The 72,089-nt window shown below is 45.8% G+C and overlaps 2 protein-coding genes across 5 annotated transcripts in view; both read left to right on the top strand.

Annotated features, from left to right (window-relative positions):
- The first annotated feature begins 8,772 nt into the window (after positions 1-8,772).
- LOC139276879 (interleukin-17 receptor E-like) lies at positions 8,773-48,185 on the top strand. The gene is made up of 8 exons (XM_070894877.1): positions 8,773-8,939; positions 24,549-24,596; positions 30,063-30,108; positions 38,540-38,688; positions 40,710-40,775; positions 45,499-45,550; positions 45,785-45,892; positions 47,489-48,185. Exons 1-8 carry the CDS (start codon positions 8,826-8,828, stop codon positions 48,136-48,138), a joined length of 1,233 nt encoding a protein of 410 aa, XP_070750978.1. The 5' UTR covers positions 8,773-8,825; the 3' UTR covers positions 48,139-48,185.
- Positions 48,186-70,940: 22,755 nt separating this feature from the next.
- The window catches only part of LOC139277257 (interleukin-17 receptor C-like), an 82,913-nt gene continuing 81,764 nt past the window's right edge, over positions 70,941-72,089 (top strand). For 2 of the 4 annotated variants that reach the window (XM_070895475.1, XM_070895477.1), the window contains exon 1: positions 70,942-71,514. In XM_070895475.1, coding sequence (XP_070751576.1) covers positions 71,416-71,514 — 99 coding nt within the window. In that variant the 5' untranslated portion in view covers positions 70,942-71,415. Of the gene's footprint in view, positions 71,515-72,089 lie in introns of all 4 variants that reach the window. The other 2 variants (XM_070895476.1, XM_070895478.1) reach the window with 2 other exon arrangements.

Below are 72,089 nucleotides of genomic sequence, written 5' to 3' on the forward strand. Positions count from 1 at the left end.
AATAGTGGGAGGACTCCCGCGTAGAGTGCACTCCATCGGGGACCCCCGCCTCCTCCGGACGGCAAGATGGTACGCCATGGTGTGTCCGGACGGCAGACAAGGATGGCAAGGTTGAGAGTGTGCAAGAGCAGCCTGTACAGGAATTCCCTCCGCACAGAACTGAAAGGCACGGAGGGGATTTCCCGGAGGAGGCTCAAGTTGTGAGGCACTGGCTCCCGAGGGAGGTTTCAGGGCTTGGCGCCAATGAGGAATTCTGTCCGGATGGGGGGGGCAACAGTTCTACAATCTGTGAGCAATACTCACAGGTGCCTACATTACAGAGGACAGGAAGGTAGAGGGGTTTATGGTGGGAATTCCAGAGGCTGGGGCCTAGGCGGCTAAAAGCATATGGGTTGTCCATGAAAGGGAGGGGCTGGGGTGAACAAGACACTGGAGTCAGAGGAATGGCGATTTCAAGAGGGGGGTTTAACACTGGAGAGGTTTCAGAGACAGTGAATGTCAAGGCTCTGGAAGTATTTAAACACGAGGATGAGAATTTTAAATTTCAAGTGTTGGGGGAGCGTGAGCCAATGTAGATCAGCGAGCGATGGGTGAGTGGGACTTGGTGCAGGATCGGATACAGGAATTGCAGTAGTCCCGGATTGTATTTTTTTGTTTAATTGAGATGCAAATCACATTTAGAAATATTTTAAAAGTGCTCTAGTTACAGAACATTTCTGAGGTTGACTGAAGTAATGAATTTTTGGGGGGATATATTACAGATGCTCTCTTGCTTTTCAAAGGGAGGTTGCATATTAATTTTTAATATATTTTTGCATGTATCTTGATGAGGATTGTTTGTACCATCAGGAGTTTGGACATTTAAGGGCAGTTTTATGTTGGGAGACCACATTGATCAGTAACTGGATAGAGACGGTCTCAATCTAATGTCCTGCAAGAGCCTGCAGACAGGGTTTGAGACGATCTTGTGCCGGTTACAGTGGGATATCGAGGAAGCCCCACGGAAATTCACCACCAGAGAATGTTAGAAAATCTGAACAAATCGTTCATAAAACAAACATATTTACTTTTTTTAATTAAGATATTTCAGAAACATTGGGGGTCATTATAACCTTCGCTGATTTACAAAGGAAAATCGGACAGGGTATATAACGGGGGGCCAATCCAATGTCTCCCACTTCACTCCATCGTTGGAAGTCAAAATGACCCCTATTTAGTTTTGAAGTATTTATTCAAAGAAATAAATCTGAAAACATGCAGCAGGTGCTGAAATTAGACAGCAGGACTATTGACAACAACAACAACTTGTATTTATATAGCATCTTTAACATAGTGAAACATCCCAAGGCGCTTCACACGAGTATTATGAGATTTTTAAAAATTTGACACCGAACTGCGCAAGTAGAAATTATGGCAGGTGACCAAAAGCTTGGTCAAAGAGGTTTTAAGGAGCGTCTTGAAGGAGGAAAGAGAGGTGGAGAGGTTTAGGCAGGGAGTTCCAGAGCTTGGGGCCTAGGCAACAGATGGCACGGCCACCAATGATCGAACAATTATAATCAGGGATGCTCAAGAGGGCAGAATTAGAGCGCAGACATCTCGGGGGATTGTGGGGCTGGAGGAGATTATAGAGATAGGGAGGGGTGAGGCCATGCAGAGATTTGAAATTAAGGATGAGAATTTTGAAATTGAGGCATTGCTTAATCGGAAGCCAATGTAGGTCAGCGAGCACAGGGATGATGGGTGAGCGGGACTTGGTGCGAGTTAGGACATGGGCAGCCGAGGTTTGGATCAGCTCTAGTTTACATAGGCTAGAATGTGGGAGACCAGTAGGGGTGCTTTGGAATAGTCAAGTTTAGAGATAACAAAGGCATGGATGAGGGGTCAGTATACAAAAGGAAAAAAGATGAGTTAGTGGTGCAGACTCTTCATCAGAACTGTCAAACGGATAAATCACAAGTTAATGCAATACATAGAACTTTTTCTAAAGTTCTATGTATTGCATTAACTTGTGATTTATCCGTTTGACAGTGTAACATTTATAAATACAAGCAGATGTTTAATGTAGTAATAGTTTTCAATGGTCTAATTTGTTCTGAGATATAGGCTATATTTGCATATTATCCAGTCTTATTTTAGACAAAAAGTTACATTGCATTGGTACAGTTAGTGCGCTAACTATAACTGGGTTGGCAAATATTCTGAAGTTTATTCTCTGGGCATTTTTTACTCATGATTTCATCATTCACTGTTTTGAACATGCTGTCTAACCTTTTGAATTGCTTCTCATGTGTCATCGCAGATCAACACCACGTCCTCTCTGACCTACGACTATCTGCTTCCTTGCCTCTGCATCCAGGTAATGATGACGATTAAAATCTCAGTCAACCCTATTCATTTGATTCTTGATTATCTTGCCAGGCTAATACCCCACAGACCCCCCAGCCCTTGCTGCCTTCCCTGATAATCTCCATTTGAGGGGTTTCCTTTACTGTACAGACAAGTAGACAAGTTTGCTTCAAATAAGGAAAGACCCTAAGTATCGCGGTAGCTGCGTGCTGGCTCTGAAAATGTGCTGTCACAGAGACACTGGATGTAGGGTTCATGCCCATGATTTCCAATGGCCAAATCCTTTACAGACATGCCATTACCAGAGGAAGCCAATTGCTTACCCACAGGGAGAAAGGAAACATTTGGAGGCAGCTTCCTCATAATTGCCTGAAAAGCACAATTGGGAGAGGCCTTTGAGTGAGTCAGCTACCCGCTCTCTCATCCAATGCATTTACAAGAGGAGACCAACCTTTGCCTTTTAACCAAAAGCATACATGGTTGAAAACAATTTATTTGAAGAGAACTTTATGATTGGGTGTGGGACGAGGGATGAAAGAAAGATATCTGCCCAGGTGAGATGAATTACTGCTAAACTTCACTAATATAGCCTCCCAACAAAAGCATGAAATCAATGACTTATTTTTTCCCAATGCAATTTGCTCCCTCCTTTCCTGAAGGCGGTGGCTTTTGTTGGGGTATGGTTCTATAGGTAATGAAAGAAGAAAGACTTACATTTATATAGCGCCTTTCATGACCACCGGACATCCCAAAGCGCTTTACAGCCAATGAAGTACTTTTGGAGTGTAGTCACTGTCGTAATGTGGGAACACGGCAGTCAATCTGCACACAGCAAGCTCCTACAAACAGCAATGTGATAATGACCAGTTAATTTTTTTTTTTGAGTGATAAATATTGGTCAGGACACCAGGGATAACTCCCCTGCTCTTCTTTGAAATAGAGCCATGGGATCTTTTACGTCCACCTGAGAGAGCAGATGAGGCCTCGGTTTAACATCTATCCAAAAGACAGCACCTCCGACAGTGTAATGCTTCCTCAGCACTGCACATTGCACTGGAGTGTCAGCCCAGATTTATGTGCTCAAGTCCCTGGAGTGGGACATGAACCCACAACCTTCTGAGTCAGAGGCGAAGCGTGCTACCCACTGAGCCACAGCTTGCCCAGGTAGTAATTCTTCGTGAATGCACCTAGACCAGGCAAATCAGGCGGGGTTTATAATGGGTAGCCAGTCCGTTGCTGCCAGATCAGTGGCCCCACTGAAGTTGTAAATTAATCCCCGAGTGTCTGCACCCATTTTGATGATGGATTTCTGCACCGTAAACAAGCCTTATTCTGTTGTTCTGATCTAGAAGGAGTTATTGATTAGTGATCAAGAGCAGGAACTTGGGTGATCCCTCTCCCTGACCCAGAGACTCTGAAGTGCCCAAGCTCCTGCCCTGGTTGTGGGCAGCTGAGTTAACACAGATCGAGGATTGGGTCTTCTAAGTGTCTCAGTGCCCAACCAGGTGGTGTTCTTTTACCACTATGTTGTTGTGGGAATTAATTTATTGGCTAGTTTCCTTGTCAATTTTCTCAGCCAATTATTGCCCTCTCCTGAAGCCATTGCCACCTTGCTGGGTATCGGTCCACTGGCACTCTGAAATGTCGCCCAACTTGCCATTATTCATGTGTGATTCTGATCAAAGACTGTTGAACATAAGAACATAAGAAATAGGAGAAGGAGTAGACCATTCGGCCCCTCGAGCCTGCTCCGCCATTCAATAAGATCATGGCTGATCTTCTACCTCAACTCCACTTTCCTCCACTGTCCCCATCTCCTTTGGTTCCCTTAGTATCCAAAAATCTATCAAACTCTGTCTTGAATATACTCAAAGACTGAGCCTCCATAGCTCTCAGGGGTAGAGAATTCCATAGATTCACCACCCTCTGAGTAAAGAAGTTGCTCCTCATCTCAGTCCTAAATGGCCGACCACTTATTCTGAGACTGTGACCCTTGGTTCTAGACTCCCCAGCCAGAGGAAACATTTTCCCTGCATCCTCCCTGTAAGAATTTTGTATGTTTCAATGAGATCACCTCTCAATCTTCTTAACTCTGGTGAATATTAGCCTAGTCTCCTCAATCCCTCCTCAGGGGACAATCCTCTCATCCCAGGAATCGGTTGTTGCACTCCCTCTAAGGCAAGTATGTCCTTCCTTCAGGAAGGAGACCAAAAGTGCACACAGTACTTCAGGTGTAGTCTCACCAAGGCCCTATATAATTGCAGATACTAAGGGGAGCTGCAAAGTACCCAAATTTCAGCCCTCTTACTCTTAAACTTCAATCCTCTTGTAATAACGGCTAACATATCATTTGCTTTCCTAATTGCTTTCTATTAACTTTCAGTGATTCATACAAGAACACCCAGGTCCCTCTGAATAACAACATGTCCCAATCTCTCAGCATTAAAAAAAATTCTGCTTTACAACTTTTCCTACCAAAGTGGATAACTTCACATTTCTCATATTATATTCCTTCTGCCATGTTCTTGTCCACTCAATTAACCTGTCTATATCCCCTTACAGTCTCATTGCATCCTCCTCACAACTTGCTTTCCCACCCAATTTTGTATCATCAGCAAACATGGATACAAGTTGTCAGGCTATTTAACTGAGGGGACCATCACAGCTGAGGACAGTCAGATTCTGTCCTCACCCAACATCCACACATGTGCATTTCACCGGGTAGGAACAAAAACATGAAACTATATTTTTACCCCTCCTTAATCCTGAGTATCAGGGCCCCTACCATCAGTTAACTCAGCACAGCCTGGGAATCAAATGAGAGACTGCTCATTTAGTGAACTTGCTGAGTTATTGGGAGAGCATTAACTCATTTTTGAACGTGTATCCTGTTTCGTGAGGTTTTGATCAGTGGTGTAATATATGCATCTGTGAGTATGCTCACAGGTTTGTTGAGCTGTTGAGTTGTGAGTGGCTTAGCCAGACATGTGCTGTTCACAAAACTCAATAAAACCCCAGCCAGTTGGGTTTGGGGGAGTCACGATGGGGCAGATGGTTGTGAGCCTGGTGGATGAACTAGTAATGTATAGTGTGATTGTTAAACTTTTGCTAATAAACCAACTAGTTCTTAATAGCGATGTGTTGCTATGAATTCTTAAGCAAAGAACCCGTGAAGAAAATACATTACAAATGGAGAAGGTTTAGAGAATAATGTTGACTGGTTTTGTTTCTTTAGGTATATTACCCCGGGCTCGATCGCCCTCGGACAATAGTCTGTCCATTCAACAATACCCCTGAAGCTCGTGAGTATGAAACAAAGATAATTAAGCATCTTATGAGGATGTGCTTAAACTGATGAAAAGCACAAACCTAATCACAAAGGGCCTAAAATTCTGGTCAGAGGCTTCCTTCGGACGAATGCCTCCAGCCCAAATGTTTTAACGAAAATACCTGATGGTCCCGGAGGCGCCTTCGATTGCGGTCGAAGGCCTTCATTTGATGCGCAGCGTACGGGGAGATGACTTCCTTGCACGTACAAAAAGGCGGGAGCCATGTGGGTCTGGACCACCAATCACTGTTTTTACGAGTTCCCATTATTATCAATGAGAATAAACCCCTAAAACAAGAAACACAACATAATAAATAAAAAAACACCTCACATATTTAAAATTAATTGAAATTAAAGTTAATTAAATGTTTTCGAAAAAATTTTTTTTTTTTGAATTTTTCTTTAATGTGTTTTAATAGGGTTTAAAATAAACTCACTTTAATGAACAGGGTTTTTACTATAAAAATGTGTATTGAATATAATTTTTATATGTTTTAAAACTCTTACATTGGTAAAAGTAAGCTATGTGCCTGCTTTTACCAGGTATAAAAGTTTGAAGGACATTTGCTGGGCATGAGTTGAGCAACTAGCCCAATCTCTCCTGCGTGGATGTCCTTCTCCCGGGGTTGCGGGGGATCTGTCTAGAGAAATCTTGACTGATCGGAAAAGCTGGTTTTTGGCGTATGCGCATTGCACCCCGGAAACCAGCTTTTGTGAGGCCTTGCCGGGTCCGTGCACACTTTGTACGCACCCGTGAGGCCGGGATTTTAGCCCCAGAGTGTTTCGAATGGAGAACACCAGAAAAATGAGTCATTCTCTGAGGAAGAACCATATTTCTGGTGTAGGCAAGATTCAAATAGATCTCACCACATTAGGTGGATGGACTAAGGAATGGCACATGAAATTTAATGTGGAAAAATGTAAGATTGTGCACATTGAAGCAACATGAAACATGGGCATACACTGGACAAGCATCCCACTGATATGGGTGGAAAGGGAAAATAATGGGTGTGATTGTCAATCATTGACTAACTAGCCTCTAATTAAGTCTGTTATCAACAAGGCTATTGTGATGGTTCCAAATAGAATATTTTAATCCTTTAAAATTACTTTGATAAAGTTACATTTGGACTTTGCCTTCAAAAGGTATTGGTTTATTGATATGGTCATATTGACTTGCGATATAAGTAAATTAATTGGAACATGGATTTAAACTTTATACGAGGTCCGGCACCTATATGTCCAATTCTGGGCACTGCACTTTAAGAAGGATGTCAAGGCCTTGGAGAGGGACCAGACTGATACCAGGGATGACAGACTTCAGTTATGTGAAGAGGACTAGATAATCTGGGATCATTCTCCTTAGAACAGAGAAGGTTAAGGGAAGCTTTAATAGAGGTGTTCAAAATTATGTGTGGTTGTGATAGAGTAAATAAGGATTTCCACTGGTGGATGGGTTGATAAACAGGGGACACAGATTTAAGATAATTGGCAAAAGAATTGGAAGGTAGATGAGGAGAAATCCTTAATACAGCGAGTAAAGAAACATAAGAAGCAAAAGATATAGGAGCAGGAGAAGGCCATTTGGTCCCTTGAGCCTGCTCTGCCATTTAATAAGGTCATAGGGTTGATCTGATCATGGATTCAGCTCCACTCCCCTGCTCACTCCCCATAACCCTTTACTCACTTATCGCTCAAAAATCTGTCCATCTCTGCCTTAAATATATTCAATGACCCAGCCTCCACAGCTCTCTGGAGCAAAGAATTCCATAGATTTACAACCCTCTGAGAGAAGAAATTCCTCCACATTTCAGTTTTAAATGGGCAGCCTCTTATTCTGAGACTATGTCCCCTAGTTTTAGTTTCCCCTATGAGTGGAAATATCCTCTCTGCATCTACCTTGTCGAGCCCCCTCATTATCTTATATGTTTTGATAAGATCATCTCTCATTCTTCTGAACTCCAATGGGTATAGGCCCAACCTACTCAACCTATCTTCATAAGTCAACCCCCTCATCTCCAGAATCAACCTACTAAAGCTTCTCTGAATATCCTTCCTTAAATACGGAGACCAAAACTCTACGCAGTACTCTAGGTGTGGCCTCACCAATACCCTGTACAGTTGTAGCAGGACTTCTCTGCTTTTATACTCTATCCCCCTTGCAATAAAGGCCAACATTCCATTTGCCTTCCTGATTACTTGCTGTACCTGCATACTAGCTTTCCCACCCATCTATGTATCATCAGCAAACTTGGCTACATTACATTCGGTCCCTTCATTCAAGGCATTAATATAGATTGTAAATAGTTGAGGACCCAGCACTGATCCCTGTGGCACCCCACTAGTTACTGTTTGCCAACCGGAAAATGACCCATTTATCCCGACTCTCTGTTTTCTGTAAGTTAGCCAATCCTCTATCCATGATAATATATTACCCCAAGCTCTTATCTTGTGCAGTAACCTTTTATGTGGCACCTTATCGAATGCCTTCTGGAAATCCAAATACCCCACATCCACTAGTTCCCCGTTATCCACCCTGCTCGTTACATCCTCAAAGAACTCCAACAAATTTGTCAAACATGATTTCCCTTTCATAAAACCATGCTGACTCTGTTTGATTGAATCACGTTTTTCCAAATTTCACACTACTACTTCTTTAATAATGGACTCCAGCATTTTCCCAATGACAGATGTTAGGCTAACTGGTCTATAGTTTTCTGCTTTTTGTCTGCCTCTTTTTTTAAATAGGGGTGTTACATTTGCCATTTTCCAATGATCTGGAATGCATTGGCTGAAAGGGCGATGGAAGAAGATTCAATAGTAACTTTAAAAAGGGAACAGGATAAATACTTGAAGAGGAAAGATTTGCAAGGCTATGGGGAAAGAGCAGGGGGATGGGACTAATTGGATCGCTCTTTCAAAGAGCCGACATAGGCACGATGGGGCAAATGGCCTCCTTCTATGCTGTAGGATTCTATGATTCATATTGTAACACAGTTGTACATAACATACTCTATTGAAACCAAAAACAATCATGTTGTCTCTCCTTGATTTGTGACATTTGAAATCTATTTCATTATCTTTCTGAACAGTTGGTCCTGATCTTTGGAAATCGAGCAATTTCTCTGATCTGAATCAAAGAAAGAACCAAATGGCGATTCGCTTTTTGGGGAAATGCCAAATTAAACCCCGTGTAGTCCTCTGCTGGAAATCAAATGGATTCTGTGAGGAGTTTGAGGAGTCGGCCACCAAGTTAGTAAAGTTGGTAAGTGACAGTCATACAGTGCCAGCAGACACCGGGAGCGATTGTGCTCCCCGACAACAGTGAATCTCAAAGAGATTAAGGGACGATTTGAATTTTAATGGATGGACAATAGAGGGCAGTGTGCCTGTGATTTTACAATATGTGTGGTCGGTGGGCATGTCTTTCTACCAACAGTGTGGCCTTTGCATGCTCAGTGCTGGAACCAAAAATGGCACATGGAATTAAATAGAATTTACAGTACAGAAACTGGCCATTCGAATTGAAGTACTATAATGACAATCAAACCTCTTCAATAACCCGCCTGATAATGGACATTATGGTAATTGATAGTCTGTTAAAATACACATGGATAATAAGCTGTCTGCTAATGAATGTTCTGTTAATGGGCACCGTGATGGTGCTGCTGCATGGATAGTATTCACACTGATATAAAACTCAGACAGAACCAGGATCCAGATTGCTTCATTTTTATACCATTTTTCATCCAGCCCAGTTTAGTTTTGAGGGTCTGACAATTTATACCAAACTGTTAATGACAGGGAGCATGAATGGGCCTTGTGGAATTGTTTATAGCCCTTGTTTATAAACCTCTCTACTGAATAATCTGTTCAAAGCAACATTTTTTTTAAAACTTGCATTTATATATTGCCTTTCATGACCACCGGATGTCTCAAAGTACTTTACAGCCACTGAAGTACCTTTGGAGTGTAGTCACTGTTGTAATGTAATTAAATGTAATCGCATTGTACTGGAATACACAGGTGGTACCTCACATAATAAACTATTCTGGTAGAGTGAGCTCAGACAGTTAACATTACTGAGCCACTTAAAAAAGAAAGTTTTATCTTTTTTACAGATGATATTTTCAACACATTTCAACAGCAGCAAAATACAATTTAAAAGTCCAGGAACAGCAGAGATTCCAATTCATCCTCAGTTTGATCATCTGCAGTTTTAATATATATACCTTGGGGAGGAAATTGCATAGCGCCCCGTCTGGGGGAGGTAACAGCCCTGAGGCGGGGGTTCTTGCGCCAGGCGCGGACACCCTGCCCCACTCGCGAAATTGGGGTTACCGCCACCGAGAGTAAATGGAGCGCAAAAAAACACATTCCACTTGCTCTGTGGGTGCGAGCAGGGCGGAAGCAAACGAAGAGGGTGGCGCAGCACCAGGCGCTGGCACACTTAGCGCTGCCACGTAGAAAAGGCTCTCTCCTTCATTAAAGGTGAGGGCCAAGCCGCCAACTCTGCGGTCCCTACCTGGGCCACCAGGGAGCGGGGTGCCGTGGCATCAGCCCGGGGCAAAAAACAGGTCGCTGCGCACGGTGATGACGTTGTCAATGCCGACACAGCGGAGCGGGACACTACCAGCTACTGCCGCCACCAAAATCCCAGGGAGTTTAGCGGGAGTTGTTAGCGGCGCTGTGCCTGGGCGAAAAGTCGTTAGCACCCCGCCGTCCGCCCCCACCCCGCCCCCATGGCCACTAACGAGAGGCGCAAACAACTGCAATTTCTTCCCCCTTATCTTGATATCTAGTTTACTGGCAAACCTACTAAATGAAGACTTTGTGACAACTCAAGCCTCTTGCAGCCCAAATCCACAATCAACTACATTCCAGCTTCTGAAAGCATCTGGCGAGGCAGTTATTTGTGCGGTAATGTGGGCACTCTATTAAATCTGGACAGCATTGCCGGCGTGTCAGTAAAACTTCTAATTACATTGTACAGCTCAATCGTGAGACCAGTTCTGCAGTATGCAGTGTAATTTTGGTCACCTTACCTCAAAAAGCCTATTGATACACAAGAAAGGGTACAGTGAAGAGTGACAAAAAAGAAAGATGGACTTACATTTATATAGCGCCTTTCATGACCACCGGACGTCTCAATGCGCTTTGCAGCCACTGAAGTACTTTTGGAGTGTAGTCACTGTTGACAAGGATGATTCCAGGCCTTAGGGGACTAAGTGATGAAAAAAGGCTCAATAGCTAAACTATTTTTCCCCGAAGATAAGAAAACCGATACAGGTCTTGAAAGTAATGAAAGGCATTGATGAAATAGAAAAAAGTATGAGAGGACACAGTGCAACATTCAAAGCCTCAAACAAGGTTAGAGATTAGAAAAAAATTTTTGTCCGACAGGATCGTGGATATCTGGAGTAACTTCCCAGAGAAGGTCGTTGATTCAGGGTCAGTTTGGCACCTTTATAAGGAGCTGGATCAATATTTGTCGAGCAGCAGGATTAATGGTTATAGCAATATTTAACAATGGAGTAAATTCGGGTCTGCCTGACATACCTCCTTGGGTTCAGAGGTGTCAATCGTTCCTGTAACAGTCTGAGTGTCTTATTTTTGTGGGAATTGTCTCACGCTACTCGATATCTATTTACGCAATCATCATCATCGGCAGTTCCTTGAAACGAGGATGACTTGCTTCCACGCCAAAAAGTTCACGGATGTTTCAATGAAGGACCTAATATTCCAAGTCCCGAACTAAATCTTGAAGGGTGGAAGATGCCTATGCATGGATTTTTTTAACGTGTGGTGGCCGTTGCACACCAGCCATCATACAGGCTTGACAGAGCTCGGTCTTGGTCCAGTTGCAAGGATTAACCTGGACGACTGGAGACCAGCTCTGCTGCACGGACCTAGTGCGCACACATATCGCAGTGTGGGCTGGCCCGTGCTGCCCCTGGGCCCTCGGCTCTTCTAGGCCCCGAACTCGCGCCTCTCCTGGGCCCCGATCACATCGCTCTGCAATCTCTCGCCACTCCTGCGCCCCAACCTCGCCGATCCTGCCCACGCTCCAATCAGCGACCTGGACCTTGGTGACGTCCAATCCAGTCGCTTTCTTCGCTCCTGCTCCAGCATCCTGCTCCAGCACGCGCTGCTCCTAGCATATCCCAAGAGCATATCAATCACACCCCCTTGTGATCGGGACAGGATATTCAAGTCTTTCACATGAATCCTTCTTCAATCTAAAGCCAGACTGAGTTAATTCTTGATGAGGCATGGCTTGTGACAAGCCGTTAAGCTGCTTTCTTCCACCGGTATTTTAACATGCAGAGCAACAATTATGATCAGATTCACTTAGTTCATCCACACTACTTATCTTCATGGAATGATACAAAATAAAGAACACGTCACGCTAACCGACATTAATGTGTCCTCTTACTTGATTTATACAACAGGTCTTCTAACTGTTCATTCAGCACTTCTGACCTTCTGAGCTTCTCTAAAGCTTCTGCTACTCTCTATTGTAAAGCCTAATTAACTCACAATCTTTCAAAAAGCCTTTTTATCTCTTTCTTCACACACAGATGGGGGATAACTTGTATTCTATGTTATTCTATGCATTGCCTGGTGGTAACAAGGCAGTAAAGATCGAGAAATTGGGTTGGTAGCCTTAACTCCCCCCCCCCCCCGTTAACCCTGACGATGTGGCCGCCGCCATTTTGAATGGGGGTTGATGCGTTCATAATAAAGAATGAAACCGAGTACTGTGTGCAATGAGCAAGTGTGACCTTGGCTCCTTTAATGCAGGTACTTAGTGGGTGGCCTGCTTATATATCGTGCTCCCAGGGATGCTGGGATCCCTTGGGACTCCATCAGGTAGGCCCTCTGGTGGTAGTGTAATACAGGTTGCAAGGGGTTAAATACATAACATCACTCCCCCGTAAAGTCAACAGAACACTTATTTACAAATTGAGACGATCTGGGGCTTTTCGTTCCCTTGTCGATCGTCTCGGTGCAAATGCGGATAATTCAAAGGTTGTGGGTGAGTTGGTTAGTTCTTCACCAGGCTGCTGGAGATGGTGAGTTCGGCTTCGTAGTCAACCATGATGTTAGTTGCCACTGCTGTGTGTGTGTTAGAGGGTCAAAGTTGATGGTGTCTTCTTCGGGTTGTTCGTAGCTGTTGTTGAACCGCAATTTGATTTGGTCCAAGTATTTTCTGCACGTTAGTCCATTGGCCAATTTGACCTGAAACATCCTATTCCCCTCTTTGGCTATGACCGTGCCAGCGAGCCATTTGGGACCATGTCCATAATTGAGTACAAACACAGGATCATTGACCTCAATATTGTGTGACAAATTTGCGCGGTCATGGTATACACTTTGTTGATACCGCCTGCCCTCCACGTGATCATGGAGATCAGGGTGGACAAGAGAGCCTTGTTTTGAGCGCCCTTTTCATAAGCAGCTCGGCTGGGGGAGTCCCGGTGAGTGAGTGGGGTCTGGTGCGGTAGCTGAGCAGCACTCGGGATAGTCGGGTCTGCAGGGAGCCTTCCGACATGCGTTTCAAGCATTGCTTGATGGTCTGAACTACCCGTTCTGCCTGGCCGTTGGATGCGGGTTTGAATGGGGCAGATGTGATGTGCTTGATCCCATTGCGGGTCATGAATTCCTTGAATTCAGCACTGGTGAAACACGGCCCATTGTCGCTGACTAGGACATCAGGCAGGCCGTGCGTAGCGAACATGGCTCGTAGGCTTTCAATAGTGGCCGTGGATGTGCTTACAGACATTATTGCACATTCAAGGTAGGAAGGAGAAAAGCAACATTGGAGGGCAGAGAAATCGATGGCAAAAATCAAAAAGGGCCACATTACAACATAATTCTAAAAGGACAAAGAGTGTTAAAAAAACAAGCCTGAAGGCTCTGAGTCTCAATGCGCGGAGCATTCGTAATAAGGTGGATGAATTGACTGCGCAGATAGCTGTTAACGGATATGATGTAATTGGGATTACGGAGACATGGCTCCAAGGTAACCAAGGCTGGGAACTCAACATCCAGGGGTATTCAATATTCAGGAAGGACAGACAGGAAGGAAAAGGAGGTGGGGTAGCGTTACTGGTTAAAGAGATTAACGCAATAGTAAGGAAGGACATTAGCGTGGATGATGTGCAATCTATATGGATAGAGCTGCGAAACACCAAAGGGCAGAAAACATTAGTGGGAGTTGTGTACAGACCACCAAACAGTAGTAGGGAGGTTGGGGATGGCATCAAATAGGAAATTAGGGACGCATGCAATAAGGGTACAGCAGTTATCATGGGTGACTTTAATCTGCATATTGATTGGGCTAACCAAACTGATAGCAATACTGTGGAGGAGGATTTCCTGGAATGTATAAGGGATGGTTTTCTAAACCAATATGTCGAGGAACCAACTTGAGAGCAAGCCATCCTAGATTGGGTCTTGTGTAACGAGAGAGGATTAATTAGCAATCTGGTTGTGCGGGGCCCCTTGGGGAAGAATTCTTCATTAAGATGGAGAGTGACACAGTTAATTCAGAGACTGAACTTAAAGAAAGGAAACTTCGACGGTATGAGATGTGAATTGGCTAGGATAGACTGGAGAATGATAGTTAAAGGGTTGACGGTGGATTGGCAATGGCAGACATTTAAATATCACATGGATGAACTACAACAACTGTACATCCCTGTGTGGAGTAAGAATAAAAAAGGGAAGGTGGCTCAACTGTGGCTAACAAGGGAAATTAGGGAAAGTGTTAAATCCAAGGAAGAGGCATATAAATTGGTCAGAAAAAGCAGCAAACCTGAGGACTGGGAGAAATTTAGAATTCAGCATGGAGGACTAAGGGTTTAATTAAGAGGGGGAAAATAGAGGATGAGAGTAAGCTTGCTGGGAACATAAAAACTGACTGCAAAAGCTTCTACAGATATGTGAAGAGAAAAAGATTAGTGAAGACTAATGTAGGTCCCTTGCAGTCAGAATCAGGGGAACTCATAATGGGGAACAAAGAAATGGCAGACCAATTGAACAAATACTTTGGTTCTGTCTTCACTAAGGAAGACACGAATAACCTCCCGAAAATACTAGGGGACCGAGGGTCGAGCGAGAAGGGGAAACTGAGGGAAATCCTTATTAGTCAGGAAATGGTGTTCGGGAAATTGAAGGGATTGAAGGCCAATAAATCCTCAAGGCCTGATGGTCTGCATCCCAGAGTACTTAAGGAAGTGGTTCTAGAAACAGTAGATGCATTGGTGGTCATTTTCCAACATTCCATGGACTCTGGTTCAATTCCATTGGATTGGAGGGTAGCTAATGTAACCCCACTTTTTAAAAAAGGAGGGAGAGAGAAAACAGGGAATTATAGACCGGTTAGCCTGACATCGGTGGTGGGGAAAATGCTGGAATCAATTATTAAAGATGAAATAGCAGCGCATTTGGAAAGCAGTGACAGGATCGGTCCAAGTCAGCATGGATTTATGAAAGGGAAATCATGCTTGATAAATCTTCTAGCGTTTTTTGAGGATGTAACTAGTAGAATGGATAAGGGAGAACCAGTGGATGTGGTGTATTTGGACTTTCAAAAGGCTTTTGACAAGGTCCCACACAAGAGATTAGTGTGAAAAATTAAGGCACATGGAATTGGGGGTAATGTATTGAAGTGGATAGAGAACTGGTTAGCAGACAGGAAGCAAAGGGTGGGAATAAACAGATCTTTTTCAGAATGGCAGGCAGTGACTAGTGGGGTGCCACAGGGTTCAGTGCTGGGACCCCAGCTATTTACAATATACATTAATGATTTAGACGAAGGAATTGAATGTAATATCTCCAAGTTTGCAGATGACACTAAGCTGGGTGGCAGTGCGAGCTGCGAGGAGGATGCTGGGAGGTTGCAGGGGGACTTGGACAGGTTAGGTGAATGGGCACATGCATGGCAGATGCAGTATAATGTGGATAAGTGTAAGGTTATCCACTTTGGTGGCAAAAACAGGAAGGCAGATTATTAACTGAATGGTGACAGATTAATAAAAGGGGAGGTGCAACGAGACCTGAGTGTCATGGTACATCAGTCATTGAAGGTAGGCATGCAGGTACAGCAGGCAGTAAAGAAAGCAAATGGCATGCTGGCCTTCATAGCGAGGAGATTTGAGCATAGGAGCAGGGAGGTCTTCCTGCAGTTGTACAGGGCCTTGGTGAGACCACACCTTGAGTACTGTGTGCAGTTTTGGTCTCCTAATCTGAGGAAGGATATCCTTTCTATTGACGGAGTGCAGTGAAGAAAGATTGGATCGACTAGGCTTATATTCACTGGAATTTAGAAGAATGAGAGGGGATCTCATAGAAACATATAAAATTCTGATGGGATTGGACAGGTTAGATGCAGGAAGAATGTTTCTGATGTTGGGTAAGTCCAGAACCAGGGGTCACAGTCTAAGGATAAGGGGTAAGCCATTTAGGACCGAGATGAGGAGAAACTTCTTCACTCAGAGAATTGTGAACCTGTGGAATTCTCTACCACAGAAAGTTGTTGAGGCCAGTTTGGTAGATATACTCAAAAGGGAGTTAGATGTGGCCCTTCCGGCTAAAGGGATCAAGGAGTATGGAGAGAAAGCAGAAATGGGGTACTGATCATATTGAATGATGGTGCAGGCTCGAAGGGCCGAATTGCCTACTCCTGCATCTACTTTCTATGTTTCTATGTTTCAATCCATTTTGAGTAAGCATCCACGACAACCAAGAACATTTTGCCTAGAAATGGGTCTGCATAGTCCACGTGGATTCTCGACCACGGTTTGGAGGGCGATGACCACAAACTTAGCAGTGCCTCTCTGGGTGCATTGCTCAGCTGAGAGCAAGTGTTGCACTGGCGCACGCATGACTCTAAATATGAGTCGATGCCGGGCCACCACACATGGGATCTAGCTATGGCTTTCATCATTACAATGCCTGGGTGGGTGTTGTGCAGTTCGCAAATAAACGTATCTCTGCCTTTCTTGGGCAAGACCACGCGATTGCCCCACAACAGACAGTCCGCCTGCAGGGACATTTCATCTTTGCGCCTGTGGAACGGCTTAATTGCCTCCTGCATCTCCGCTGGAATGCTGGACCAGCTCCCATGGAGGACACAGTTTTTTTTACCAAGGACAGTAAAGGATCCTGACTGGTCCAGGTCCTGATCTGGCGGGCCGTAATGGAGGACTTTTCGTTTTCAAATGCCTCCATTACCATGAGCAAGTCTGCAGGCTGTGCCATTTCCACCCCGGCGGTGGGCAATGGCAGCCGACTGAGAACATCACCGCAGTTCTCTGTGCCCGGTCTGTGGCGAATTACATAGTTGTATGCCGACAGCGTGAGCGCCCATCTTTGGATGCGGGCAGAGGCATTGGTGTTAATCCCTTTGCTCTCAGAGAACAACGATATGAGCAGCTTGTGGTCAGTTTCAATCTCAAATTTGAGGCCAAATAAGTACTGGTGCATTTTCCCCGTAAACGCACGCCAGAGCCTCTTTTTCAATCATGCTATAGGCCCTTTCGGCCTTGGACAAACTCCTGGGCGCATAAGCGACCGGTTGCAAAATCCACGATTCGTTAGCCCGTTGTAAAACACACCCGACCCCGTATGACGACGCATCGCAAGCTAACACTAATCTTTTACAAGGGTTATACAAGACAAGCAGTTTGTTTGAATACAACAGATTCCTGGCGTTCTTAAATGCAGCCTCTTGTGAATTCCCCCATACCCAGTCATCTCCCTTGCGCAGTAGTGCATGCAGGGGCTCTAACAGGGTGCTTAACCCAGCTAGGAAATTACCGAAATAGTTAAGGAGTCCCAGGAACGACCACAGCAAGTCACGTTCTGTGGTCTCGGCGGGTCCTTGATGGCCTCCGTCTTGGCGTCGGTGGGTCTGATGCCGTCTGCAGCGATTCTTCTTCCCAAGGACTCGACCTCTTGCGCCAGGAAAATACACTTCGAGCGTTTCAGCCTGAGCCCCACGCGATTCAACCGACTAAGAACCTCTTCCAGATTATTCAAGTGCTCAATGGTGTCCCGGCCTGTAACCAGTATGTCGTCCTGGAAAACCACGGTGCGAGGAACCGACTTGAGCAGGCTCTCCATGTTCCGTTGGAAGATTGCTGCGGCCGACCGAATCCCGACCGGGCATCTGTTATAGATGAACAGACCTTTGTGCGTGTTGATGCAGGTGAGGCCTTTTGAAGACTCCTCCAGCTGCTGCGTCATGTAGGCCGAGGTCAGGTCCAGCTTGGTGAACGTCTTCCCTCCAGCCAGGGTCGCAAATAGGTCGTCTGCCTTGGGTAGCGGGTACTGGTCCTGTAGCGAAAAACGGTTAATCGTTACTTTATAGTCCCCACAAATTCTGACCGTGCCGTCCTCTTTAAGTACCGTGACAATCGGACTAGCCCCCTCGTTGAATTCCACCGGCGCGATGATGCCTTCTCGCTGCAGCCTGTCCAGCTCAATTTCCACTTTCTCACGCATCATATACGGTACCACCCATGCCTTGTGGTGGATGGGTCGTGTAATGGGACCAAATGGATCTGCACTTTAGCCTGGCTCGAACAACGATTGAAACCTGCTCAGAACCTGGGCACACGAGGCGTCGACGACGGACGGAAGCGCTCGGATGTCGTCCCAGTTCCAGCGGATTTTTCCCAGCCAGCTTCTGCCGAACAATGTGGAGTCATCCACTGGCACAATCCACAGCGGGAGTTCGTTAACTGCTCTGTCATAGGAGACTTTGACTTCTGCATTGCCAATTACAGGGATCAGTTCCTTGGTGTAAGTCCTTAGTTTGGTGTGAATGGGGCTGAGCTTGGTCTGTGTGCCTTGTTGCCCCACAGCCTGTCGAAGGCCTTTTTACTCATTATGGACTGACGTGTCCAGTTCCATAGATACTGGAATTCCGTTCAGTTCAACTTTCAACATTATTAGTGGACATTTCGTGATGAATGTGTGTACCCCGTATACTTCTGCCTCCTCGATACGATACTCCAATTCAGCCTGATCCATAGTGGATCGATCTTCCTCTGCAACGTTGTGGTTTGCAGGGTTTGCAGTTTGCCTGGACATTTGCTGGAGGTGTCCCATTGTTCAACCGTTGCACGCATTGTGCTTGAAGCGGCATTGATGGGGCCGATGATCACCGCCACAGCACCAACAAGGTGTTAACTGCCTCGCATTAATGATTGATGGCGGACTCTGGGTTATCTGAGGTCATGCAGCCGGCGTGTACGTTCTGCCATGTATATTCCTGCTCAAAAACGACGTTACTTTGTGCACAGTACTGGCCGAAACTTCTTTACTTTGCGAAATCTGTTTGGTGTTGTCGCTGGTGGACATAAATGCCTGGGCTATCGTTATGGCTTTACTTAGTTTCGGAGTTTCAACAGTCAGCAGTTTGCGAAGGATTACTGCATGGCCAATGCCCAGTACAAAAAAGTCTCTAAGCATTTTGTTATGTTCCTAACACAGATGAGACTGCACACAGGGAGGTTAAAGTAACAGTGACCTCAGTCTTTATTAAGACACTCCAGAATTATATACAGTGCTCCCAAGGGATGCTGGGAACCCTTGGGACTTCAGGGGATGCGCTCCCTGGTGGCGGAACATGAGAGTGCATGCTTTACAGATACACAACACATTTGTTCTAGGAATCCCTCAAATTCGCAATGTCCTGTGGGGCGCCTCAGTTCGGCGACATAACTCGTCACTTCCTGGCCCTCCAACTGTTGGCACGTGTAGAACCGATATCTCGCCATCAAAACGCTTTCCTTAGGATTTAGGTGCTCCCGGATCAGCGTACACAATTCTTCATAGGACTTAGCTATTGGTTTTACCGGAGCTAGGAGATTCTTCATGAGGCCATAGGTTGTTGCCCTACAGACAGTTAGGAGGATCGCCCTTCGTTTAGCAGTGTTCTCGTCCCCTACGAGCTCGTTGGCCATAAAGCATTGGTCGAGTCTCTCCACGAAGGCCTCCCAATCGTCCTGTTCTGAGAACTTCTCCACGATACCAGCTGCATTTTCGCGCGGTTGTTCGTTACCTCGTCGCCAATTGATGCTTTCATAATAAAGGATGAAACTGAGTACTGTGAACAATGAGCAAGTGTGACCTTGGCTCCTTTAATAAGATTCCAGAGTGCAGGTACTTCGTGGGTGGCCTGCTTATATACCGTGCTCCCAAGGAATGCTGGGATCCCTTGGGACTCCAACAAGTAGGGCCTCTGGTGGTAGTGTAATACAGGTTGCAAGGGGTTAAATACATAACAGGGGTTACCACTGGGTGCCTGAAATGCCTACTTGTTTTAGGCAGCAGACCCATTTCAACATGCAAACAGGGGTCCTAGGACCCCGACTGCCATTTTAGGTTGGAAATGTTCGGAGCGTGCTCCGTCCGCTCTCCAATCATTTCCATGGGCATTACAACAACAACAACTTGTATTTATATGGCGCCTTTAACGTAGTGAAACATCCCAAGGTGCGTCACAGGGGTATTACGAGATAAAAATTTGACACCGAGCTACATAAATAGAAATTAGGGCAGGAAGGCTTGGTCAAAGAGGTAGGTTTTAAGGAACGTCTTGAAGGAGGAAAGAGAGGTGGAGAGGTTGAGGCAGAGAGTTCCAAGTGTGGGGCCCAGGCAACAGAAGGCACGGCCACCAATGGTTGAACGATTAAAATCAGGGATGCTCAAGAGCGCAGAATTTGAGGAGTGCAGACATCTCAAGGGGGGGGGCGGGGTGGGGGCAGTGGTGGGGTGATTGTGGGGCTGGAGGAGATTACAGAGATAGGGAGGGGTGAGGCCATGGAGGGATTTGAAAATAAGGATGAGAATTTTGAAATCGAGGTGTTGCTTAACTGGTAGGTCAGCGAGCACAGGGGTGATGGGTGAACAGGACTTGGTATGAGTTAGGACATGGGTGGCCGAGTTTTGGATCACCTCTAGTTTACGTAGGGTAGAACGTGGGAGGCCAGCTAGGATTGCGTTGGAATAGTAACGTCTAAAGGTAACAAAGGCACGGATGAGGGCTTCGGCTCAGCCAAGGTAAATTTGATATTTTTGTGGGGACAGCAGGAGCAGGAGTGTTCCTCCAGGCCCTGCAAAAATAAGCTGGGCTGCTGCTGATGCCCCAGGAACCCCACTCTGCGATTGTGACCCCACCTCGATCTCCGAACCCTCCCCCACCTGCACCCCCCCCCATCTCCACTCTGACCTTTCTGCCAGTCGGGGCAGCCTGATATTGGTAGGCCTCAATCCGACGAGCTGCATCGGCATGCTCATTTGGCATGCCCGTTGCCCGCATTCTCCACTTCTCTTTTTTGGTGCAGGCTCAAAGGGCCGGATGGCCTACCTGCACCTATTTTCTATGTTTCTATCCTATAGCTTGCTGGCCCAATAGTAATGAGGCTGAGGGATCAAATCACTGCCGCTTCGAGTGCGGGCGATCGGCTAGCCAGTGTGGTCTGCCCTCCGTCGCCCGAAACCCTAAATTGACTCCAATGAGTGTGAAGTGTTCCTTGGTTACACACACAAGCTAATGGAACGCTTATTGATTCCATTCCAAGGAAAAGCAACTTCCATTTAGCATGTTAACCACTTTTTATCAAGGTGTCTTTTTTAAAACTTGCGGGAATACACTTCGCTTAAGAAAAAAGAATCAACATTAAAATTAACTCTTATTTCCAAATCCCATCTCTGGAAAAATGGTCCTGAAACTTGGCGAAGAACAATGCCTATTTTCCTGAAATAAGTGGTGCTTTAGCAGGGCTGTTGGAGGGACGTCCATGATCGCATAATCACACCAGGCCTCTGGATTGAGGCGGCTTGATGGGCTTTTCACACTCTGGATTTTATTAGGGCTCCTACGGCTTCAAAATGTAGTTGTGTCTGCACACTTGCCACAAATTGCGTTTTATTTCTTGGGAAAGGTAACCCATCCCCATCGGGGTGAATTCCTTTCCCTAATAAATATTTGGGCCCTTCACACAAGCCTCAAGACCCAAGGAGGCTGTAGAGGCCAGAATTTCCTGGGGAAGTGCCCTTGACAGGAGGGGAAGGAGTGGGTGGAAGATTCACCCACAGCACCCCTATCAGAATTTAAGAACCAGTCGATAGGGGGCAGAAACTCAGCATAACCAAGTTCCCCGCCGTTCACTGTCCACCACCCCCGCAAAATTACTGACCCCTCCCAGTGGAAATCAGGTCCCCCCCACTCTCTGACCCTGCGAATTTTGAATCCTATGTGCTTCATATTGGTCAACTATTGAAAGGTTGCAACACTTCAATGTCAGCTGTGGCTCAGTGGGCAGCACCCTCACCTCTGAGTCAGAAGGTGGTGGGTTCACATCCCACTCCAGAGACTTGAGCATATAAATCTAGGCTGATGCTCCCAGTGTCAGTACTGAGGGAGTGTTACACTATTGTAGGTGCTGTCTTTCAGATGAGATGTTAAACTGAGGTCTCAGCTGGATGTAAAAGATCCCATGGCACTATTTTGAAAAAGTAATGGAGTTATCCCAGGTGTCCTGGCCAGTATTTATCCCTCAATCAACATAATAAAAACAGATTACCTGGTCATTATCATATTGCTGTATGTGGGAGCTTGCTGTGTGCAAATTGGCAGCCGAGTTTCCTACATTACAACAGTGACTACACTCTAAAAGTACTTAATTGGCTGTAAAGTGCTTTGAGATGTCCGGTGGTTGTGAAAGGCGCTATATAAATACATGTCTTTCTTTCTCCATTTCTGTTCAGAGGCCTTCAATGAACTATGTAGCAGCTCCCTCTAGTGTAAGCGACTGGTACTGCATCATAGTGGTTAACTCCACCATTCCCAGGGACATCACACTCAGACATTATATAGGTTCTCGCCCTCCCACCCCAAAATGTTCCACCCAATGCTGTTGGTATTCTCTCATGTTGTTGACTGCACACTATTATTCTTGTGGGCATTGGCAAGTCTTGTTCTGTAAATTTCTGTAAAATGCACAGTTCTGGTGTCCATATTATAAAAAAGGATATAGAAGCACTGGCAAAGGTGCAAAAAAGATTCACAAGGATGATATCAGAAAAAATTTAAGAGGCTGGGGCTCTTTTCTCCAGAGAAGAGAAGGCCGAGGGGTGACCTGTTAGAGATCGTTAAGATAATGAAAGGGTGTGATAGAGTAGACATAGAGAAAATGTTTCCACTTATGGAGGAATCTAAAACTAGAGACCATAAATATAAGATCGTCACTAATAAATCGAATGGGGAATTCTGGAGAAACTTCTTTATCCAGAGAGTGGTTAGAATGTGGTGCTCGCTACCACAGGGAGTAGTTGAGGTGAATAGCATAGATGCTTTTAAGGGGAAGCCAGATAAGCACAAGATGGAGAAAGGAATAGAAGGATAATCTGATAGCATTAGATGATGGAGGAGTCTCATGTGGATCATAAACACTGACATAGACCAGTTGGGCAGAATGGCCTGTGTGTGCTGTAGACTCTAGGACCAAGATATATACAGGGGCGGGTGTCAGTCGGGTTTCCCCCTATGCTGTGGATTTTTTTTTTGATCAGGATCCCCGCCTGGAAGTCAGGCTGATTGGCAGGCTAGAGCCTGGGGGGAGGGGGCGCTGTCTGATTCAGCGGGTGAGGTCTTTGGATGTGGGTAGTTGTGATGGAGATGGGTGAGGGGGGCGGTCTTTGAAACATTTCCTCTGCCCACCTGGGGCTCGCTTGCCATGTAGGAGTTCCGAGTAGAGCTTGCTTTGGGAGTCTTGTGTCGGGCATGCAGACAATGTGGCCCACCCAACGGAGCTGATCGAGTGTGGTCAGTGCTTCGATGCTGGGGACATTGGCCTGATCGAGAACACTGACGTTCTGAGCATCCCCACCGACATCTGGGAATCACTGGCCAAAGACCGCCCTAAGTGGAGGAAGAGCATCCGGGAAGGTGCTGAGCTCCTCAAGTTTCGTCGCCGAGAGCATACAGAAAACAAGCGCAGGCTGCGGAAGGAGCGTGCGGCAAACCAGACTCCCCACCCACCCTTTCCTTCAACCACTGTCTGTCCCACCTGTGACAGGGACTATAATTTCCATATTAGACTGTACAGTCACCTAAGAACTCACCTTTAGAGTGGAAGCAAGTCTTTTTCGATTTCGAGGGACTGCCTATGATGGGGTGGGTGGGGGGGGGGCGGGTCCGATCCTAGGGAAAGAGCTCAGATTTGGGGGCCAGGGGGAAACACTCCTGTTCCTTTTGGCCCACAAGTGCTGTTAGGGCACTTTTACTTCTTCCCCGAAGCTGTCGTCGCCTCCCTTGAGCTGCTGGGCTTCCCGAGGCCTGGGAAACCCAGCCGGCCAAGGCTAAACATTTAAAGCAGGTTAAATGTGAGGTTCCCAGCCTCAGTATAATATTTAAATGGCCAACTTGCCTCCTGTCCCGCCTCTGTTAAACCCGGAAATGGGCAGGTTATGATCGGGTTTGAGATTTTTAAAGTTTTTACATTTCATCCGACCCCAACGTACCCGTTTGTGGGTGGGGCAGGGCGTAAGATGACCCCTTATTTAACTATTGATCAGTATGAAAAGAATCACAGAAATTATATAAAGCATAACAATACTTTTCCAAGCACAGTATTCTGTGACAAAACAAACAAAATGAGAATATAGTACTGTTATCTTGTTGATTTGTTTCAGAAATGTTACTGTAGTCATCAAGGGGTTAACACCACAACATCACTGTCCAGCTGTTTCGACACTGTCTATTTATATTTGGTTATCCGATTGGAATCATTTGGATGCTGCACAGTGTTCCCCTTAAATAGTACCTGATATTCTCCTTTCCTCTATTCCACAGGACATTGTGTTTGAGAGCGTTGATCGACATTCTCAGATGTGTTTTAAGGTAATTGAGAGTCTCGCTTATTCACAACCGGCTGGATTTTGGGGTTTTTTGGCAAAAACAGTAGCGATAGGTGAAAATTACCATTTCCGCTGCGCTACAATTTTCAGGCCAAGCTTTCAGCACTTGATGTCTGCATTGGTAAGGGAGGCGTTGCACATGCATTCACGGCGCAAAAATGCGAGTTTCGCCAAATTTAGTGCGAGGCCAGGAGCTCTGCGAGAGAGGCCTTGGGAGGGAGGAAAAACAAAAAAAAATAACTAAAAAGAAATTCCGAAAATATTACCAAGATCCTTAACTATCTACTTATCTTTTTTGCAAGTTTTCCTACTTATCGCTGCTGGCAGGGCTGCACCGGCCGGCTTTACCTGTCGGTATTCTGGACGTGGCATACGGGTCGGGAGAGTGCCGAAACTCGGACGGTAGCGCAATCTGCGTTGTTACACGTCCGGCGCACCTCTCCCCGGCGGTAGGTCCCATCGCCGCCGCAAACATGGAGCCGAGGATCCTGCCCAGGCTTTGCGACCGGGTTTTCGCTGTGGAGGGTCAAAAAGCGGCAAAAACCCGGTCGCAAACCACCCCGAAAATCCAGCCGTATATCTTATCACCATGAAAGCTCTACCTCACCACCACTTCTCTTGACCCCTCCACTGTCTCTAATTTGTCACACTGCTTATCTGACATCCAGTGCTGGATGAGCAGGAATTTCCTCCAACTAAATACCGAAACCATTGTCTTTATCCCCGCCACAAATTCCGTTCCCTAGCCATCGACTCCATCCCTCTCCTTGGCAACTGTCTGAGGCTGGACCAGACTGTTCGCAACCTTGGTGCCGGATTTGACCCCAAGATCAGCTTCCGACCACATATCCGCTCCATCACCAAGACTTTCACCTCTGTAACATCGCCCGACTCCACCCCTGCCTCAGCTCATTTGTTGTTGAAACCCTCACCCATGCCTTTGTTACCTTTTAGATTTGACTATTCCAACTCTCTCCTGGACAGCCTTCCATCTTCCACCCTCCATAAACTTGAGTTCATCCAAAACTCAGCTGCCCATGTCCTAACTCGCACCAAGCCCAGTTTACCCATCGCCCCTGTGTTCGCTGACCTACATTGGCTCCCAGTCCAGTAATGCCTTGATTTTTAAAACTCTCATCCTTGTTCTCAAATCCCTCCATGGCCTCGCCCCTCCCTAGCTCTGTAACTTCTTCCAGCCCTACAACCCTCCAAGATCTCCGTGCTCCTCCAATCCTGGCCTGTTGTGCAACACTAATTTTAATCATTCCACCATTGGCAGCCGTGCCTTCAGCTGCCTGGGCTGTAAGGTCTGGAATTCCCTCGCTAATCCTCTCCGCCTTTCTACCTCTCTCTCCTCCTTTAAGGTGCTCCGTAAAACCTACGTCTGTGACCAATCACCTGTCCTAAGATCTCCTTATGTGGCTCGGTTTCAAATTGATAATGCCACTGTAGAGATGGAATGTTTCACTACATTAAAAGTGCTGAATAAATGCAAGTTGTTGAAAGGATAATTATTAATGGTGCAATAATTCATACGTCAATAATTAAAAGACATTGGGCATTCCAATGACTATTTTAGGTAACCCATATAGATAATAATTATTCTAGTCTGTGATTGGAGTATGAAGTTGATTGAGTGTACTGATTTAAAAATTTGATTGGAAAAAATCTTGAGAGGAACAACTAGAATCACAGTGTTTAGGAGGTATCATTTAATTGGACTTCCACCTCAGTCTGAAATTCTAACATCACACTCGTGCAGCACTAATACAACATTTCATCACGGCGATCACCCACAAAGAACAGAAAGATTGCCGCTAATTACCTCTCATAGATTTCTGCTTTGCCATGTAATGCAAGGCACATGCGCGCACACAGACACACACGTATACACGCACACACGCAAACACACACACATGTCAATTGTAATACTCCCACCTTGGCTGTCCTTCAACACCAACCATTGATCAAACCTGGGATATTCCTAATCTGAAAAGTTCAATACACAGGATGCGTGTAGCCAGGGGCCATGAGTGGAGCCCTTGGAAGCAGGTTTTAATTCACATTGAGATTTCTTACTAATACAAGTCACCTTATTGGAAGCTTTAAGGGAATAAAGGATTATGGGGAACGGGCAGGGAAGTGGAGCTGAGTCCATGATCAGATCAGCCATGATCTTATTAAATGGCGAAACAGGCTCAAGGGATCAAATGGCCTACTCCTGCTCCTATTTCTTATGTTCTTATATTCTTTAGATCCATTCTGTATGAATATGGCTGAAATTAGGCATGTGTAGGGCAGGGGTTGGGTGTTGGTGGGATAGTGGGAGTGGGTGACAAGAGATTTGCCAGGACCATGCAACACCCACACATTCACATTAGATAGCACCCTTCTCCATGCACATAAGTAAGGGAACGGTAGCATAGTGGTAATGGGCCCAAATTTCCCCAGGAGTTGCTCTGTTTTTTTGGGAGCAACTTGATTTTTCTGGAGGATCCTTTTAGTTGCAATTCTGGCCACTTAATTTGCGCCAGTGTAAGTGAGTTAGTTAGGTTTTTTTTAGTTTTGTTTTTTTTTTCAAAAAGGGGCATTACCAGCCACTCACGCCTGTTTTGGCCATTTGAGCAAGTTTAGCCAGTTAAAAAGTTACTCCAAACTAACTTAGGCCAGCGTAAGTGGGCACCCTTGTATGTTCAGAAAAACCTTGCGGTGACTTAAAAAATCAGCGCAGGCAGCCAGAGATAGTAGGTGGGGGAAGGGGATCTCGCAAAGCACTAAACACCTTCACAACAACATTAAAGAAGCATAAATACATTTAAAGCACCAAGCACTAAACAAAGCAGTACATTTGCACCAAGTACTAAACAAAGCACAAAATGTAATAAGCAATTAATAAACAAATAAAAAATAGAAGGAACCCTGCACCTAAAGCACCAAGACCAAAGTAATAAACAATCAATCAATCAGTAAATAACAAATAAAAAATACAAGTCCGACCTTAGGGAATGCAGCGGGCCGCCGATGAAGGAGCCCATTCGGCCAGGGCTAGGGACGGCGTGCTTCGGGCCCCTCACAGATTCGGCCTGCCAGGAGCTACTGCACATGCGCAGACTCTAGCACGCATGTGCAGAGGCCCCGGCACTGTTTTCAACGCCGGGACCTGGCTCCGCCCCCAATCCACTGGGCCACACTACACCACCACCAAGGAGAGGCTGGGGAACGGCCAGAATCGGGAGGCAGATTTTTGGCGCGCTTGGAGGCAGACAAAAGCGGCGCACCTCAGGTGAGGGCGTCAGAAAAAGGGGTTGGGGAAATTTGAGCCCAATGTTACTGGCCTAGAAATCTGGTGCCAAGAGTTCAAATCCTGCTACGGCAGCTGGGGAAGTTAAATAAATCTGCAATAAAAGGCTAGGAATAGTGACCACTGGCTCAAAATTGGCCAGGAGTTGCTCCGTCTTTTTTGGAGCAACTTGATTTTTCTGGAGTATCTTAAAAATCCCCATTTTGCACTTCAATTTAAACCAGTGTAAGTGAGTTAGTTACAATTTTTTTAGTTCAGCTTTGTTTTTCTCAAAAGGGGACATTACCAGTCCCCTATGCCAGTTTTGGCCATTTAGGCCACTTTGGCCAGCTAGTAGTTACTCCAAATATACTTAGGCCAGCGTATATGGCCACTTCAGAAAACCCTTGCAGAGAGTTAAGAAATCAACAGAGGTAAGTACATCGGAGGCCAGCAGAACTTAATGAATGTGAATAGGATCAAACAGCTATACAGGACATCATATGATAAACTTCGCAAAGTTAATTTACTATACAACAGAAGCATTCATGGAAGCTTAAACTACAAAAATAAAAGAAGTAAAGAGATAAAACATATTAACATATTTTTTTCAAATTATCCAAATAAAAAATAGAAGTACCTCCTGCTCATAATTCTTATGTTCTTACGCAGGAAAATATTTTCATCAACAAGGTTAAGAACTTTCTTGAGTAAGCTCAGTAAAATTACTGGCTACACAGTTATCACCCCCCCCCCACAATCAAAACTCTTCCCCCCAACCCCCCCCCCCACTCCCCATCAAAACTCTCCTCCTCCTCCTCCCAGCCCCGCCCCCCCCGATCAAAACTCCCCCCCCCGGGATCAAAACTCTTCCCCCCCACTCCCCCCCCCCCCCACTCCCCATCAAAACTCTCCTCCTCCTCCTCCCAGCCCCCCCCCCCCGATCAAAACTCCTACCCCCCCGGGATCAAAACTCTTCCCCCCCACTCCCCCACCCTCACTCCCCATCAAAACTCTCCTCCTCCTCCCAGCCCCTCCCCACCCCCCCTGGGATCAAAGCTCTTCCCCCCCCACCCCCCCTCACTCCCCATCAAAACCTCCTCCTCTCCCCCCCTCCCGATCAAAACTCTCCCTCCTCCCTCCCCCCTAGCCCGATCAAAACTCTCCCCCCCCACCCCCATTAAAACTCTTCCCCTCCCGATCAAAACTCTCCCCCCCCAATCAAAACTCTCCCTCCTCCCCCTCCCCGGTCAAACCTCACACCAACCTGTTTGTAGCCTTAGCGCAGGAAGGCAGCGGACCGGCCTGTGTGGCAGGCCACTCAGCCCGGGATAGGGACGGGACGCATCGGGTCCCACACTGCAGCACGCATCATCAGCAGGAGCTACTGCGCATGCGTGAACGCTATAATGCGCATGTGGACAGTTACCGGCACTCTTTCGCGCGCAGGGCCCTAGCTCCACCCCCCAATGGAATCGCCATGTTGCGCCAAGCCCCAGGAGAGTCAACAGAGCGGCCAGAATCCAGGGACCACTTTTTGGTGCCATTTTGAGCCTAGGAAGTCGGCGCATTTCACGTGAGTGCGCCGAAAAAATGAGTGGGCCAAATTTGGGCACCATGAAGCTACTGGATTATCATAAAAGCCCATCTGGTTCACTAATGCTCTTTAGGGAAGGAAATCTGCCATCCTTCCATGGTCTGACCTATATGTGACTCCAGACCCACAGCAATGTGGCTGACTCTTAAATGGCCTAGCACGCCACTCAAGTGCAATTGGGGATGGGCAATAAATGCTGGCTTTCCCAGCGATGTCCACATCCAGTGAACGAATAAAATAAAAGGGCAGTTTAGGCTGAGTAAGTAAAAACACACATTTATACATTCAATACTCATGACCTGGAGGCATACTTACCTGGAATAGATGGCAGTGCTGAAAATACAGAGATCAAAACTGGTACAATTGTGTCATGGTCTGATCCAGCAATGGTTTTAGAGCTTGTCGCCTGGAGCAAGCTGTTTCATCGCCTTGTGAAGGAGCTTGTAATTTGACGTGGCAATGATTTATGAGTGTGAGAATCGTGTAGAAAGACTAGTGTTAATGTTGGCTGCACATACCTTCATTTTCAGGACATGATGCCACTAACGTTCTTACCTTTTGCTTTTTTGCAGTTTAAATATAGAAACAGCAGCCACGTTGAGTGCCGAAACAGGCCAGGTATATTCGTTTTTATTTTTTGTTTTAAATTATGATTGCAGAGTTCGCAGCCTCTAAAATGAACATGTCTCTGAACATTCAGAGGGATCCACAGCGCATTCTTCTGTAGTCAGGAGGAGAATGGGAATATACCAAACCCATTTATCAGGAAAATCTGCCTCGAGATTAGGATTATCGAATGTACTAATGTGTGTGTTTTGTTTTACTCAGCATAAGCTGACTTCGTATGTGTATCGCGTAGTCGTGTCTAATGTGCAAGTGTGAGTGTTACATGGTCCTGGCTCGTGTATTGACAAATCTCTTATCACCCACTCCCACTATCTCCCACATCCCCCTCCCCTCGCTCCCCATGCCTAATTTCAATCAGATTCATACTTTATCACTCACTGAGAATTTCATGCTCTCTTCCTCCAGCTTTAAGTCCGGTACTTTACGAGAAATTCCTCTGTGCTCCTCTCTTCATGAATCCTCCAGGGTTCCTGGCATTTCCCACACTACAACAGTGACTACACGCCAGGAAGTACTTCATTGGCTGTAAAAACTTTGAGACCTCTGGTGGTCATGAAAGGCGCTATATAAATGCAAGTCTTTCTTTCTTTCTTTAATTCTCCAGTTGCTGGCAAAAGATACATTTTGGTCCTCGCCCACCGATATTCAAATTTTCTGCTTCCAGAATTTAGGGCAGGGCCAGTTTGGTGATCAAGATTCCTGCACCACTGCTCTTGAGCGATTGGTCGCATTTCAGAACCTTGATCTCATTGCCCACTGGCCTCTTGACCTCTGCTTGGCTGCCGCCCTCTGACCTCAGCCAGGTCAGCTGCCTTGCAGAGCGGCTCACCCTCAGGAGGGCGTTAAACCTCTAGTTCCCCCACACCCGTACAATGGCTTACCTGTGCTCAGGAGAGCCATAAAATGCTTAGCGCGCATTCCTAGCTTGATCAGGGAAATTTGGGCTCAATTTTGGCCAGGAGTTGCTCCATTTTTTTTGGAGTAGGCTGCTTTTTCTGGCGTAACTTAAACATCCCCAGTTTCCCCAATCAATTTGCACCAGCTTAGTTACGTATTTTTAGGTTAGTTTTTTTTTCTCAAAAGGGGGCATTACCAGCCACCTACGCCAGTTCTGCCCAGTTAGGCAACTTTGGCCAGCTAATAGTTACTCCATTTCTACTTAGGCCAGCGTATGTGGCCACTTGAGAAAATCCTTGCAGAAAGTTAAAGAAATCGGCGCAGGTAAGTACATCGGAGGCCATTCGGCCTGGGATAGGGGCGGGAAGCAGAGAGGACCTGGACCTGAACCAACCAAGCCTTACCCTTAGCAATGTTTGCAAACAAAAACTACTAACAATTCTATAAGAAATAAAAATGTGAAGTCTACCTTCATCATAAAACTGCAATTCACCTTTCTGCACTCGGTCTGGGACGGCAGTGGGCCGGTGCAGGAGGCCACTCGGCCTGGGCTAGGGGTGGGACAACACACCGGGAGGTCACTCAGCCTGGGCTAGGGGTGGGACAACACACCGGGAGGTCACTCGGCCTGGGCTAGGGGTGGGACAACACACCGGGATGTCACTCAGCCTGGGCTAGGGGTGGGACAACACACCGGGAGGTCACTCAGCCTGGGCTAGGGGTGGGACAACACACCGGGAGGTCACTCAGCCTGGGCTAGGGGTGGGACAACACACTGGGAGGTCACTCAGCCTGGGCTAGGGGTGGGACAACACACCGGGAGGCCACTCAGCCTGGGCTAGGGGTGGGACAACACACCGGGAGGCCACTCAGCCTGGGCTAGGGGTGGGACAACACACCGGGAGGCCACTCAGCCTGGGCTAGGGGTGGGACAACACACCGGAAGGTCACTCAGCCTGGGCTAGGGGCGGGAGGAAGCGAACTGGCCGGCACCGGGATTTAACAGAGAGGCTGCATATCAACGGAGAGTAACATTTAACGCACAGAGCGAATCACTCAACAACTGTTCAGTTAGGAGGTTAGAATTAGTCTGACAGAATAATGCCACAAACTGTCTTGTATAAGAAAACAGTCTTCTTCAAAGTCCAGCCAACAAGCAGTCTCAGCTGAGCTGAGTAATGCAGTGCATTAAAAAAAAAATACCGGGTTTTTACAAAACTCTCCAGGAAACAAAGTAACAACAAAAACACATTAGACCTGATTCTGCTTTGCAAAGTTGAAAGCAGACAGAGGTACTGGGAGTGTGTGGCTTGTATGATGTTCATTTTTCTTCTTTCTCCAATCTACCTACGCACACACGCACACACACATACTCACATACACACAATGAAATAAATTCCATGGTTGAAACCTACTTTGATCAAGGTCTAGTTCCCTTGTGTCCATTCCAGCTTCCTTGAGGCCCAGCTCTCACATCTCAAAATCTTGCCTCCTTCATTGTTTGACCACCTGACACTTGTGGGTGCGCATGCGCAGCCATCACCATTCTCCACTGTGCATGTGCAGACGTCTCGGCACATTTTCCAGCGCAGAACGCAGGCTCCACCCCCCCGAGTCGACTGGCCATGCTGCGCGACTGCAGTGAAGAGGCCAGACAGCGGCCAAAGTTGCAACATTTTTTTCCGGCGAATCTCTGAAGGTACATAAGTGGTGCAACTCTGGTAAGTATGCTGAAAAATGGGCTCGGCCAAAATTGAGCCCTTTATATCCCTAGCTAGTAACCAGATTTGCAAATCATTTGGAACTACCTCCTGTAATCAGCCACCTAACATTGAATGGCAAAACTTTAATAGTTTGTTACATATGCTTGCACTTTCCAGCCAAATTTGCCACGTAAATTTAAACTGGAGAACCGTTTCCCTATACACCCTCTCTTGATGTAATGTATGCACCGGTGAGTATGCTCACAGGTTTGGGGGCACCTGAAAAGTTCTTGGACTGTGCGCCCCTCCTCTTTAATCAGAGGGCACTTGATTAAAGTATTACAACAAAATAGTTGTAGAGCTGTTGCAGCCGACGCCTCACAACTTGAGCCTCCTCCGGGAAATCCCCTCCGTGCCTTTCAGTTCTGTGCGGAGGGGATTCCTGTATGGGCTGCTCTTGCACACTCTCCACTTTGTCATCCTCGTCTGCCGTCTGAACACGCCATGGCGCACCATCCTGCTATCCGGGGGAAGTGGGGATCCCCAGTGGAGTTCTCCCTCTATTTATTGGGGACATGGCCTGGAGGGTGTTGCACGGAACAGTCCCGTGCAAAAAGTTTTTAAGTCAGTTCACGGGCTCCCAGGCCGCCTATAGTTTCTGCGGTCTAGAGGAGTCCGTGTTCCACGTTTATATTGAATGTGTGAGGTTGCAGCCCCTCTTCCAATATCTGAAGGGGCTGCTCCTCAAATTCTGGTTGCACTTCAGTCCCATACTTCTGATCTTTGGGCACCCTATGCAGAGGGAAGCAAGCAGGTCGGAAGGCCTGCTTGTAGGACTGCCCCTGGGCATGGCCAAGAAGCCATCAGCCGGTCCAGGCAGCGGGCGGTCGAGGGGGTCGTTCAGCCCAACTGCCTGCCTCTCTTCTGCGGTTATATCCGAGCCAGGGTGTCCCTGGAGATGGAGCATGTGATGTCCACCGGTATGCTTGCGGCCTTCCGCGAGAGATGGGCACCGGAGGGACTGGAGTGCATCATCACCCCCGGCAACCAAATTTTAATTTGAACCACGTCAAAAGTTTAATTTGTTTAAGTATGTCGGGTTTAGTGCCCCCCCTTTTAGCCAGGGGGCACTTGTATAATTTGTATTTTGGTGCCCTCAAAAAAAAAGGGGGCACTTGAAAAGTTTTTGGAGTGTGCCCCCCCTTTAATCAGGGGGCACTTGATTAAAGTATTACAACAACATAGTTGTAGAGCTGTTGCAGCCAGCACCTCACAACTTGAGTCTCCTCTGGGAAATCTCCTGAGTGCTTTTCAGTTCTGCGCGGAGGGGATTCCTGTACGGGCTGCTCTTGCACACTCTCCACTTTGCCATCCTCGTCTGCCGTCCGGACACGCCATGGCACACCATCTTGCTGTCCAGAGGAGTCGGGGGTTCCCCAATGGAGTACTCTCTATGTGGGAGTCCTCCCTTTATTTATTGGGGACTTGGCTTGGAGGGTGTTGCATGGAACAGTCCCGTGCAATCAGTTTTTAAGTCTGTTCACGGACTCCCAGGCCGCCTATAATTTCTGTGGTCTAGAGGAGCCCGTGTTCCGTGTTTATGTTGAATGTGCGAGGTTGCAGCCCCTCTTCCAATATTTGAAGGGGCTGCTCCTTATACCCGAGCCAGGGTGTCCCTGGAGATGGAGCATGTGATGTCCACCGGTATGCTCGCAGCCTTCTGCGAGAGATGGGCACCGGAGGGACTGGAGTGCATCATTCCAACCAGGAACAGAATTTTAATTTGAACTTTAATTTGATTTGATTTGTCAACGGTTCCCTTTTATGTTCACTTGTTAATTTGTGGTTCAAAAAAAACAAGGGGGCGCTTGAATAAAAGTTTCTACCAAAATAGTTGTAGAGCTGTTGCATTGTGAGTGGCTTAGCCAGTCACATGATGTTCACAAGACCCAATAAAACCCCAGTCAGTTGGGTCTAGGTCATCCATGATGAGGTATGTAGTTGTGAGCCTGATGGACGAACTGGTAATGTGTAGCGTGATTGTTAAACCTTTGTTAGTAAACCAACTAATTCTTAATAGCAATGTGTTACTATGAATTTTTAAGCAAGAACCCATGAAGCAAATACATTACACTTGATTCCTTAAACTTCTGCCTGTACACTTCAGGAATTAAATCATAAGCCCTGATGACAGCATGCTTTACAACATAATCAAAGCATTGGCACGGTTGACATGAGAAAACACCATGAGCACTTTGCTACTTAATTCATTCTTGGGATGTGGGTATTGCTAGCAAGGCCGGCATTTATTGCCCATCCCTAATTTCCCTTGAGGGCAGTTAAGAGTCAACCACATTGCTGTGGATCTGGAGTCACATATAGGCCAGACCGGGTAAGGACGGACGATTTCCTTCCCTAAAGGACATTAGTGAACCAGATGGATTTTTATGACAGTCCGGTAGTTTCATGGTGATCTTTCATTATTGATAGTTGCTTTTTTCATTCTAGATTTTTTTTAAAATTTGTTCATGGGATGTGGCATCACCAACATTTATTGCCCATCCTTATTGTCCTTGAGAAGGTGGTGGTGAGCCGCTTTCTTGAACCGCTGCAGTCCTTGTGGTGAAGATACTCCCACAGTGCTGTTAGGGAGGGAGTTCCAGGATTTTGACCCAGCGACGATGAAGGAACAACGGTATATTTCTAAGTCAGGATGGTGTGTGACTTGGAGGGAAACTTGCAGGTGATGGTGTTCCCATATGCCTGCTGCCCTTGTTCTTCGAGGTGGTCGAGGTTTCAGGTTTGGGAGGTGCTGCCAAAGAACCCTTGGCGAGTTGCTGCAGTGCATCTTGTAGATGGTACACACTGCAGTCACGGTGGTGGTGGGGGGGGCAGGGGTGGGGGGGGGCGTGGTGGTGGATGAGGTGCCAATCAAGTTGGTTGCTTTGTCCTGGATGGTGTCGAGCTTCTTGAGTGTTGTTGGAGCTGCACTCATCCAGGCAAGTTTTAGTAAATTTAAATTCCCCGGCTGCCGTGGAGGGATTTGAACTCTTGTGTCTGGATTACTAGTCCAGTAACATTACCACTATGCTATCGTTCCCATAATGATGTTGTGAGCTGGTTGATTTATTCAGTTTTGTCCCACTGGCAATTCAAATGCCTGAACAAAAATATCAGCATCATCCCTCCTTTAAAATTTGGATGAAGATTTGATATAATAAGATGGTGGGTCCTGCATTCCACAGCCCCACTTACCAAACTCACTGCTTTTCCATAAAATGACATCACAGTAACAGGTCATTCAGCCCAACCAGTCCCTGTTGATGTTTATCCCCCATCAGCAGTAGTCCTAATCCCATGTGTGCGCCGTGTTCCCAATGTCCCATCTGTTCCACTTTCCTTCGACTACCTATCCAGCCTAGTCTTCAATGTCATTATGTTCTCTGCTTCATTCAGTATCTGCAGCAGTGTGTTCCACAGTCTCACAAGTCTGTGCCTAAAAAGGCTTCTCTTGCCGTCTTTCCTAAATCTCTTACAGTGAATCTTACATCTACGTCCTCTTGTTCCATACCCTTCAATCACCAGAAACAGTCTGATTCTATTTACTCATCACCACCATTTTAAACACTTCTATCAAATCATCCTGTAATCACCTCTGTTACAACAGTCCCAATTTGTCAACATACTGATGTAGGTCTCTCTGTCAGTTTGAGAGCGTGGCGATGTTCTTCCTCCCTCTCGTCAGCCTTGTACTGTTTCTCCTCACGCTGCCGTTATTTTGCCATCTCATTGGCGCGGAATTTACATCATTCCCTCTTATCGAATCTGTGTTACTCGTTATCTCTCTCTCGCTGAAATTGGGGCTCCTTTAGGTAAAATTCTCTATCTCATAAATTCTGCCTCCTTTGATATGTTTGACATTTTTAGTTATTACTGTTTCTGTTCCAGTCACTGTTAAATATTAACATTACCACTTTCAAATTGCTCTCAACATACCAGGGGCTGCCTCTAATTCTTATGAATTTAGGTCTGTCATAGATATCTACAGCTGTGGCTAAGTGGGTGGCACTCTCGCCTCTGAGTCAGAAGGTAGTGGGTTCAAGTTCCACTCCAGGGACTTGAGCACATAAATCTAGGCTGACATTCCAGTGCAGTGCTAAGGGAGTGCTGCACTATTGGAGGTGCTGTCTTTCAGATGAGATGTTAAACCGAGACACTGTCTACTCTCTCAGGTGGATGTAAAAGATCCCATGACACTATTTCGATAGAAGAGCAGGGGAGTTATCCCCGGTGTCTTGGCCAATCCCTCAATCAAAACAACAAAAATAGTTTATCTAGCCATTATCACATTGTTGTTTGTGGGAGATTGCTGTGCACAAGTTGACTGCTGTGTTTCCCACATTAAAACAGTGACCGTACTTCAAAAGTACTTCATTGGCTGTAAAGTGCTTTGAGACGTCTGGTGGTCGTGAAAGGCGCTATATAAATGCAAGTCTTTCTTTCTCTCTCTCTCTTTCCTTTTCTCCTTTTCTCTCTTGGGTTCAGTGTGTCAGTCTGTTAGCTGGCTGAGCATCTTATTTTTATAGGAGTTGAGTCACAACTGTTCTGTATGCACTGATATGGTAGTATATCAATGAAACGCCCTTGTATTCGGGACCTTGTGCCTTGTGCAGGTGTATTTTTTCAATCTCTTTGAAGGGGGACCAAGTTAACACTGGATGAGGCACAGTTTGGTTCAAATTGTGAGCTATTTATTCCATTGTATGGTGTGATGTACAGTGCAGAGCATCTGATCAGGGAGAGGGGTACTGTCCTGGGCTGTAGGACAGGGTACAGAGACTTGCTCGTTTTAAGTTAGGTATGATAAACTTAGTTGAATCATTACAACTTATATTCACGTAATGATGCTAAAATAAATAACATGCGATGTTGCCCCCACTCCAGTGGTTTATTATACCTAACTTAAAAAGAATAAGTCCCTGTACCCTGTCCTACAGCCCAGGGCAGTACCCCTCTCCCTGGTGTCTCCTGTCTTTTCAACCTTCCTGCAGTACTTTGCTACCTGACTGACTTCTTGTTGTCTGTGCTCTGATATTTAAATGCCTCTCTCACAGACCAAGCAGTCAAAGAGGTTTCCAACACATTTGTGTGAAGTCTTTTCCTAAATACCCGGACAGTCCAATGAAGTGTCTATTATTTGGTCTCTGGGAGGAACAACTTCACACAGCATATTAATCACCTTTCATCTGATGTTGGGTTCACAGCTGATTGGCATTGTCCTGAAAAACTAACCCCATTTGAACTCAAAACACTTTAACTCTTTAACTCAAAACACATTTTAAAATAACTCGCATCCATTCCATGGAAAATGGCCAAAGAATCCTGAAATGTTGGATTTTACGAGTTTGTGTGTGATTTTTTTTGTGAATGTGTGTTGGTAAGCTTGTGTGCGAGGAGAGCTTGTTTTGAGTTATGTGGGTAGAAACACTCTTGCACAGTGAGGCGTTGGGGGAAAAATTATTCTGGATGAGTGATGCTGCCAGTCAATTTCTTGCTCATTCAAGAACAAACTAGCAATTTTCATTTTAGGAATGGCGTTGAGGGGGGAGGGCGACAGGAGGTGGGGAGGGGAGTGGTTACTGGTGCCATAAACAGCAACAACGACTGTGTCTTTAAAGTACAGAATGAACCCAAGCACTTGAATTCTTTAGTGAATTAAAAAAATCTGCATAAACTTGAAATGAACTGTATTATAGTTTGATGCCATTGATGACAGTGTCTAAACTGATTAACTAATATCACAGAGGATCTCTCATTTTCAGACACTGATTGGAACGTTACCATGGTGACAGAACCAAACAAGCTCATGTTGACCATTGCCTCACACTTCCCAGCATCCTTCAGCGCCGTTCTATGCAAGATAATAGGAGATGAATGCAAAAACTTGAGTCTGATCTACCGCTTAACCCAGGTTAGAGCTGCTTGATACCTCAACCTTGGCCAAAGTTCATCTCCTGGGAGAGGTGGAAAACCAGATAAAACACCCAGGCCAATTTGGCGGGGGGGTGGGGGGGAATCTGAGAAATTCCTCCAACCCCTTTAGGCAATCGAAACTGATCCGGGAGATCGGTGATAATGCTATGTAGACGTCCCTTTTGTATGAGATGATCTCCGCCCCAGCCCGAAACAACTCCAGCTCTCACTTGAAGGAATTCAGCGAATTGGCATTCACCGTACAAGCGGAAGTCTGTTCCAGAGGTCCTCTATTCTCTGGGAAAAGAACCATCTCCTGACATCTAACCTAGATCTGGCCTTCTATAACTTTAGTTGGAACAAACCGTCTACTCGAACACAATTTATTCCCTTCATCATCTTATAAACCTCGATCTAATCATCCCATAGACTACACTTCTCTAAAGTGTGGAATACCAGCTTTTAGCCTATCTTGGATGCTTCAAGATAGGGGATTAATCTAGTGGTCTTCCTCAGCACACTTTCCAAGAAGATGAAAATTGAACACAGTATTCTAACGGAAACCTGACCAAGGACTTGTACATGGACAAAATAGTATGTTTTAACTTATACAGGTACAACGTCTCAAATTGGAATTGTCCAAAAACCGGACATTTTTGAGAAAATCCCATTTGATATTCAGTAAAAGAAAATCTGGAATTATTGTCCAAATACCGTGGGGCTGGACTAGTTATCGGCCTCGCCACTATATTTTAAGTGGCGTGTGATCAGTCCGAGCCTTGCTGAATGACCCTTGACCCACCCCAACCCGACCTGACGCACGCCACCATTGGTACTTTGTCTGTCTCAGTAGCATACGTATGCCCTTGATTTTCTTGTCCGAAATCTGAAAATCAACAAGGTCTCGGTCCCAAGGTTGCCGGATTTGAGACGTTGTACCTGTAGTCAATTGTCCTATAAATGCACCCCAATTTGCTCTCGCTATTGCTTCATGGCTTTGCTCATGAACCTATGCACTAGAATGGCATATCTCTTTTTTTCTCCACCTGTTTTAATGCTTTTCCCTGAAAGATGTATGTATTCACCCTGCCCACATCCATAACACCACACTTTTCTAAGTAGGCGAAGGTGAACAGAATACTTTTGATATAAAAAGAGAAAATGCTGTAAATACTCAGCATGTCAGGTTGCATCTGTGGAGAGAGAAACGGAGTTAATGTCAGAACTGTGAAAAGTTAGAGATATAAAAGATTTTGTGTAAGGGCAGGGAACAGGGGTAGGGGAAGAAAAAGCAAAAGGGAAGGTCTGTGATTGGGTGGAAGGCAGGAACGATTAAATAACAAAAGATATGATTGTACAAAGCAAAAGGAATTGGTAATGGGATAAGTAAAGAAACAAAAGATGGGTCTAGGAGAGGTGTAAATGGCAGAATCATCAACAGCTGCCAGCTGAAAAAATAACGCCAGAGGTTATGGTCTGAAACTGTTGAACTCAATGTTGAGTCCAGAAAACTGTAACATGCAGAATAGAATGATGAAGTGCTGTTCCTCGAGCTTACATTGAGCATCATTGGAACAGTGTAAGAGGCCGAGGACAGAGCAGTCAGAGTAAGAATACTTTTGATGTTTTTTTCCCCCCAGCTGGTGTCAAAATCAATGCTCCAGATCAGACACAGTACATGATAGAAGATGGATAAAGTGACTTATGCTTTACCACATCAATATGCCTTCACTCCGACCTTAGATAAGCCTCTACTCCACTAGTATGATAGTTCTATTTCCCGCACCAGATATGCTTCAGAGACGCTGCCAATTGAATTCGGGCTGTTTTCTGATGCAAGCTCAGATTCACTGTAAAAGGGGCTGAAGCTCCCTAGAATTCTTTAATCTCAGACTTTTACAGCTGACAAAGAGCTGGCACCCCACTCTCCTGTCTTCCTGTTCTGCCTTATTTCTAATCAATTTTGTGCTGCTCTGTTCGAATGGATGTTCCATTTAAAAATGTTTATCTTGTTCACAGATTGAACAGAACACCCAGAAACTCCTTATGATTTTGCCTGTGGAAAGCCTTGAATTCTGTGTAAGGGTAGGTAACTCGTCAATTATCTTAAAGGACTTCGGCAGCGGAGGGGAATTCTTCTTCCATATTTTTATTGAAAATATCAGTATGGGTGTCATGTATTTGCTTCATGGGTTCGTTGCTTAAGAATTCATAGCAACACATTGCTATTAAAAACTAGTTGGTTTATCAGCAAGGGTTTAGCAATCACTCTACACATTACCAGTTCATCCACCAGGCTCACAACCATATGCCTCATCATGGATCCCCTGAACCCAACTGGTTGGGGTTTTATTGAGCCTTGTGAACATCAGGTGACTGGCTAAGCCACTCCCAACTCAACAGCTCTACAACTATTTTTGTAAAACCATAAGTCAAGTGCCCCCTTATTAACCGGGGGCACTAAAACAGACAAATCAACAAATGAACTTTTTACCATAACTTAAATCAAATTAAAATCTGGTTGCCGGGGGTGAAGATGCACTCCAGTCCCTCCGGCGCCGACCTTTCGCGGAAGGCCACGAGCATACCGGTGGATCAACAGCTCTACAAAATCTGTGAGCATTCTCACAGGTGCATACATTACAATGGGAACATGTACAACATGGGAAATCCTGCACCCGATGGGTTCTTCACGAAAGTTAGCAGGAGGAATTTCACTACTCCTCTTCTGTCTCCCCCCCATCCTCTCCCAGTATCCCAGGAGAGAGAATTAAGCAGCTCTGTTAACTAAAACAGCTGGGTAAAGAGACATTGATAACTTGTGAATTTGGCTCAATAAACTCAGTAAATCTTCCGTTAGTGGAAGCTATGGTGAAATCTGGAATAAGAACAACCACAGCGTTCTGGTTTTGGGATCTTCCGTAAAGCTTTGTGATGGGAAAAGGATTGAGAACCCGAGAGAAAAAATAAACTAGAAATAGCTGCTTGTGATAATAGTGGATGAATGATTAACAAAATGGGCTAATGCCTCCATTAAAGCAGTGGGCCAAGGAATCCCATCGGAACACACACAGCTCTGATCTGCTATCATTGGCAATAGGGACTTCTAGCTGAATGTGAATAAAGGAACGAACTTGAATTTACAATTCTTTAATTGAGACATTCAGCGGAGCATTCACGCAATGTTGGAAATCTCTTTATATTGGTCTCTAAAGGTGTACCCGGTTCTACTTCAAGATCACTGTGGACCAGCTTAACATTGTACTGCTGCCATAATGGGTACTTGTTAAGTTCCGAGTGGAGATCAGATACTACTGACCTCAGATTCCTAATCCATTAAAAATAATATGCTATTAGTGGCAGTGGTGGGGCACTTTGGAGCAGAAGTGAACCAGTAGTCAAATAATCCATGGCCGAACGCATTAGTTTCTGACGCGTGACGACTCACTGCTACTGCGGTCTAAGCTATATAGTTATTCTTTTCATGGAGGGACCGGTCCTCTTCCCTACTATAATGTATGCACCTGTGAGGATGCTCACAGGTTTGTAGAGTTGTTGTCCTCACAACTTGAGCCTCCTCCGGGAAATCCCCTCCGTGCCTTTCAGTTCTGTGCGGAGGGGATTCCTGTACGGGCTGCTCTTGCACACTCTCCACATTGCAATCCACATCTGTCGTCCGAACACGCCATGGCGCACCATTTTGCTGTCCGGAGGAGGCGGGGGTCCCCAATGAAGTCCTCCCTCTATTTACTGGGGACTTGGCCTGAAGGGTGTTGCACAGAGCAGACCCGTGCAATCCGTTTTTAAGTCAGTTCACGGGCTCCCAGGCCGCCTGTAATTTCTACGGTCTAGAGGAGTCCATGTGCCACGTATATGTGGAATGTGCGAGGCTGCAGCCCCCTTCCAATATTTGAAGGGGCTGCTCCTCAAATTCTGTCTGCACTTCAGTCCCACACTCCTGATCTTGTGCGGAGGGGAGCGGGTAGGTCCGAAGGCCTCCTCGTAGGACTGCTCCTGGGCACGGCCAAGGGTGCCATCAGCCGGTCCAGGCAGCGGGCGGGCGTCCAGCCTGACTGCCTGCCTCTCTTCCGCGGTTACATCCGAGCCAGGGTGTCCCTGGAGATGGAGCACGCGGTGTCCACTGGTACGCTCGCGGCCTTCTGTGAGAGGTGGGAGCCGGAGGGACTGGAGTGCATCATCACCCCCGGCAACCAAATTTTAATTTGATTTTATATGTTTTAAAGTTTAATTTGTTTTATTGCCGGTTTTAGTGTTCCCCTCCCCTTTTATAGGGGCCACTTGTAAATTATGGTTTTAGAGCCCAAAAAAACCCACAAAAAAAAAAAAGGCACTTGTAAACTGTTTGTAGTGTCCACCCTTTAATAAGGGGACACTTGATTTAATGATTATTTATTGTTTTCTACAAAAAGAGTTGTAGAGCTATTGCTCTCACAACTTGAGCCTCCTCCGGGAAATCCCCTCCGTGCCTTTCAGTTCTGCACGGAGGGAGATTCCTGTATGGGCTGCTCTTGCACACTCTCCACGTTGCAATCCACATCTGTCGTCCGAACACGCCATGGCGCACCATCTTGCCGTCCGGAGGAGGCGGGAGTCCCCAATGGAGTGCTCACTACGCGGGAGTCCTCCCTCTATTTACTGGGGACATGGCCTGGAGTTTGTTGCACGGAGCAGTCCCGTGCAATCCGTTTTTAAGTCGGTTCACGGGCTCCCAGGCCGCCTGTAGTTTCTGCAGTCTAGAGGAGTCCGTGTTCCACGTATATGTGGAATGTGCGAGGTTGCAGCCCCCTTCCAATATTTGAAGGGGCTGCTCCTCAATTTCTGGTTGCACTTTAGTCCCACACTCCTGATCTTTGGGCATCTTGTGCGGAGGGGAGCGGGTAGGTCCGAGGGCCTCCTCGTAGGACTGCTCCTGGGCACGGCCAAGGGGGCCATCACCCGGTCCAGGCAGCAGGCGGTCGAGGGGGTCGTTCAGCCCGACGGCCTGCCTCTCTTCCGCGCGTACATCCGAGCTGGAGTGTCCCTGGAGATGGAGCACGCGGTATCCACTGGTACACTCGCAGCCTTTCTCGAGTGGTGGGCACCGGAGGGACTGGCGTGCATCATCACCCCCGGCAACCAAATTTTAATTTCAACCATTTGTCTAAAGTTTAATTTGTTTAAGTTTGTCGACTTTAATGCCCCTCCCCCCCCCGTTTTAGCCAGGGGGCACTTGTATAATTTGTGTTTCTGGTGCCCTAAAAAAAAACAAGGGGGCACTTGATTTAATGATTTATGTTTTCACAGATACAACTCAAAATAGTTGTAGAGCTGCTGTGGGGCTGAAGGGACTGGAGTGCATCATCACCCCCGGCAACCAAATTTTAATTTGATTTAAGTCACAGTTAAAGTTTAAATTGTTAATTTGTGGGTTCCAGTGCCCTTGCCAAAATTGGGGCATTTGATTTTATGTTGTACCAAAATAGTTGTAGAGCTGTTGCAAAAGTTTAATTGATTTAATTTGTCGGTTTTAGTGTCCTTTTTAAGGGGGGGCACTTGATTTATAGTTTTCACTAAAATAGTGTAGAGCTGTTGCATTTTGAGTGGCTTAGCCAGTCACATGATGTTCACAAGACTCAATAAAATCCCAGTCAGTTGGGTCTAGGTCATCCACAATGAGGTATGCAGTTATGAGCCTAGTGGATGAACTGGTAATGTGTAGTATGATTGTTAAACCTTTGTTAATAAACCGACTAGTTCTTAATAGCAATGTGTTGCTATGAATTCTTAAGCAAAAAACCATGAAGCAAATACATTACAGCTAAGTTCCATTGGGTGCGGTTCTGCATGACAATACAAGCTTTCGGGTGAAGAGCACCACTGCATGTCCCGAACTAGAGCTCTGCTGTAAATATTTCTGCACAGAGCATCACGTTAGGCTGCATTTGCATGATATTACCAATCATAGGCCGTCCCTCGGAATCAAGGAAGACTTGCTTCCACTCTAAAAATGAATCCTTAGGTGGCTGAACAGTCCAATACGAGAACCACAGTCCCTGTCACAGGTGGGACAGATAGTCGTTGAGGGAAAGGGTGGGCGGGACTGATTTGTCGCACGCTCTTTCTGCTGCCTGCGCTTGATTTCTGCATGCTCTCGGCGATGAGACTCGAGGTGCTCAGCGCCCTCCCGGATGCACTTCCTCCAATTAGGGCGGTCTTTGGCCAGGGACTCCCAGGTGTCGGTGGGGATGTTGCAGTTTATCAGGGAGGCTTTGAGGGTGTCCTTGTAACATTTCCTCTGCTCTCCTTTGACTCGCTTGCCGTAATATTAGGCCCTTCATTGAAACACCTATGAACTCACCCCTTTTTGGCATGGAAGCAAGTCATCCTCGATACGAGGGACCGCCTATGATGATGATGATGCTTCTCAATTAAGTTTTCTTTTCAATGAGAATCCAACAATATATCAATGGTGCCTCCACACCCTCTGAAGTGGAATGTAAGATTAGAAATGGTGGATCCTCTGTGAATGGAAATACTTCACAATACTGGCAATGGTACCAGCCCTCTGAGTGGTATGCAATACTCCAGCAGCAAAGCTATTAGGCTCTTCCCCATCCCCCACCACACAAAATGGAACCTTTAGAGAAAACGGCACCTCCCCCAAGAGAGGCAACATCAAATAAAAGATTAAAAGAAAGTTTTAATAACTTAGCCTAGTAAGAAGAAGACAAATTGGAGTGGAATCACTCTGTCCAAGCGGTATCTATTATAGAACTTAGTCACATGTTTTTAAAAATCTCTTTCTCAGGTCTGGCGTTCTGACGTGGCCTTCTCTGGGAAGCAACTGCTTTGTCCATACTGTAAGTGTTGCAAATAGTTTTATCAGAAGACCTATTTTTTTTTAAATTATCGTACTGCAATTGCGATGTTCGGAGAATCTTTATATTGTAACTTTATGTTTCTGTAAATTCAAACTCTGAATTTTTCAATTTCTATAATAAGATTGAACATTTCTGTTGAATTCAGTCTAGCAGATGCTCCGTTTCCACTTATTTTCTAAAACGTCCTTTTTGTGCTTGCCTTTTGTATTGCAGACACCCGTCAATGGATGGGGCTGAGCCTCTTGGGCATACTGAGTGTGTTAGCCATTGTGCTGTTGTTTGTTTATATGGTCTGGCAGTTTACTACTAAAGTTGTATCAGGTAAGATAACAATATAACGTGGAATTATACAGCACAGAAGGCGGCCATTAGGCCATTAGGGTGTCTCTGCTGGTTCTTTGAAAGAGTGATCCATTTAGTCCCACTCCCTGTTCTTTCCCCATAGCACTGCAAATTCTTCCTTTTCAAATATATATCCAATTCCCTTTTGATAGTGACGATTGAATCTGCTTCCACCATTCTTTCAGGCAGTGCATTTCAGATCATAACAACTTGCTACATAATAAAAATAAAAGTTTGTTAGATATGTACAAAACAGAACTTGTTCTGGCGTCAATTCTACTGACTTTGCAAACTAAGGGGTTGAGATTGCGAATCGCCCATTTGGGGGCGGAAACCTTTGCGCGGCCAGAGGTCCCACCCCGGAAGAGAGGCTGGGCTTACCGCCCCTTCGAGGAAGTGGAGCGTAATGTCAGGGGCTCCATTTCCTGTCCAGGCCGGCTCGGGGGAGCTCCCCAGACGAAGGTTGGAGGGCTATGCGGCCTCTCCCCGTGGTGCTGATGCGTTTCAAGGGCTCTCCTCTTCCCGGCACTGAAACGGAGTGACGGGCTGCACGAACGTGGCATGAAAGCCGCATAAATCGACCCCGAGGTAAGTCAGAGGGCAGCACAAAATGGCGCAACGCACCTCGCCTTTAAATTTCGCCCTGTGAGCGGAGTGCGGCCCGGTTCGCGATCCGCGAGACTAGTGCTGACATCACCCACAGCAGCCTTATGGGACACTGCCCAATTTATGCTGCGGGGTGAATAGGTGTTGCCACGCACGGCAATGACATAATCGCCGGAGACATAGTGGCCTGGGACGCTTCCAGTGGGGCGCGGCGCTACTGGTTTTGCACCTCTGTTAACTCCCCGGCAATTTTGCGGGAGTCATTAGCACCCCCTTCCCCCCCATCCCTACCCTCTTCCCCTACTCCCTCCAGGCAAAAATGCTTTTGAGCCCCATTAGTTCCCCCCGGAGGCGCAAACGGGAGGTGCACAGCAAGCCAATTTTGCCTCCTAAAAGTCTTATATTGAAGTCAATCCTGTGCACTAACCATAACCATATAGCATTCATATGCATACCTTGTGCATAGAGAAATGCTCCCACAGCAATCCCCAACCTTCCCCCACCTGACATAAACTATCTCACCAGTACACCAACACTTTTGTGTCCTTCAACAGAAGTTGCCACATTCATATATCCCTCAGTCATGGTGGTTTATAGCTGCACACCAGGACTCCTCTCAAATCCATGAGTGTCACCTGTTCCTCATAGGTGAGGGAGGGGATTGATACATCATATTCCTTTGGGGAAAATCAGACATAGTTGAAGTCCAGTAGCCCCTGCTGGAAACTGCAGGCTTGTGTGGACATCGAGCACAACCAAAATTGAGCACAACTCTGATGATCTCAGTCTACCGACACTCACTATCAAATCTCACAAATGGAATTAAGCTATTGGACAAGATACTGAAAGATGGCTGGTACCTGGGGAATCATAACCCAGCCTCAGTTGGCATCTTCCAAACAGGAAAGATATACTTAAAAAAAAATAGAATATGATCCTAAATCTCCTCTTTGTGTTATATCGTTTCAGCCCCACTCTGGAGCAGAACAGTCCTGTTGATGTACTCCCCAGATTCTGAAGAGCACAAAGCTTTCGTCTGTGCTTTTGCTGATATTCTGAAGACCGAATTGCACTGCAACATCATCCTAGACCTATGGGATAGTGGCAGCGTGGCGGAGATTGGTATCGTGTCTTGGCTTTACAGCAAGCGGGAACTTGTGGAGACCGAAGGAGGAAAGATAATAATCATTTGGTCAAAAAGAAGCCAAGACCTGTACAACCAATGGAATACACTGGATCCAGTATGCGGACTCCACCACAGTGACCTGCATGACCTTTTCAATACCTCAATGGCTTGTGTTTATAATGACTTTTCAAGGAACAGGAGGATCAACGATTACAGTATTATTTATTTTGACGGACTATGTAGCAAAGGGAACATTCCAGAAATCTTTACCAAGGTCCCTAAATACCGAATGCTGAAGGATTTTTCTAGCCTGGTGCGTGAGCTGCAATCCGTTACCGAACTTCCGTGCAGTCTCAAGTTAGGCACCAAGTTTCTGGTGCGTAAACTCCTGAAGTCTGAGAAAATGCAAAAGCTAAGAAACATGATAGAAAAGTGCAGAAAGTTGCAAGAGTGTGGGCTTCTCTGGTGTGAGGAGCGGAACTGCTCAGATTGAGATTGGATGGGCCTGACTTGTAAAAAATAGTCTCAACAATAACAAGAGAGAGGGAATATAGGTCTTTGTGGTCAAAGGGCAGAACTAGTCCTGCATTTTTTTTAAATGAACCTCATGCCTCTTGCACGCATCTATAATTAATGATACTGTGTAGACAGGTAGGTAATAAATGCATTGCAAGCAAAGAACTACCATAATTGCAAGTCTGCTGTTCTGAGAAATGTTAAATGCAAGGATAGAAGACTGGAGCTTGTTAAGAATTTAACCCAGGCAACTGGTGTTTAGAATGTAAAGGAATTTAATCACACATACAGGGAGGAATTGGGATCTGTGAATAGTCTTCACTTTATGGATCATTGTTTAATATCAGCTTCACAGAGACATACAGCAAGGTTAACAAATATTGGAAGAAATATTTATCATGGAAAGATGAAGGTGTGGCTCAGAGGTGAGAATAAAAAGACTTGCATTTATGTAGCACCTTTCATGACCACCGGACGTCTCAAAGCGCTTTACAGTCGATGAAGTACTTTTGGAGCACAGTTACTGTTGTAATGTGGGAATAGAAAGCAAGGAATGGAAAAAGAGAGGAGGAATAATAAAGAAGACCTTTAATCTTAGACTACTTCATTTCAGACCACTTACTCTTTCAGCCTCAATCCAATCCACAGTGGGAAAAATCCAGCCTTTTGGCCTTACATTGGCAAACAGACCCAATATGGCGGCTGAATCTCATCTACCTCATTGCAGTTGATAGCCATTCTGATGTCACCTTTGAGAGCCAGATATTTTCTCATCATGGCCACAGTTGGGTTCTGGATTTTAAAGCGATCCATTCCAACAAGGGTTTCCCCCTCCCATGACAGTAAATCCAAAACTTCACCATGCAGCACCTCCCGTTTGGGGTTGGCAGACTAGCGATTCCATCAACGCTCAAACAGTTAGGGTGTGATAGGATTTTTAACTGCCTCTCTCCTTGGCCACACTTTGTTGTATTCTGTAAATATGACCAAGCTGCTGTTGCCTTTTGCTGACCAGCAGAAGATGCGTGAGCGGCTCAGGCTCCTCCTCCCTCCAACTTCCCCTCACCCCTTGAGGAGAAACATTGATACTCAACGCCTTGCCATTTAACAGAGCTGCCTCCAGGAACGAACAGTGCATGGAATTGGGGACATGGACTTGTTTCCTACTGTTCCATGCCATCTTAAAAAAAAAAACAACTCTTGTTATTACTGTCCATTCTCCACAAGGCTGGGACAGAGGTCATTGCAGGCTGCATATCACTGCCAATGCTGCTCCATAATGAAGAATGGGAACTCTGCCTGTGGTAGGGTGGGCTGTAATGTTTGAGGTCCATTGCCTCCTCCTTACAGGCATATTGCCGTCAAGATCCATCAAGGCCTGGGAAAGCTTAGGGTATTGATCAAAATTAAGATATACTAGATTCAGTTCCTCTGTGTTCTTGGTATATGAACATAAGAAATTAGGAGCAGGAGTAGGCCATATGGTCCCTCGAGCCTGCTCCTCCATTCAATAAGATCATGGCTGATCATCAACCTTAATTCCACTTTCCCGCCCGATCTCCACATCCCTTGATTCTCCTGGACTCCAAAAATCTATCTAGCTCAGCCTTGAATATATTCAGAGATTCAGCATCCACAGCCCTCTGGGGCAGAGAATTCCAAAGTATCTAGGCACCTAGCTATCACCTCTTATCTTTTATTCACTCACACAATGCTACAATTATACAGGGCGTTGGTAAGACCACACCTGGAGTACTGTGCACAGTTTTAGTCTCCTTATCTAAGGTAGGATATACTTGCCTTGGAGGCGGTGTAATGGAGGTTCACTAGATTGATTCCTGGGATGAGGGGCTGTCTTATGATGAGAGATTGTGTAGAATGGGCCTATACTCTCTGGAGTTTAGAAGATTGAGAGGTGATCTCATTGAAACATGCAAGATTCTGAAGGGGATTGACAGGGTAGATGCTGAGAGGTTGTTTCCCCTGGCTGGAGTGTCTAGAACTAGGGGGCACAGCCTCAGGATAAGGGGTAGGCCATTTAAAACAGAGATGAGGAGACATTTCTTCACTCAGAGGGTTGTGAACCTTGGAATTCTCTACCCCAGAGGGCTGTGGTTGCAGAGTCTCTGAATATATTCAAGGCGGAGATAGGATAGATATTTTGACTCTAGGGGAATCAAGGGATATGGAGATCGGACGGGAAAGTGGAGTTGAGGTCAATGACCAGCCATGATCATTGAATGGTGGAGCAGGCTCAAATGGCTGTATGGCCTATGCCTGCTCCTATTTCTTATGTTCTTATGCTCTTATTCCTAAAATCTTATTTTGTGGCCTCCCATTGATGATGGTACCTGCTCTGTTAGTGTACCATCATGAATATACTACTTTTTTGGAGAAAATATCTTCTCAACAACCTTACCTCATCCGGATTTCGCATTTTAATCTGGTATCCAATTTCAGCAAAAGGAGTCAAACGATCCATTTAGACCTGGCAGCAGTTACCAAACAGAGGAATTCTGGATCTCATATCACCCGGAGGTTTACTTAGGGTGAAAAACTAGAACTCCAGCTGAAATAACTTGGCTTCAGAAGCCAGCTTCTGCAAAATCTGCCAAACATTATGTTGACTGGCACCAAATTCTTCCCCTCGTCAGCTTGGTGTCCAACCACCAACTTGGGCTTGTGCCAGTTTTCCTCCTGCTTCTCCCTTAACAATTGATCAATCTGCAGCGAGCACAATATACCTGATAATGTACAATGCACCACAGTCTTAAAAAAAGAACTGTCTTATATTTCTCATCTTTACTGCTCTTTCTCTGTTCTCAGTCTATTGAGAAGATGTGGCCACATATGTACATAAGAAAACTCGGTGTGGACCATTAACTGATCACTCGGCTCATACCCTCCATACATATTCAAAGCATGGAATGTTTTTACAGCTTCAATGGAAGGACTGGTGTTATGTTTTTTTAAATAAAATGTGAATAAAGTTGTTAACTGTCATGTATGCAAACTCTTTGTATTCACTATGTAACTATGTACGATGTACCACCTGAGGGCGCTGCTGTTGGAGGCCCCAGGGGTTCCTGCCCAGGTGTGCAGGGGCATATAAAAGCTATGCTGCCCCTCACTTTACAGTGGACTGAAGTCACACAGCTCTTACTCACAGTACAAGGCCTCGTGGAGTTATTCGATGGTAATTGCAGACATAACATTAACTGTGTATTATATTTGGTATGCAACTGAAAGGAGGTCTGTTATTGTGCAGTGAAAGAGAGTCACATGGACTGAGAGGGTCACATGGTTTACAAGAGCTTAACTTATGGTGATACCTACAACATTGGTGTCAGGGGTACTAGAATGGGAGCAGGAGGGAAAGGAATGGATTGGCTGATGTGTGCACTTACCCCTCCCACTGTATTATGACATGGATTTACCAGTATTGTCCTCACATCCACCCCAATGTATTAGAATCTAGATTTCACGAGGATCACCTTTCTTACTGTAATAAAACCTAGCTTCTACCCGTATCACCCCCATATCCATCCCGATGTATTAGAACCTGGAATCCATCTTAAATACTGTGCGCCCGATTCAAAAGAACATGTTTCCATTATTCTCTTTCTCAGAACTTGTACACTGAGTATTTTGCCCCAATAAAATCCTGCAATTTTTTATACAAAGATTTAAGCTGCTCAACTCTTGTCAAGGGCTGCCAATATGCTTACACAAAGGGAGGATTTGTTTTAAGAACGTGTCTCATAATGAAATAATTCCTTGAGATTAACTTGAATTAAAGCAAAAGAGATTGGGCTCAAATTGAATGAGATGGTTTTAAAGGGAGTTGGTTGTTTGATTTACTTGAATGGAATTATACAAGTGTGTGCAAGGGTTGTGCACAGACATGTCTGGCTGCACTTTCTGGGATGGGATGTATGGAGTTATAATGCTTTGGTCTGTATTTATGTTGCAAGAACGTGGCATAAGACATGATTAGCATTATCCCTTTATCACCAGCAATGAAACAAATACTATTTGATTATGAGAACCTTGTGAAATTGCTGTGGGGATGTACTTACCTCAATTGAACAACCGTCCCTAACCATTGATTATTCTGTACAATAAAGTAGCACAATTACTGATATAAAGTTGGGTGTGTGCAAGTAGAGATGGGAAGTGATGGGAGTGGCAATGGTGAGGAAATAGTTTGTGAGGTGACGTCTCAGATGGATAGACAATGATAATAACTAAAACGAATGAAGAAGTGATGTCAAAAGGCAGCTCAATTCTAGTGTGCATTCTGAAGTCAGAGTGTACATATTATGTCTCGGGACCAGTGGTGCACCTAAGCCGGATGACCAGAAGCCAAAGCATCGTGTGATCAGAAAAAGGGGTGGAACCTAGTCATGCAAGGTCATTGCTGTGCAGGTCAATTCATACATATTTTCCCGTGGCCTGCAGGGATACTTTTTCCACCGCTGGAAACTTGTCATTGCAAAACCAACCATGGCTGGTGGGGTGGCATCACTGGCAGATTTTCCCCCTGCTCCCGCCTTCACTGCCACAATCATACTGGACACAGGCGAGATACTGGGGTCCAGCACAGTGGGTACAACAAAAGTGGAGTCCACATAATGAAAGAAAGCATTTGCATTTATATAGCGCCTTTCATGACCACAGGATGTCCCAAAGCTTGTTACAACCAATGAAGTACTTTTTGAAGTGTAGTCACTGCTGTAACGTAGGAAATGTGGCAGCCAAAATGCGCACAGCAAGCACCTGCTCTTCTTCGAAATCGTGCCATGGGATCTTTTATGTCCACATGAGAGAGCAGACGGGGTCTCGGTTTAAAGTCTCATCTGAAAGACGGCATCTCCGACAGTGCAGCACTCCCTCAGCACTGCACTGGAATGTCAGCTGAGATTTTTGTGCTCGAGTCCCTGGAGTGGGACTCGAACCCACAACCTTCTGACTCAGAGGCGCGGGTACCAATCACTGAGCCACGTCTGAATTTCCTCCAGATGGACTGGCACACTCCACAAAAGTACAAACTGCACGATTTAAACTGACCCTACAATAAAGGATGATTTCACTGTTTCCAGAATTTTTTAAGTTGTTTATGCAAGCTTTCCCTCCAGGCAGATTTCAATTGCCTCATCTTACTCCCCCTAGTCCCCTCCCCGGCAGCTGCCCAAGATGGACTCACTAATTTATTTCAATGGCCCGCCCCTGTTCTTTCCCCAGAAGCTCCAGCGGGAGCTCCCTTCCCAGCAGCAGTTACATTGGGGGAGTCTGGGCCACGGATATCCAAACCCATGGGGTAGATTGTGACTGTTGAAAGCACTGGCAGGTCGACCGCCCATTTCGGGGAAGAAGGGGCCCCCGTAATTTTGAGCCCACACCTCATTTAACTTCAGCAGGCCGGCAGCGGAGCATCAAACAGGCGTCCCGACACAGTTCGCCAGATTGGACATGTAAAATCTTTATTTATTTTGTAATGTGATGTGTTTAACATTATTACTCTGCATATTCCATGTATCAAATCTTTTGACGTGAAGTTATTGCATATCTCCACAATGCTTGGGGCGGGGGGGGTGAAGAATTTGTATAATCTACAGTTTAATTTCAGGCTTGTTGATTTGTCCTCTAGGTTTGCAATAGAATCATTGAATCATAAAACAATTACGACACAGAAGGAGGCCATTCAGCTCATCATGTCCATGCCAGTCGAAAAAGAGCTACCCAGCCTATCTCACCTTCCAGCACTAGGTCCGTAGCCCTGTAGATTGCGGCTCTTTAAGTGCAAATCCAATGTGATAAGGCTTTCTGCCTCTGCCACCCTTTCAAGCAGTGAGTTCCAGACCCCCACCACCCTCTGGGTGAAGACATTGTTCCTCATCTCCCCTCTAATCCTCTACCAACTACTTTAAATCTATACCCCCCTAGTTATTGACCCCTCTGCTATGGGAAATAGGTCCTCCAATCCACTCTAGGCCCCTCATAATTTTATACACCTCAATTAAATCTCCCCTCAGCCTCCTGTTCCAAGGAATACAACATCAGCCTATCCAAGCTTTCCTCATAGCTAAAGTTTTCCAGTCCTGGCAACATCCTCATAAATCTTCTCTGTAGCCTCTCTCGTGCAATCACATTCTTCCTATAATGTGGGGACCAGAACTACATGCAGCGCTCTAGCTGTGGCGTAACTAGTGTTGTAGCGGCAGGTCGGGACCATAAAAGGAGCGGCAATCATGGGCAGCGTGGCGGCATACCACTGCAAGGTATAGCGCGAGCTGGTGCAGGAGGGCGACAGCAGCGATGAGAGACATCATCAAGTTCCAGGTCGGTGATTAGAGCATGGGCAGGTATAGCTGGAGCGGCAAAGACGGGGCAAAGGAGCGGCGAGAGATTGTAGAGGGAGGTGATAGTGGCCCAGAAGAGGCGCGAGTTCAGGGCCAGAAGAGGCGTGGGCCCAGAGACAGCACTGCGATATGTGTGCGCACTAGGCCTGCACAGCAGAGCAGGTCTCCAGTCGTCTTGGTTAATCCTTGCAACTGGACCAAGACCGAGCTCTGTCAAGCCCGTGTGGTGGCTGGTGTGCAACAGCCACCGCACATTAAAAAAATCCACACACAGGCATCTTCCACCCTTCAATATGTAGTTCAGGACCTGGAATATTAGGTCCTTCGTTGAAACACCTGTGAACTCATCCTTTTTTGGCGTGGAAGCAAGTCATCCTTGTTTCGAGGGACTGCCTATGCTGATGATGATGGTTGTATGCAGCTCTAACATAACTTCCCTGCCCTTGTATTCTATGCCTCAGTTAATAAAGGAAAGCATTCCGTATGCATTTTTAACTACCTTGTCTGTCTGACCTACTACCTTTAAGGATCTGTGGACATATACTCCAAGGTCCCTCTGTTCCTCCACACATCTCAGTATCCTCGCACTTAATGTGTATTCCCTTGCCTTGTTGTCCCTCCCCAAATGCCATTACCTCACACTTTTCCAGATTAAATTCCATTTGCCACTTTTCTGCCCAACTGACCATTCATAGTACAGTTTATATGGAATGCTTACACCCAACACACCTATAACCCCTGGTATTGTAAATACTTAAATTGTGCCCCCTATTCCTCATTTCTCTCAATGGAAACAAATTCAACTCTGCAAGAGTTTCCTCATAATTTATGGAGCAGTGTTGCAATTTCCTAACTCTTTTCCGTACATGTGCCACACCTACATTCAGAAAATATTAGACCTTCCCGTCCTTTCACCACAATACCATGGAATTTGCCTTTAGCAACTAGGGCGGCATTGCTAACTCAGAATTGAGTATCCTTTCTGACGTATTCAATGTTATCTTTATGCTTTTTTAATTATGTTTCAAATCCTGACCTCAGCCAGAAAAGATGCGAATCACACCATTCGTACCTTCTGCACTCAAAACACAATATTAATGCAGGATAAAATAAAAGGGATAGCAAACGTATTTTTAAAGATAGCATTAAAGAAAGAAAGACTTACATTTCTATAGCGTCTTTCATGACCACCGGATGTCTCAAAGTACTTTACAGTCAATGATATACTTTTGGAGTGTAGTCACTTATGTAATGGGGGAAATGCGTCAGCCAACTTCTGCACAGCAAGCCCCCACAAACAGCAATGTGACAATGACCAGCTAATCTGTTTTTTTGTTATGTTGATTGCGGGATAAATATTGGACACCAGGGATAACTCCCCTGCTCTTCTCCGAAATAGTGCCACGGGATCTTTTACGTCCACCTGAGAGAGCAGACATGGCCTCGGTTTAACATCTGATCCAAAAGACAGTACTTCCGTCAGTACAGCGCTCCCTCAGCACTACACTGGAGTGTCAGCCTTGAGTTATGTGCTCAATCAGCAATTATTAGTATTAGTATTAGGCAGTCCCTCGTGTCGAGGATGACTTGCTTCCACATCAAAAAGGGATGAGTTCACAGGTGTTTCAATGAGGGACCTGACATTCTAGGTCCTGGACTACATACTGAAGGGCGGAAGATGCCTGTGCATGGATTCTTTTAACGTGGGGTGGCCATTGCACACCAGCCACCACACGGGCTTGTCAGAGCTAGGTCTTGATCCAGTGGCAAGAGTTAACCAAGACGACTGGAGACCAAGCTCTGCTGCACGAACCTAGTGTGCACACATGCTCCTACTATCCACAGATCACAGTGTGGGCTGGCCCATGCTGCCCCTGGGCCCTCGCCTCTCCTGGGCCCCGATCTCTCACTGCTCCTCCGCCCTGATTAAAAATGGATCAGTCAGAAACAGGACATCAATTAGTCTCCTCTTATCTTGGAGACATCAAATATCAACAATGTTAGTTGAAATATCAAAATATTAAACTCTAGCCTAGTTGGAGGGTTATTAACATCAGCAGAAACAAACGTCAACTAACAGAATGAACACAGTTCATTAGGATGTGAATAACAGCAGCAACAACAGCAGAATCCAAACCCTGCAGTCACTTGTGAACTCGCTGGTGTCTCAGCAGGTTGGATGACCGAGTGAATCCCTTCCCTTAGCAATTAGAGCTGCAGTTGTCAATACATGCCTGATTGTAACTGAGAAATAATTTGTCAGAATAACTCCAGCAGATCAGTAGCAGTTGCAAAATTACAAATATGGCTGGCGAAGCAGGTCTGAAGGTCCCAGGTTCAGTTCCCGTTCTGTGCTGAACCAGTGATCACAACCAGTCCAGCAAATGGTGTCACTCAACATACCTGCATTAGGAAGGGGGCAGTCAGCCAGTACTGCCACTTCTGCAATCTCAAGTGAAGAGTGCAATCAGATGAGAATAGGGATCAGGCCCCAGCTATGATGCCCCCCCCCCATGAACAAACAGTCTGATCACTCTCATTGTCTAGGTGCACATGTGACAGATGACCACCAGGCTGAATTACTGAAGGGTTGCTGGTGTCCTTGGAACTGTATGTCAGCAAGAGACGGCAGCTTGAGGAGAGGACGGCAGAAACTGGAGTGGCGGGGGGGGGGAGGAGGGGAGGCCATTTTATTCAACTACTGATGTTGGACAGCAGCTGGCAATGAGTTGACCATTATTGGAAGGTGTTCCACTAGCCCCACTTGCTTAATGTGTAAATGCTCGGGACTAGGGAAATTCAGGTTTAAGGTCTCGGTTGGGTCAGCCAGCACAGTGGTTGGGGCACTCCAAGTGGCCCTGGTCTAGAGAGGGGAAAAATCAGCTTGCGTTCCTTTTCCTGATTACTGTAGAATATAAGTGCACAGACAATTTAGCATTGTCTAGGTTCACATAGAAAGAATGGCCACTTGGTTGAGGTGCTAAATGGGCACAGACAGACAGACAGAAAAGCAGACACAGACATAAAGACAGACAGAAAGAAAGAAAGTCTTGACTTTATATAGCGCCTTTTACAACCGCAGGTGTCACAAAGTTCTTTATAGCCAATGAAGTACTTTTGAAATGCATTTATATAGTGCCTTTAACATAGTAAAATGTTCCAAGCCACTTTACAAGAGCATTATCAAACAAAATTAGACACTGAGCCACAGAAGGAGATATTAATACAGATGTCCAAAAGCTTGGTCACAGAGGTCGGTTTTAAGGAGGATGGAGAGGCAGAGGGGTATAAGGAGGTAATTTCAGAGCTTGAGGTCTAGGTAACTGAAGGTACAACAGCCAATGGTAGATGCGCAAGAGGCCAGAATTGTAGGAGCGCAGAAATCATGAAGGGTTGGAGAACTGGAGGAGATTACAGAGATAGGGAGGGGCGAGACGATGGAAGGATTTGTAAACAAAGATCAGAATTTTAAAATCGAAGGCTAGTCAGACCAGAAGCCAGTGTAGATCAGCAAGCACAGGGGTGATGGGTGACCAGGACTTGGTATGAGTTAGGATGCAGGCAGCAGAGTTTTGGATGGGCTCAAGTTTATGGAGGGTGCAAAGTGGGAGACCAGCCAGGAGGGAATTGGAATTATTGAGTCCAGGAGGTAACAAAGGCATGGATGTGGGTTTCAATGTAGGAAACTCAGCAGCCAATTTGCACACAGCAAGCTCCCACAAACATCAATGTACTAAAATGGCCAGATCATCTATCTTAGGTGCTAGTTGAGGGATAAATGTTCATCGGAACACCAGGAGAACTCACTTATTTTCTTTCAAATAATCCCGTGGCATCTTTTACGTCCACCTGAGAGGACAGAAGGGGCCTGGGTTTAATATCTCATTCAAAAGATGGCACGTCCAACAGTGCAGCAATCCCTCAGTGCTGCACTGAGATGCCAGCATAGATTATGTGCTCAAGTCTCTGGAATAGAAATTGAACCCACAACCTTCTAACTCGGAGGCAAGAGTGCTACCACTGAGCCACGGCTGACACCAGTTACCAACTTGAGGAGAGAACAAGAGAATGAGTAACGGTGGGGGGTGGAGTAAGAATCTTTCTACCATGTGTGTTTGAAGTCCAGACTTCTTGAGACTGTTAATGTCTAGCCTCAGACAGTTCCACTGGAGATGTGTGTAGTCTCACTGAGATTGTTCGCTGGGCAGGCCACATAGTTCGCATGCCAGACTCGAGACTCCCAAAGCAAGTGCTCTATGCGGAGCTCCTTCATGGCAAACAAGCCAAAGGTGGGCAGTGGAAACGTTACAAGGACATTCTCAAAGCCTCCCTGATAAAGTGCGACATCACCACTGACACATGGGAGTCCCTGGCCAAAGACCGCCCTAAGTGGAGAAAGTGCATCCGGGAGGGCGTTGAGCACCTCGGATCTCAACACCGAGAGCATGAAGAGGTCAAGCGAAGGCAGCGGAAGGAGCGGGCGGCAAACCAGTCCCACCCACCCCTTCCCTCAACGACTATCTGCCCCATCTGTGACAGAGTCTGTGGCTCTCGTATTGGACTGTTCAGCCACCAAAGAACTCACTTCAGGAGTGGAAGCAAATCTTCCTCGATTCGGAAGAACTGCCTATGGTGATGTTGATTAACAATATTGAAGCCATACGTAGCCTGAATCTGGTCTTCCAAGTATAATCCAGTTTAGACGGAGCATCCCTATTAGTGAGGTAATATCAGACTGAGGGCAACAAAGATACATTGTGAGTGAGATGGATGGTGGCAGGATGAGAGCAAGAACGAGGGAGGCAGCTGCAACATTTTAGAGAGGGGTGTAGTGGCAGATGGTGGCAGAGTGGAAGAACTGACACAATTCAAGCAGATATGACTATAATATGGGCTCCTGGTGAATTATGTGGTTAGGAACATGATTGAAGGTTCTGAGGATAAGTATATAGAATCAGAAAATTACGACACAGGCCATTCGGCCCATCGTGTTTGTGCCAATCGGAAAAGAGCTACCCAGTCTAATCCCAACTTCCAGCTTTAGGTCCGTAGCCCTGTAGGCCATGGCTCTTTAAGTGCACATCCAAGCACTTTTTAAATATGATGAACGTTTCTGCCTCTACCACCCTTTCAGGCAGTGAGTTCCAGACCTCTATCACCCTCTGTAGATAGAGACCTTCAAATGCTGTGCAGAAAATCATGGTTCTTAAGTTGCTGCCATCATAGAAATGCCATATCAAGGAAGACACCTGGTGTAGGATGTACAATGTGAGATTAGATAGGCATTTTTGAGTTTTGTTTAATTTACTTGGCTAGAGAGAGGTCAAAGCGGGTAACTATGAAAAACCTCTTCTCAGGAGATTAAATGGGTTGAATAAAATGCATCATTTGGGCAGATTTTTCATGATCTGTAAAAGAAACATCCCCGATGATAGAATCATAGAATGGTTACAGCACAGAAGAAGGCCATTCGGCCCGTCGAGCCCGAGCCGGCTGTCTGCAAGAGCACTTCAGATAGTCCCACTCCCCCGCCCTTTCTCCATAGCCCTGCCATTTTTGTTTCTTTCAGGTACTTATCTAATTCACTTTTGAAAACCATGATTGAATCCACCTTCTCTATCCTTTCAGGCAGTGCATTCCTGATCCTAACCACTTGCTGCGTAAAAAAGTTTTTCCTCATGTCGCCTTTGGACCTTCTGCCAAAGGTCTAAACCGTTCCGTGCATAAACCACTCAAAGCCTGGTACAAATACTTTCCTTCCGATCTGTAGCTCTCATACTGGTATCATAGAAATATTGGGACTGAATAAACTGCTTTGCTGCAATATTAAAGTGAGCTCTGATCACACTCTCTTCCACAGGTCTCCCGGCAACTAGTGTGATTTGATGTCACTATACTTTCATCATAATTTAATTTGCAGATTAAAGGTGCTTGTAGATTTCAGCAAGTGAGTACTGTAGGGTACACATGTAGACACTGAAGATCTGGGATCGGTATAGGAGTGAATGTATTAGAATCATTGTAGTACAATCATTGTAGTCGGTCAGGAACAAACATCTCTATATCTAATGCGACCGGAAGGTTAACTGGGCTTAATATTTATTCTACTTTCAAACTAAATTTGCCATGTTGCCTTTTCATTTTCTGAGTAGCTTTATTATAGTAGAGGAAACAATTTTTCATTATCTTTCACTGGTTTCAGAAGTAAATATTACCATAAAACCCGGTGTGAATATCCACTCAGGTTTTCTTGGCAATATTTTCTTTCATGCCAGCTTTCTGTGCATCATTTGGTTTGTTTGATATGCACAAATTTTTCGATCAGTGCATTCAAGGGATCGAAATTTGCTGCAACAGCAATATTGGCGCAGAACGCCATAAATTGGACAGTTGCACTCCCCAACCCTCCAGTGGCGAATTTATGCCAAAATTATGCTGGGAATATGATTAGAATGTGCCACAGCAAGCAATGTCAAAGAAAGAAAGATTTGCATTTATATAGCACCTTTCACAACCACCAGATGTCTCAAAGCACTTCACAACCAATTAATTCCTATTGAAGTGTAGTCACTGTTGTAATATGGGAAACACGGCAGTCAATTTGCGCACAGCAAGCCCCCACAAACAGCAATGTGATAATACCAGATAATCTGTTTTGTTATGTTGATTGAGGGATAAATTATTGGAATATTGGCCAGGACATCGGGGCTAACTCCCCTGCTCTGCTTCAAAATAGTGCCATGGGATCTTTTACGTCCACCTGAAAGAGCAGACGGGGCCTCGGTTTAACGTTTCATCCAAAAGATGGCACCTCTGACAATGCGGCACTCCCTTAGCACTGCACTGGATGTATGTGCTCAAGTACCTGGAGTGAGATTTGAACCCACCACCTTTTAACTCAGAGGCAAAAGTGCTAGCCACTGAGCCACAGCTGAAACTGCCTGATAACCAGCCAAGGCTCTGGGCCACAGAACGGAACAACAGCTTATTCAACATTTTCATAAAAGTCATGGTCAGTTATCTTTAACTGTTGTGAACTCGAAATATTTATTTACAATGATTGCCTTTGGGTTATTAGTAAAATAAATGTTTTGACAGCCAGTCATTCTCCTCGACTGATATTAACTTTACATTAATATTTATTAAGCTTGCATGCATGCAATCAGTAATCAAATGTGGTTAGGGATCGCACACAATTCGCGTGACAATCCTATGCACATGATACATATTTATAAAATGTAGCCCTGTACTTGTTTTTGGGATTGCTTGAAGGTTGAGATGACAAACCTTTTTAAAATATAAAATGAAGGCTTTCCTCACTGTGTAACAATAGAACTGATGTGTGGCTATGCCTGCTTAAATTTATGAGTAACGTATGTTCAATAGTTATCATTGATATAGGCAACCTGCTGAGCGATTGAATACTGATTCTGAACCTTCCAGCGCCATTCTGTACAGTGGGAGGGCAGAGCTATTGGGCCAGAATTTGCTATAGCAGTGGATCAAACGGCACCTGCCGTGAGTTAGACTAGCCCCTGCACCCTTCAGCTCAAAGCAGCTTTGCCCACAAAGTTGCTGAAAGTGCGACTGATAATGGCGCAGCGAGGGAAACAAAGAAACTTGAGTGAACAGACCAACCAGCAAGGTATCACCATAACCAATCAGATTTAAGGATTGGGAAATAAATACAGGAAGAACTGAGAAGGAGGGTGAATTAAAGCGGGGTGGGGGGGCGGTGAATTCATTGCCAAATCACATACAGAAAGAGAAATAAGTATACAGTTGCAGCGTCCAGAATCTGAAGTTCCAGAATCCGGAATGTTCCAGAATCTGGACTCCGGACCGATCGGTGGCAGGGACGTCAGGAATCCATAAAATGTTCTGGAATCCGTACCCTGCTGATCTCAGGGCCCTGTCGCTGCCCAATCTCAGGCCTCGCCTCGCCGCCGCTCGCCTTGCCCCACCGCCACTGCCCTTACTACGAGGCCTCCTCGCCGGCCCGCCCGAATACCTCCTTGGTGGGGCCGGCCTGCCCGAACACCACCTCAGCGGGGTTGGCTGGCCCGACGACCTCTCTGGCAGGTACCCTCCCTCCCGCTTTCTGACGTTCCGAAATCTGGAAATACTCGAACCTGGGCTCGGGTGTTTCCGGATTCGTGAATTCAAAAAGACGTTCCAAAGACTGGAAAAATGCGGAATCCGGAACGGACTCGGTCCCGAGGGTTCTGGATTTGGGATGCTTCACCTGTATACCATTTAGCAGTTTGGTAATGCTAAATGGTATATACTTTAATGTAAGGAGACTAAGAAATAAGGCAGAAGTTCTAAGGCCAAAGATGGAGTACAATATTATAGCCATTACTGAGACATGGCCTAAAGAAGGGCAGGAATTGCAGCTCAACAGTCCTGGTTACAGGCTTTTCAGACGGGTTAGAGAGAGGGTTAAAAAAGGAGGGGTGGTAGTATTGGTTAAAGAAGCAATAACAGTTGTGAGAAGGGATGATATGTTAGAAGGATGTTCAGCCATGAACTCATTGAATGGCGGTGCAGGCTTGAAGGGCCGAATGGCCTACTCCTGCACCTATTTTCTATGTTTCTATGTTTCTATGTTAAGGATCATCAAATGAGGCCATATGGATTGAACCAACGAACAAAAAAGGGGCCATCACACTGCTGGGAATATAATATAGACCCCAAATAGTCCAAGGGAGACAGAAGAGCCAATATGTAGACAAATTTCTGACAAGTGCAAAAACAAGAAGGCAGTAATAGTGGGGGGTTTCAATTACCCGAATATTAACTGGGATACTATCAGTGTAAAAGTTCAAATTCCAAATCAAATGCCATGCCAGAATCATGCCATTGTTTCCTATTCCTCTTGCTGATTGTAATCATGTGGCACATCATAAGATTACAGGAACAAAAAGTTTACTCCACCATCCAGATATTCTTTCCAGAATCAATCTGTCCATTTTTTTCTTCCTCTTGAAAGACCATATCCTCTACTTGTTTTGAGTCAGGAATTAATCCCAATTATTCAATCCTGACTGTTCCAGCTGACTCTAATTATCAGAACTATTTCCATTGATTTGTCAACATCTACGTGTGAAGTTCCAATTTTAGCAGTGAATGTAAATATATCGAACACTATTTGCATTGTGTTACACTTGGTGTACTGTTTGAAATACCAGTAAACGCCTGTTTATCTTAAATTCCTGGAATTTTTATCACATTATGCAATAGCGAATTTACTGCCAAAAGTAACAGAGACTGCAGTCGCTTTTCATCCAGTATGTTTCTGTTAAATGATTTCCATTTCTGCCTCAGTTGCATTGTTAAATAAAAAGAAAATACTAGCATTTCTATAGCGCCTTTCACAATCACCGGACGTCCCAAAGCACTTTACAGCCAATTAAGTACTTTTTGAAGTGTAGTCACTTTTGAAATGTAGGAAACGCGGCAGCCAATTTGCACACAGCAAGCTCCCACAAACAGTAATGTGATAATGACCTAATAATCTGCCGGGTTTTTATGACGTTGAGAGACAAATATTGATCAGGATGCCTGGGATAACTCTCCTGCTCCTCTTCAAAATAGTGCCATGGGATCTTTTACTTCCACTTGAGAGAGCAGACGGGGCCTCGGTTTAATGCTTCATCCGAAAGATGGCATCTCCGGCAGTGCAGCACTCCTTCTGTGCTGCACTGGAGTGTCAACTAGATTTTTGTGATCCGATGGGACTTAGAACCCACAACCTTCTGACTCAGAGGCAAGGGTGCAACTAACTGAGCCACGGCTGACGCTGAATGTGTTAATGAGCTGTGGGATCAAGATAAGAAAATTGGCAATTTACAGTTTTCATTATTGGAGAATCCCGGTCTATCTCTAATGTTTCTTGGCAAATTAGTTGAAAATTTGTCAGGGTTTGACAATCCTATAGTAAAAGAGATCCAACCAGCATGATTGCCCAAAATGTAAAATTCTACATTAATATACATTTAAAGCTCCACGCTACTCCCAGAGAATGTATGTTTCAAGATAGGAGATTTTAACAAAAAATATAAGAAACCTCTTGAATGAAATAGTTTGGAAGCTGAGGATATTTTGTGTTTTATGGACTATGTTCTGTATGGGAAAAAGTTCTACCACCAGTTGGATCGTCAAATGAGGCCATATGGATTGAACCAATGAACAAAAAAGGGGCCATCACACTGCTGGGAATATAATATAGACCCCAAATAGTCCAAGGGAGACAGAAGAGCCAATATGTAGACAAATTTCTGACAAGTGCAAAAACAAGAAGGCAGTAATAGTGGGGGGTTTCAATTACCCGAATATTAACTGGGATACTATCAGTGTAAAAGTTCAAATTCCAAATCAGATGCCATGCCAGAATTGTGCCATTTTTTCCTATTCCTCTTGCTGATTGGAATCATGTGGCACATCATAAGATTACAGGAACAAAAAGTTTACTCCACCATCCAGATATTCTTTCCGGAATCAATCTGTCCATTTTTTTCTTCCTCTTGAAAGACCATATCCTCCACTTGTTTTGAGTCAGGAATTAATCCCAATTATTCAATCCTGACTGTTCCAGCTGACTCTAATTATCAGAACTATTTCCATTGATTTGTCGACATCTACGTGTGAAGTTCCAATTTTAGCAGTGAATGTAAATATATCGAACACTATTTGCATTGTGTTACACTTGGTGTACTGTTTGAAATACCAGTAAACGCCTGTTTATCTTAAATTCCTGGAATTTTTATCACATTATGCAATAGCGAATTTACTGCCAAAAGTAACAGAGACTGCAGTCGCTTTTCATCCAGTATGTTTCTGTTAAATTATTTCCATTTCTGCCTCAGTTGCATTGTTAAATAAAAAGAAAATACGAGCATTTCTATAGCGCCTTTCACAATCACCGGATGCCCCAAAGCACTTTACAGCCAATTAAGTACTTTTTGAAGTGTAGTCACTTTTGAAATGTAGGAAACGCGGCAGCCAATTTGCACACAGCAAGCTCCCACAAACAGTAATGTGATAATGACCTGATAATCTGGGAGGTTTTTGTGATGTTGAGAGACAAATATTGGTCAGGATACCTGGGATAACTCCCCTGCTCTTCTTCAAAATAGTGCCATGGGATCTTTTACATCCACTTGAGAGAGCAGACGGGGCCTCGGATTAATGTTTCATCCGAAAGGTGGCACCTCCGGCAGTGCAGCACTCCTTCTGTGCTGCACTGGAGTGTCAACTAGATTTTTGTGATCCGATGGGACTTAGAACCCACAACCTTCTGACTCAGAGGCAAGGGTGCAACTAACTGAGCCACGGCTGACGCTGAATGTGTTAATGAGCTGTGGGATCAAGATAAGCAATATAGGCAATTTACAGATTTCATTTTTGGAGAATCCCGGTCTATCACTAACGTTTCTTGGCAAATTAGTTAAAAATGTGTCAGGCTTTGACTATCCTATAGTAAAAGATCCAACCAGCATGATTGCCCAAAATGTAAAATTCCACATTAATATACATTTAAAGCCCCATGCTACTACCAGAGAATGTATGTTTCAAGATAGGAAATTCGAACCAAAAATATAAGACACCTCTTGAATGAAATAGTTTGAAAGCTGAGGATATTTTGTGTTTTATAAAATATGTTCACAGTGGAAGACACAAAAACCATGCCAAAAATTGCTGGTCACAGGAATGTGGGAAGGGAGGATCTTGAGATGATCACTATCACTAGGGAGGTAGTGCTGGACAGACTAATGGGATTGAAGGTAGACAAGTCCCCTGGTCCTGATGAAATGCATCCCAGGGTATTAAAAGAGATGGCGGAAGTTATAGCAGATGCATTTGTTATAATCTACTAAAATTCTCTGGACTCTGGGGAGGTACCAGCGGATTGGAAAGCAGCTAATGTAACGCCTCTGTTTAAAAAAGGGGGCAGGCAAAAGGCAGGTAACTATAGGCCGGTTAGTTTAACATCTGTAGTGGGGAAAATGCTTGAAATTATCATTAAGGAAGAAATAGCGGGACATCTGGATAGGAATAGTGCAATCAAGCAGACGCAGCATGGATTCATGAAAGGGAAATCATGTTTAACTAACTTACTGGAATTCTTTGAGGATATAACGAGCATGGTGGATAGAGGTGTACCGATGGATGTGGTGTATTTAGATTTCCAAAAGGCATTCGATAAGGTGCCACACAAAAGGTTACTGCAGAAGATAAAGGTACGCGGAGTCAGAGGAAATGTATTAGCATGGATAGAGAATTGGCTGGCGAACAGAAAGTAGAGTCGGGATAAATGGGTCCTTTTCCGGTTGGAAATCAGTGGTTAGTGGTGTGCCACAGGGATCAGTGCTGGGACCACAACTGTTTACAATATACATAGATGACCTAGAGGAAGGGACAGAGTGTAGTGCAACAAAATTTGCAGATGACACTAAGATTAGTGGGAAAGCGGGTTGTGTAGAGGACTCAGAGAGGCTACAAGGAGATTTGGATAGGTTAAGCGAATGGGCTAAGGTTTGGCAGATAGAATACAATGTCGGAAAGTGTGAGGTCATCCACCTTGGGAAAAAAAACAGTAAAAGGGAATATTATTTGAATGGGGAGAAATTACAACATGCTGTGGTGCAGAGGGACCTGGGGGTCCTTGTGCATGAAACTCTTTTTGGGAGTAAACAAAAAACATTAAACCGTGCCCCCCCCGATCTGGGGGAAACACCAACCATTTACAAGGCTTTTTTTTTCTTCCCTCCAAGTGCCCCCTATAAAAGGGAAGGGGGACACTAAAAGCACCGGCAATTAAGACAAATTAACTTAAAAACATAAAATCAAATTAAAATTTGGTTGCCGGGCGTGATGATGCACTCCAGTCCCTCCGGTGCCCACCTCTCGCGGAAGGCCGCGAGCGTACCGGTGGACACCGCGTGCTCCATCTCCAAGGACACCCTGGACCAGATGTATGCGCGGAAGAGAGGCAGGCAGTCTGGCTGAACGACCCCCTCGACCGCCCGCTGCCTGGACCGGCTGATGGCCCCCTTGGCCGTGCCCAGGAGCAGTTCTACAAGGAGGCCCTCGGACCTACCCGCTCCCCTCCGCACAGGGTGCCCGAAAATCAGGAGTGTGGGACTGAAGTGCAGCCAGAATTTCAGGAGCAGCCCCTTTAAATAACAAAATAGGGGCTGCAACCTCGTGCACTCAATAAAAACATGGAACACGGACTCTTCCAGACCACAGAAATTGCAGGTCCTTGTGCATGAAACTCTTTTAGAGTCTACCTGCAAAACATAAACATTAAACTGTGCCACCCGACCTGGGTGACACACCAGACATTTACAAGGCCCTTTTTTTCCTTTTTTTTTTGCACTAAAATCACAATTTCTCCGGTGCCCCCTATAAAAGGGAAGGGGACACTAAAAGCACCGGCAATTAAAACAAATTAAACTTTAAAACGTAAAATCAAATTAAAATTTGGTTGCCGGGCGTGATGATGCACTCCAGTCCCTCCGGTGCCCACCTCTCGCGGAAGGCCGCGAGCGTACCGGTGGACACCGCGTGCTCCATCTCCAAGGACACCCTGGACCGGATGTAAGAGCGGAAGAGAGGCAGGCAGTCAGGTTGAACGACCCCCTCGACCGCCCGCTGCCTGGACCGGCTGATGGCACCCTTGGCCGTGCCCAGGAGCAGTCCTACGAGGAGGCCTTCGGACCTACCCGCTCCCCTCCGCACAGGGTGCCCAAAGATCAGGAGAGTGGGACTGAAGTGCAGCCAGAATTTCAGGAGCAGCCCCTTCAAATAATAAAACAAGGGCTGCAACCTTGTGCATTCCATAAAAACATGGAACACGGACTCTCCCAGACCGCAGAAATTGCAGGTCCTTGTGCATGAAACTCTTTTGGAGTTCACCTGCAAAACATAAAACATTAAACTGTGCCACCCGACCTGGGTGACACTCCAGACATTTACAAGGCCCTTTTTTTTTTCCCCCCCCTTTTTTTTTTGTTTTTTTTTCTTTTTTTCTTTTTTTTGGTTTTTTTTTTTGGGCACTAAATTCACAATTTTCCCCAGTGCCCCCTATAAAAGGGAAGGGGGACACTAAAAGCACCGGCAATTAAAACAAATTAAACTTTAAAACGTAAAATCAAATTAAAATTTGGTTGCCGGGCGTGATGATGCACTCCAGTCCCTCCGGTGCCCACCTCTCGCGGAAGGCCGCGAGCGTACCGGTGGACACCGCGTGCTCCATCTCCAAGGACACCCTGGACCGGATGTAAGAGCGGAAGAGAGGCAGGCAGTCAGGTTGAACGACCCCCTCGACCGCCCGCTGCCTGGACCGGCTGATGGCACCCTTGGCCGTGCCCAGGAGCAGTCCTACGAGGAGGCCTTCGGACCTACCCGCTCCCCTCCGCACAGGGTGCCCAAAGATCAGGAGAGTGGGACTGAAGTGCAGCCAGAATTTCAGGAGCAGCCCCTTCAAATAATAAAACAAGGGCTGCAACCTTGTGCATTCCATAAAAACATGGAACACGGACTCTCCCAGACCGCAGAAATTGCAGGTCCTTGTGCATGAATCCCAAAAGATTAGTTTGCAGGTGCAGCAGGTAATCAGGAAGGCAAATGGAATGTTGGCCTTCATTGCGAAAGGGATGGAGTACAAAAGCAGGGAGGTGTTGCTGCAACTGTATAAGGTATTGGTAAGGCCGCACCTGGAGTACTGCGTGCAGTTTTTGTCACCTTACTTAAAGAAGGATATACTAGCTTTGGAAGGGGTACAGAGACGATTCACTAGGCTGATTCGAGAAATGAGGGGGTTAACTTATGATGATAGATTGAGTAGACTGGGTCTTTACTCCTTGGAGTTCAGAAGGATGAGGGGTGATCTTATAGAAACATTTAAAATCATGAAAGGAATAGACAAGATAGAGGCAGAGAGGTTGTTTCCATTGGTGGGGGAGACTAGAACTAGGGGGCACAGCCTCAAAATACGGAGGAGCCAATTTAAAACCGGTTGAGAAAGAATTTCTTCTCCCAGAGGGTTGTGAATCTGTGGAATTCTCTGCCCAAGGAAGCAGTTGAGGCTGGCTCATTGAATGTTTTCAAGTCAAAGATAGATAGATTTTTAAGCAATAAGGGAATTAAGGGTTACGGGGAGAGGGCGGGTAAGTGGAGCTGAGTCCACGACCAGATCAGCCATGATCTTATTGAATGGCGGAGCAGGCTCGAGGGGCTAGATGGCCTACTCCTGTTCCTAATTCTTATGTTCTTATGTTCTTATGTTCTGTATGGGAAACAGTTCTACCACCAGTTGAGTTTCATCATAAGTTTGTTAAATAAACACTTTAAAATTTACAATAAAGTATTCGTCTACTATTAGAGCTGAAAGATGTAATAAAAGCAAGCTGTCCCTTCAGTACAGTACTGCTGGAGCACTGAATTGTCAGAGATGCCATCTTCGGATGCCTGGCTGCCTGTACCGGTGGACATAAAAGATCCCATGGCACTAGTAGAGGAGCAAGGACGTTCTCCCGGTGTCCCGGCCAATATCTGTCTCTCAAGCAACGCCAACGAAAACGGATCTAACTGGTCATTTATCTCATCTACTGTCAGCGGAACTTTGCTGTGTTGGCAAATTGGTTACACTTTTGCCTGAATAATGAGTGACCGCACTTCCAAAATAATTCATTAGCTGTGAGCTGGGACATGAAAGGCGCTATCTTAATGAAATGTCAGCTATGGCTCAGTTGGTAGTACTCTCACCTCTGAGTCAGATGGTTGTGAGTTCTAGGCCCACTCCATGGACTGAAGCACAACAATATAGGTTGACACTTCATTGCAGTACTGAGGGAGCGCTGCACTGCAGGTGGTGCTGTCTTTCGAAGAGATGTTAAACCGAGCCCCTGTCTGCTCCCTCAGATGGATGCAAAATAATCCCATGGCACTATTTTGAGAGAAGAGCAGGGGAGTTATCCCCCGTATCCTGGCCAATATTTGTCCCTCAGTCAACATCACTAAAAACAGATTATCTGGCACATTGCTGTTTGTGGGAGCTTGCTGTGTTCAAATTGGCTGTCGTGTTTCCTACATTACAACAGTAACTACACTTCAAAAAAATACTTCACTGGCTGTAAAGCGCTATGGGACGTCCGGTGGTCGTGAAAGGCGCTACATAAAGAAAGAAAAAGACTTGCATTTATATAGTGCTTTTCACGACCACCGGACGTCTTAATGCGCTTTACAGCCAATGAAATACTTGCGGAGTGTAGTCATTGTTGTAATAGGGGAAATAAGTGCAAGTCTAGTTTTCTTTCGAAACGTCGGATTGACAAGATAAGTTTAGTCAGTTTATAGAGAGGCACTTGGACTCTGGAGTTGCCCTTTCGACCCGAGCTTCAGCTTGTGAGCAGCCTTTCAAGTGTCGGGCTGTAGGACCCAGTGGAATCGGGCTAGCCTCCAGGAGGAGCACTTGACACCTGTTACGTTAATTCGCCAGAACGACATCGGGACTAGGACTGGGAGGCAAAGGCTGGCACTGGGAGCTGTGGGGACACCCGGTCAGGGCGGGGGGCAGCGCCACTTGACCGAGCTACTGGCGGCTGTGGGACCCGGATGACTGACTGAGGGAAGTTCAGCCTCAGGATCCTGACTGCAAGAGAGAGAGAGATAGAGACAGTATCAGCGACAAAACAATCCACAACTTGTCTCACATTTTTGTCTGAACTTTTTAATCCTCGGATTTTTGTGTGTGTTTTTGTGGGAACTTTGTGTCTGATGGGAACAGTCACTTAGTGAGATGGGACTGGGATTCCGAGAAACTGGACAACGTAATACGATCGAAAGCGAACCTATTTTCTCTCCTTCAAAACAACAGCCAGTCCATGGCAACGCCGGCGATTTGGTCGATCCTGTGCCTCACTGTCGTCTTCTGCCTGGAGAAGTTCGAAGGACCCTTGTTTGAAGCCACCTGCCCCCATGAGGTGAGACTTGGACCTTATTCTGGACCTTGATCTTCCCTCACCCCTCCCTCCCTCCCTCCCTCCCTCTCTCCACCTCCACCCCCCTCCCTCCCTCCCTCGACACCCCTCCCTCCCTCTCTCCACCTCCACCCCCCTCCCTCCCTCCCTCGACACCCCTCCCTCCCTCCCTCCCTCCCTCGACCCCCCCTCCCTCCCTCTCTTCACCCCCCCTCACTCCCTCCCTCTCTTCACCCCCCCTCCCTCCCTCTCTTCACCACCCCTCCCTCCCTCTCTTCACCCCCCCTCCCTCCCTCTCTTCACCCCCCTCCCTCCCTCTCTTCACCCCCCCTCCCTCCCTCTCTTCACCCCCCCTCCCTCCCTCTCTTCACCCCCCCTCCCTCCCTCTCTTCACCCCCCCCTCCCTCCCTCTCTTCACCCCCCCTCCCTCCCTCTCTTCACCCCCCCTCCCTCCCTCTCTTCACCCCCCCTCCCTCCCTCCCTCTCTTCACCCCCCCTCCCTCCCTCCCTCTCTTCACCCCCCCTCCCTCCCTCCCTCTCTTCACCCCCCCTCCCTCCCTCCCTCTCTTCACCCCCCC

Source organism: Pristiophorus japonicus, chromosome 12 (assembly GCF_044704955.1).
Source record: "Pristiophorus japonicus isolate sPriJap1 chromosome 12, sPriJap1.hap1, whole genome shotgun sequence".
Classification (NCBI taxonomy): domain Eukaryota; kingdom Metazoa; phylum Chordata; class Chondrichthyes; family Pristiophoridae; genus Pristiophorus; species Pristiophorus japonicus.

Coding starts and splice junctions, on each gene's coding strand:
- LOC139276879 (XM_070894877.1), top strand. CDS start 8,826: ATGGCGATTCGCTTTTTGGGGAAATGCCAAATTAAACCCCGTGTAGTC. Junction 30,109..38,539: donor TGAGTGCCGAAACAGGCCAG/GTATATTCGTTT, acceptor TCTCATTTTCAG/ACACTGATTGGAACGTTACC. Junction 45,551..45,784: donor GCAACTGCTTTGTCCATACT/GTAAGTGTTGCA, acceptor TTTGTATTGCAG/ACACCCGTCAATGGATGGGG.